This window comes from Mixophyes fleayi, chromosome 8, assembly GCF_038048845.1.
Source record: "Mixophyes fleayi isolate aMixFle1 chromosome 8, aMixFle1.hap1, whole genome shotgun sequence".
Lineage (NCBI taxonomy): Eukaryota > Metazoa > Chordata > Amphibia > Anura > Limnodynastidae > Mixophyes > Mixophyes fleayi.
This window is the reverse complement of record NC_134409.1, coordinates 11,433,338-11,505,426: the sequence shown is the minus strand read 5'-3', so window position 1 is coordinate 11,505,426 and position 72,089 is coordinate 11,433,338. Positions and strand designations below refer to the sequence as shown.

The 72,089-nt window shown below is 40.3% G+C and overlaps 1 protein-coding gene across 1 annotated transcript; it reads right to left on the bottom strand.

Annotated features, from left to right (window-relative positions):
- Positions 1-44,173: 44,173 nt before the first annotated feature.
- Positions 44,174-70,879, bottom strand: CTH (cystathionine gamma-lyase). Its single transcript, XM_075181901.1, has 12 exons — positions 70,607-70,879; positions 67,335-67,416; positions 65,041-65,136; positions 63,328-63,437; positions 62,295-62,426; positions 62,028-62,085; positions 60,622-60,699; positions 57,858-58,010; positions 56,736-56,857; positions 56,050-56,102; positions 46,832-46,970; positions 44,174-44,771 (listed from the first exon to the last, which is right to left on the bottom strand). The coding sequence occupies exons 1-12, from the start codon at positions 70,781-70,783 to the stop codon at positions 44,706-44,708; spliced, it is 1,266 nt and encodes a 421-aa protein (XP_075038002.1). The 5' UTR covers positions 70,784-70,879; the 3' UTR covers positions 44,174-44,705.
- Between the last annotated feature and the right edge of the window lie 1,210 nt (positions 70,880-72,089).

Below are 72,089 nucleotides of genomic sequence, written 5' to 3'. Positions count from 1 at the left end.
TATCTATTGGCCGGTACTATCGACTATAAATTAACTCAATACCCTCTGGACTCAAACTGGTCAAGCCCTTTCAAGGCAAAACCTGATACTCCTTACTAGAGCATCAACGAGTCTGATAACGACGAGGGAACCAAGGCTACATCGCCCACACTTACGTACCGTATGTTTAACAACCATCTGACTGCCATGCTCTCCCACCGCTCACACACTTCGTTCCTCGTGACAAGAAGTATTCCACTGATATATTTAAAACAGGGCGGGTGGGTGGGTATCCGGATCCAGGAAACAGGAAGCTCTCCCTCCTCCACTGCTGGATATATTCTTTCACCAACCACTCCCACCTCATTCCAATTGGCTGATTCCGTCCCAGGCTTAACCCCTTATTGGTAAGTAACATAGTCAGCTCACAACACATGCTTTTAAACTCCTTCGGCTTAATGGCCTCTCTCACAATAAAGAAGTTAGCTGGTTAAAAAGGATAAATATTCATTGTCCAGTTGCTATAAATAGCGTTGTTTGCCAGGAAACCAGGTAGGATAAGAGGAAATAATTACATAATAATAGTGACATGGATTTGTTTTAGCAAAACCAATTTGGTTATTGAACTGTCTGCAAATGTTAGATTAAATAAACTGCTATCTTACCATGTAACTACTAATAAATTAAATTGTTTATCATACATAGGAATAGGAATAAACTGGCTTAGCCACAGAGATGAGTTTTTTGGGGTGGAAATCCAGGGCTTGCCAGCAGTTCCAGTGTATATGTGATAATGTTTTGGCTATATTTGGTATTGCATGTATTTTTAATTATTGCATTTGTTGGGTTTTGAATCACTTCTATACTTTTATATTTCTACTTGAAAGGGAAACTAGTCACCCCAACATTTCCTCCCAATCATGTTATTGATCCATCCAATAATGCAGATGTCCACAGCCATTAACTTATGGTGGTCCAAAAATCTATCATCCGACTATTATCTCAACAGAATGTATTGTGTAAAAGCACAACATATGAAAAGCTTGTGTAAAATGCAATAAAAACGGATCACTAAAACGCATCTAAACCATTAGATTTTCATGCATTTTTGCCCATTTTCAAAGCACACACATATGGACAAGCCCTAAAAAAAACTAGAGATGCTCAGGCTCGGTTCCCCTAGAACCGAACACACCCGAACTTTGCAGATCCGAGTACCGAGCCAAGTCGGCTCGGTACTTTCGCACGCCCTCGGAATTGAAAAAGAGGCAAAACGTCATTGTTACGTCGTAGGATATCGGATCTCGCGAGCTTTGGATTCTATAAGTACCGCCCTCCACAGTGATCCAGCGCCATTTCACAGAGGGACACAAAAGGGGTAGCACAGTTCTTGGCAGTCTCTAGTGCAGTTGGGCAGCGTCATAGGTAGAAAAGAAAGAGGAGGGGTAGCAGTGTTCTTCAAAGCCTCCAGTGACATTCAGGAGAGCTCCATTGCTCCATTGCTAATTGTCATTGCTGAAATAGAAATAATAGGTCTGGCAGGCTTGGTCTTCTAAATCTGCAGTCTTTGTTTGAAAGTGTATGAAAATAATAGGTGGTCAAAATTGACTGCAAATGACTTGAAATTAATGTTATTGAGGTTAATAATAATATAGGGGGGGGAATATGTGATTTTAGCAAAATAAATAAAAAGGGATTTTAGAACAAAATCGGGATCCAAAATCAAAACCAAAACACGCAAGGGCGGTTTTGCCAAAACCAAACCCAAAACTAAAACACAAAGTTAATCCAGATCCAAAACCAAAAACAGAAGATGGGGGTCAGTGAACATCTCTAAAAAAAAACCCAGATAAAGCTACTTAAAAATCCCCAAATTCAAAATATAGTCAATAACCTTCCTAAGAACATCACTGTAATTATAACACTATGCAGAAATAATCATAGTGTATACATATTTTGGTGGTTATAGGATAGGTAATGCTAGTTTGTCCCCTGTTCAGACCTTAGAGTTTTGGATCCTCACCTACATGATTAAAAGTGTGTGTGATACAACATCTATCTGTAGCCCAGTATAGAGCTCAGAGAGGAGCTTAGGAGTGGCTCACGTACGAGGCCATTGTGTGTCCTGCAAGAGGTAGGAGACCTGAGGAAAAGCCCAGTAAGGAGCTGCGGAGTGGCTCGCGGATGAGGCTATTGTGTGTCCTGCAGGAGGTAGGAGACCTGAGGAGAAGCCCAGTAAGGAGCTGAGGAGTGGCTCAAGCATGAGGCCATTATGGGTCCTGTAGGAGGTAGGAGACCTGAGGAGAAGCCAAGTAAGGAGCTGAGGAGTGGCTCAAGTGTGAGGCCATTGTGGGTCCTATAGGAGGTAGGAGACCTGAGGAGAAGCCCAGTAAGGAGCTGCAGGGTGGCTCATGTATGAGGCCATTGTGTGTCCTGCAGGACGAAGGAGACCTGAGGAGAAGCCCAGTAAGAAGCTTAGGAGTGGCTCACATACAAGGCCATTGTGTGTCCTGCAGGAGGTAGGAGATCTGAGGAGAAGCCCAGTAAGGAGCTGAGGAGTGGCTCACGTATGAGACTATTGTGTGTCCTGCAGGAGGAAGGAGACCTGAAGAGAAGCCCAGCAAGGAGCTGAGGAGTGGCTCACGTACGAGGCCATTGTGTGTCCAGCAGGAGGTAGGAGACCTGAGGAGAAGCCCAGTAAGGAGCTGTGGAGTGGCTCGCTGATGAGGCTATGTGTGTCCTGCAGGAGGTAGGAGACCTGAGGAGAAGCCCAGTAAGGAGCTGCGGAGTGGCTCGCGGATGAGTCTATTGTGTGTCCTGCAGGAGGTAGGAGACCTGAGGAGAAGCCCAGTAAGGAGCTGAGGAGTGGCTCATGTATGAGGCTATTGTGTGTCCTGCAAGAGACAGGAGACCTGAGGAGAAGCCCAGTAAGGAGCTGAGGAGTGGCTTAAGTTAAGGCCATTGTGTGTCCTGTAGGAGGTAGGAGACCTGAGGAGAAGCCCAGTAAGGAGCTGCGGAGTGGCTCACGTTTGAGGCCATTGTGTGTCCTGCAAGAGGCAGGAGACCTGAGTAGAAGTCCAGTAAGGAGTAAGGAGCTGAGGAGTGGCTCTATAAGCAGGGGGGTCAGAGACAGAGGACCAAATGAGGACCGGAACGCATCCTGTCCATGAAGAGATAGTGTGTGGCTGCAGAAACCTCAGAAATACCGGGGCTGTGTCATGTATGTGTGCACCTACTAAAGAGAGTGGTAGGCGGCATAGCGGCCCGCTGCTTAGGGATAGGCCACTCAGTGAGGTAGTGCCCTGAATGGGGGCTAGGCGTGTTGTTTGATTCCTTAAGAAGCCAACTAAATGCCGTATCCTGAGTTAATTCTCAGTTACTATATATTTTGTGCTTACTATGATCTTAATGTTTTCCTGTGTCTTGGTTAGTTTGTTTTATCATCATTTATGACCTTGTCTTCATATAAACCTTTTCACCTATAAATCTCAGTGACGCAAGAGAGAGTTTCAGATAAAATATATCCTGAATGCTGTGTAATCTTCCATAGCAAAAAGCACTTGACATTTTGATTTTTTTATGACCTTCTATTCTTCTTACATGTCCCTTGCTCTTGTCCTTTTATCACAGGAGTTTGACATTTGTTTGTTCTGTCTGAAAATGCACCTGAGATTCCATTCTTGCAATCCAAGTTTTATTGTATTAATGACACCATATAGGCTACCTGTTGATTTTTTAGAGGTCATGGGGCTCGAATATGTTATATAACATATAACAGAGCAGTAGCCTTAAATGTTATTGTGACTGGATCCCTATTAAATAACCTTTTTTTAAAAAATGTTTAAAGCAAATAGCGCAGGGCACTTATTTATGTAATTGCACGTGCACTTATTTTTTGATATTGTGAGATAGGAAATCGCTATTTCTAAAAGCAGGGGAATAAATTTTGTCTCTTGTCTAACCTGGCTATAGAATATGCCTATTTCTGATGTATATATCTGATACAATGAGCCTGTGTTTACCAAGCCTTTGGTGTATTGTGATGTGGGGAAGTAGCTTGTTTTGGGGGTTTTTTGTTGTTCTGTGGAAATGGGTATTCGGCAACTGTCTGAAGTATTCATGCCAGTCAGACCTTTTGACTTGCTAGTTGGTCTCTTGCTTCTGAAATAAGATCCAGGAAATCACAGCAATGGTTTTAAGAATTTCATAGCTAAGTATAAATATTAGTGGCTTTGCAATGCATGTAAATCTATGTTTGTGTAAATAGAGTATATCCTGATGCTAAAAATAGCATGTGTCTGAAAGTTATAAATGCACTGACTTGTACACTGAAATGTATCATTCTGATGTTTCATCTGATCTGACCACTAATACCTTAAATCAGTGGGACTGTCCTTGTCAGGACACTTGAGCAATAAAAACATCACTCTGCTTCAAAGACCTGCTTGACAACTTTTTCAATATCACTGTAATCCTGTGACCTGCCGATTAGACCTAAAATCTAATCCATTCTCTGGCTGATTCTGAGGTTTGGACCCAGCTCTCCAGTACCACCGCTATGCCTGCTAACTGCAGCTCTGGTCACTGTGATAGGCCAGGGGGGTCTGTGTGATCCACAGCAACCCAGATCCATAGAAAGAGGCCAGGAGTTACCAGCCCAAGTACAGGAGTACACTAGCAGTGACAGTTAACCAGAAGGAACATGTTTCTGAGCGCCATAAAGGAGTTCAGTGGTGGCAGCATTATAATCCCCTTCTACTGCGGCAAGAGGGCACATTTGGGATAACGAAAGGGAACGGTGGCAAAGTAAGCCCAGCCGGTTCCCAGCAGCAACAGACAGGGTGGCATAGGCGGTCCATCCTGTCACAGTTATTATATTTATTTGTACTTATGGCATGTGAATTAGATTTGCATATAACCATCTGTGTAGGTAATAAACACAGAGGAGATGAGAAAATAATTAATTTCCATTCTAATATTCAGACACAGACCCATTGAGGAGTATAGGAGTCCTGAATTAGGTCTCCCTTGTTCGGAAAATCTAGTAGATCCCTTCAAAACTAATCTAAAAGTGGCTCCAGCTACTTTTCTTCTCAGCGTTGACCACATGCCTTCAAAAACTCTCCTGCAAGGTTGAAAGATATTGGTGAAAGTCTTGTACTTTTCTTGTGTTTACTCAAATATACTGCTAACTGGCATTCCTATTGAAATGCACTCGACACCACCAAATAAGTATACCTGAAATCTCTCATCTCCTCTCAGGCGTTTAACCCCCAAGCACCTCTTTAATACATTTAAATCTCTTCATTAACCACATCAATACCCCCGACTACTGTTACTGATGTAGATGTTGCTTCTTACGTCAAGGACAAGATTGACAGGGTCCAAAATGATATAGTATGATCTTCCCAGAGCAAAACCAGCTAATTTCTTTTCCTACACCCTCTAGTGCCTTATCTTCATTTATTCCCGAAAATAAATATGAAGTATCTACATTTTTCCCAGTCACTGGCGGTGTTTCGTTCCCATGTGGAACTTTTCACTCTTGATAAAGTTCCACATGGGCACGAAACGCGTTGAGGAGATAATTATGAATATTCTGACAATTACCGAAGTGTAAGTACTGATGTACTTTTGTATGGCACAATAAAGTTTGTTGATATTTATCGATTATTCTGGTACACAGATCGGAAGGCACCGCCGGTGACTGGGATTCAATCAACGCCACTGTTGGAAGATCTACATTACAACAGGAGATACAGTCCTTAATACCCAGAGCTTTTTTGGATGTGTCACGCTGTTGGATATTGAGTCTCTCTTGGTGCTTTACATCGGGCGGTCCACTCAATTCCCGGGAGGTTATTTCTGACCATTTGGTACAACATCAATCGTATACAAGCCTACAGCTTCTGGAGGATTGTATTCACCCAGAACACTACGTTATTAATCAGATTGAGCCTACAAGGGTACTTTTAAATGTTTATAATTGCCTAGCAATTAGTCTCTCGAATACAATAGTGGGCGTGCAAAGGTGGAATACAGAGCGCACTGTGGTTAAGATTCATTCAAATGTGTAGATACAATGTTTTCATATAGAACGTGCAATCTCTTTATTGCAGTTAACAGCTAGAGTTATGTTGTTGTTAATTATGCCCTGGCATTGAGCGCTGTAGAATTGTACGTTTAGATGTAAGATTGAGTCCCTGGGAGAGTCTCTCTACATGCTGCTTGTGACAGGGTGTTTGTAATTACTAGATTTGAGCGCTTATGCCTAATATATACATATATGTTTAATATTTTCTGACCAATCACCGACCGATCATGTAGTGTGTATACACTCATGCTCACGATCTCCATAGAGTTTACAGAGTTGTGTACTTTTCAGCCGATGCTAGCGATGAATGTCCCGGTGAATAATTGTTGAGAGTGCTGTAGAAGGAATAATTCATTTGTTCGTTCTGAGACAGAATGTTTCGTTTCAGAGTCACAGAAGCTAACGAGATTCGTTAGGACATGTGTATAGCTATAACAAGGCGGTTTAATCAGTGTGACAATGTGACAAGAATGAATGAATGAATATTGTGCTGTCATTCTCTAAAGACTAGAGGACCAGATGAAGGACCAGGTGAAAAGCACAGACCTGAAGGTAAATCGTGTCAGTGTGTATGGATGAATCATCAGACTGATCGGACCTTCAGTCGTAGGTTCAATCGTTTGAACCTACGACTGAAGGTCGTAGGAATTGTTTTATTACTGAGATTGTTCCATATCGCAAAGCACTTCCGAGTACTTTGGGACTATATAAATGCTAACAATAATTAAACTCATAATAACATTTAATTGTAAATGTCTTGGGCAGCAAATGGGACATATGATCTTATTGTAGACCTTCCTCTCGATCACTCAAAGCTAAATGTCGGTTGGGTTTTAGTAGTCTATTGCATGTTTGCATTTCGGCATTCAGAAAGCCACAATGTTTGGTTATGTTATTTTTTCCATCAATTCAAATATTATTTTGTGCTGCCTGGGCTGGAATTGTGTTGGTTTTTTTTAAGAACTTTCAACACAATTGAGTATATTATTCAGAATGGTGACATCCAAGGAAAGTGAGATGTACATTGTGTATTTTTAGTGCTGCTTTATCTTTTGGCACAGAGTGTAGAGGACATTTGGCAATATTTTTTCTTTCAGAACTCTGGAACTCATTAAAAACGTTCAAAATATTTCCAAAGAACTCAAGCGAGAGAGAAATGTTGAGCAGTTGAGAAAGCATTGCCTGTTGTTGTAATGATATGGATATATTTAGGAACACTTATGGAAAAGAAAGCAAAAAAACAAACAAACAATTGAACACTTAGGACTTCAGCCATAAAAAAAAATGTGCCATTTGTCCCTGCGCAAACCATGTTACAATGTATGGGGCTGTAAATAAATTTCTTTTTTTGCATACAGGGAAAGTACTGTCTGTTTCTGCATGTAACACACAATACTGTGCAGCGTTATTGTTACACTGCAATTTAGAGTTGAGCTAAGGAAACGCCCCTTCCCAACTCTAAATCTTTAAATTTGCTCCCCCTGCAGAGCAACATGAGCTTGCCAAGGTGCAAATTTGCTCCTTTTTAATGCTCTGCTCCTAACTTTAAATGGGGCCCTTTATTGGTGCAAAAACTGATCTGGATGGATCCGAAAATACGTGCGCTGATAATTCGGGTGCAGGTCTGCACTACTACACAGGACACTGCAGGATATGTCCAATACCTATGTGGAATAGAAATTCGTAAAAGAAAGCACAGAAAAGAATAACCTATTCAATTAACGTCACCTGTTCATAATATAGGCATTAATGATAAAACAGTTTTAAAATAAAAGTGTTTTTTTTAAATATTTTTTCCCCACATGAAATACATTTATTAGGATGCTGTTAATGTCCACTGAACATAAAATAAATTTTTACAGTTGCTTCTGATTGCAAACACATGTTATAGCATGCATAGGAGTCTGTCATCACTACTGATTAGGAGTTAGACTTGTTGTGTAGCTGGAGCAAGAGATACAGCAGATAAACAAGTAACTTTGAGATGGCCAAAGCTTGAACTGGTCATGACTGCGTGCACTAGAGTTCGGCACACCCTTACCGTACATTAACTACGGGTGAACTGCCCTATCCCACCCCATTCCCTCTCTGAAATCGTAGACTGTAGTAAGTGTCCTTTGTGTACGGAGATGAATTGATCGTAGCTGCGTTTAGTCGCGTATGGTCCAGTTCTTTGCGGATTATACACACAAAATCGGCATTTGCATTCCTTGATGAATCATGCCCACAGTGTGTCGTTATAATAACAAATATATCTGATAAGATGAGAGGCTTCTCCTGATTGGTTATTGTCAAGATCGGTTGCCGGACCTTCATTCTGCTCATGTCGGGTGCATCGTTCCACGTGTTTTTTTTATTTTTTTAAGTTGGGTTACACAATGTATTACTTAGTACATTAGAGGTAATGATGTTTTTATTATTATGAAGGGGCACTATATTACTCTTTAATAGAGTCAGGAACAGTATTTTATTTAAGATTAGAAGTGGGTCATTATAATTATGGTTTCAGCTTCCAAATGGCAAGTTAGTGAACCACTCTTTAATACATTTCACCCTATACCTAGTATCTAACATATAACTTGTTCACTTCTAGTAGCATTTCAATCAGTCAACATTTTGTTGTGTCTTGTTCTATATTTAATATTAGGCAGAAATGATACAATGCAGATATCGTAAAAAAAATCAAAAACAAGACAGCGTATTCCTGAAATGTGCTGTGAAATTGCATCCTGACCAGAAGAGCTGACGTTTGACACAAGCACATCATTTGACCGGCAGACAAATAGCTTTCATTGTTCCATGCATTGCTTTTCATTTCTCTTTATTAAACTAAGACGTGGAGGCCAAGCTTCCGTTCTCAGCTTGCCTTTAAAGAACCATACCGTAAAAAACGAAAGCAAGTAATGATGAAAGGTACAAGGAGGAATGAAACTGAAAGCTAAAAGTGATGCTGAGCCACAATACTAGAGTTAGAGGCATAGATATGAAATTGCCGATCCCTCGGTAGGTACGTGCTCCGTTCTTCTGAACATCCGCAGGAGCCAGCACAAGTGGCATGAAGCCTAGGCGTAGCGGTTGGATAGGCATCCTAGCCCCACGGCCATCGCACAACCCGCAACGTCTACAGTCATGGCCAAAAGTTTTGAGAATGACACAAATATTGGTTTTCACAAAGTTTGCTGCTTAAGTGTTTTTAGTCAGATGTTGCTTTGGTATACTGAAGTAAAATTACAAGCATTTTATAAGTGTCAAAGGCTTTTATTGACATTTACATTAAGTTTATGCTAAGAGTCGATATTTCCAGTGTTGACCCTTCTTTTTGAAGACCTCTGCAATTCGCCCTGGCATGCTGTAAATCAACTTCTGGGCCACATACTGACTGATGGCCGCCATACCAATTTATTTATATAGCGCCACTAATTCCGCAGAGCTGTACAGAGAACACACTCACATCAGTCCCTGCCCCATTGGGGCTTACAGTCTAAATCTAAATTCCTTAATATACACACACATAGACCAAGAGAGACTAAGGACAATTTAACAGCAGCTAATTAACTAACCTACTAGTATGTTTTAGGTGTGGGAGGAAACTGGAGCAATCCATGTAAGAAAATCCATGCGTAGAACATACAAACTCCACAAAGATAGGGCCGTGGGTGGGAATTGAACTCATGACCCCAGTGCTGTGAGGGAGAGGTGCTAACCACTGAGCCACCGTGCTGCCCTAATCATGCAGTGATACATAGAAATCAAACAGTAACTCACGGGTCTCCACAACACAAGGGGATTAAACATGTCACATGGAAGGTCAAGGTCACATTCATGTATTGTGACATTCCTACAAGAATCGCTAAGGTAATGAAATTGTCACAAATGATTCTAAGACTATATCTAAAGTGACTACTAACCACATTACCTAATGCTACCATGAGACCAGCGAATGACCTCGGAATTACATGACGTACTATTGGTTAACTAATGGACTTCCTCTTTATGACCAATTAAAGCAGGACAATATAGTATTAGTCATAACCTGTATTTGCTTAAAAGGAACCTACTAATACAACACATTACAATAACTGTATCTATGAATGCAGAGAACAATTGCACGCTGCAGTCTCACTGGGGCCCCAGAATACATTATGTTCTGTGCTCTGTACGTATAGGACATTTTTTTCCTGCTCTGTGTAATCTCATCCCTAACAAGATCCAAGTATTGCAGTTTGGTCTTTAGATAGCAGAAAACCAAATTTATCACTTTGCTTTTTAGAAAAACAATTTATTAAGAAATTCTATTTACGATACAGTGATACATTCCAGACTTGGAAGACGAAGGTACTTTACGGTTCATGCAGACGAGCACCATTTAAAAGAGCTAGTCCCCTTACAGCATGTGTATAGAGACGAAGGACTGCACAGATTCTGGTAATAGACCAAAGGCAGCTTAACATAATGCAGGACTAACGCAGCTTAAACAACGCCAGAACTGTACAATTTAATAAAGCAGTTGAATTGGCTGAAAATAATAGGCAAGATGTGCATATGATTTTTCATGGTAACAGTCACATATACCTCTACAAATCAAGTATGGCATACTGTTGGTATGTGACATTATTATAAAGTACAGCTGTCTACATATATTGCTATCTGGACCTGTAAGCAATTTGGTTGCACACTTATAGACAAAATTGCCTAGATATGTCTATTAAAGAGCAGGTGGCCAGATGGCATTGTGGATCAAGCTGTTATGGGGTCCCCTAAACTTCCAGAATGACCAATGACATCACCTGGGATATCATTTTCTGATCTGATTGGATCATTGTGATGATGAGGCCACACACAGTAAGATTCTCTTGGAACTTTTTTCCAATCACCTTCGCTGAATGTTCAACATCATACATTGTAAAACATGGTGAGAAGTGATACTGTGCCTTGTCCAAAAATGTAGTATGATGCTGGGTACACACTACATAAAATTAATTTACATGCGATTTCTGTAACGAGTTCACCAACGATTGAAAGTCCTGATGATCATGCAGATTCCTGTGTACACACCTACATAATTTACCTTCAGATCTGTGCTCATCATCTCTCATAACCATCTACTGAAAAGATTGTGACTCTGTACACTCTACAGATATCTGGCTACACTGCTGGTAGTGAGTGCGTACACACTGCCACATTTGCCCGACATTGTTCCATCGTTGAGTATGATTTCAATCAAAATCAAGCGATACGATGTGCTTTGGTGCGATAAAACATGATCGTGGGAGCGTACACACTAATGCGATATCAGACCTAACAGTCATTTATTGTGTGATTGGCAACGATAATCGGTGGAAAAACCTGTAGTGTGTACTCAGCTTAAGAACAAATGCTGAAAAATACTGTTACAAGTGAGTCTTAGCTTTACTTAAACTCAGGTTCGGCTGTACTATCATGGAATTGATAGTAGGAAGAAATAACAAAAGTAGTTGAGTTATAATGATTAAAGAACGATAGCTTACACTTAACTTATACGTTTTTAAATAGATTCAAGTGTTAAGAATTTCTGCAAGAATTCTAAGAAAATGTACGTTCCAATGACCTTTACAAATGGGAAAGTAAGTGACAGGGCACTGTTTCATAGTTCACTGGAAAGATTTTTCAAGTGTTCCCCTAGAGATCAGCTATTTATACCCCAATCAGAAATAAGTTCTGCTCCAATCATATACTAGGCATAATTATAGTGTGTCTTGCAATGCAAAACATATTTTTTCATTAACTCTCCTCTGGAATATTCCGAAACTGAAAATATTAAAGGTGAAAGAATACAATATGCAATAAGGACGTGTGTATGCGTATGTGTGTATATATATATATATATATATATATATATAGTAAATCATTCATTAGAATTTTTGTGGAAATATTTTTCCCAATTAAAAAGCTCCAAGGAAAAGATAAATGAATAAAATTGTTTGTTTATTTTAATCTTACTTGCCATTTTTGGCATTTTTGGCATATTTATCAAAAGAATTGTAACTGCAATGAGCATGCCTTGGGTCTCAATTACACTCAGTGAATAGAACAAGTTGCACTTTTCAGCTTTTCAAAATAAGGTCCAGTGAAAATTCAGCATTTTTTTAAGGTCATTTTGCGAAAAGCAGCCTGTGAGCAGCGCGAAACACCTTGGTTGTCAACCGCTGCGCCTAGATGGTCGTCCAGCGCATTTCAAGGTGTATTCCGATCCTCCACTCTCAGGAGACAACTTTCCAACCTGGAACTGCCCCTCCGTGTGCCGAGAGGCAAAATATTCTAAAGACGAACACTATGCAAAAGTGTAAACATCAAAGTGCAATCTCCAACCACGGTAGTGCCACCCCGTTCACTAAATATCACTTTTCAATTTGTCCAAAGTGCTGCTCGGTTTAGCTACATTCATGGTTTAAATAATGGTGACAGTGGGAGGGCATCGGGACTGTTTATAATTATTGAGGTGCTGTTAGGAACCCCTCCAGCCGGCACAACACAACCCGGAATCTACTCTGCCAGTCAGGTGTTCACTGAAGCCCCTGATGGTGGGGACAGACTGGGCCGCAGACTGACAGAGGGTCGTAAAGTGTGTACCGGCTGGGGAGAACCCAGGCAAGCGGAGTGAGGTCCACGCAGAGGTCAAGGGCCGGCAGCAGACAACAGTATCGGTAAGCAAGCTGAGGTCAGGGGTCACAGGCGGATAGCAGAAACGGTAAACAGGCCAGAGATCAGGGGTCACAGGAAACACAAGCGAAGTCCAATTCAAAGCCAAGGGTCATACACGGGAGATCAGTAGCGGTATCAGAATACAGGAACAGGGACAAGCAGGTCAGCAGACTGGAGCACAGAAGCTATAACCGGCAATGAGGCAGCAGACCTCATTGCCTTAAATACAGACACAGACCAATCAGCAGTGGAACACACTCCTGCAGAGTAATTACAAGAATCCAGAAGGACCAATCAGGGCTTGTCCCTGAGCTACACAGTTGCAGGCTAATGCCTGTTAATCAGCCCCATAGACAGACTATTTATGCGCATGCACCTGGCTACCAGCACCGCCGGGACGCAGCGCTAGCGTCTGGCCGTTGCCCTGGTGACGGCCGGACAGGAGGAGGAAATGACGTCCCGGTCGTCAAGGTGATGGCCGGAACGCTGGGGCACATGAGAAGCGAGCCGCGGCGGCTGTGAGTACCGCCGCGGCTCCTGACAGGTGCCAATTGTGTGTGAAGCTTTTCATTGCATTCTTCAGAATGCACCTCGACTTGTGCTGTTCCGCTGAAATGCGATATGAATGCGCAAAATGAGTCCCTTTAGAAGAGAAGAGAAGGCGACTCAAAGTCCGCCATCTCTGAGATGGTGCAAAACTGAAGTCCTTTAGCGTAACAAATCCAGGCACACGCGGCAGGTGCCAAGCTGCTTTTCCATTGTTTAGATAAATTACCCCTGGCGAGAATGTTTAATTTGTGTCAAATTTATAGCATACATTAATTCACAACTGATTGCACTCACCACATTTTATGGACACAATCATAAATAACCAACTGAATCTCCAAGTTGGCAGCAACCGCCAAACAATTTTCTTTATTCCTTTAACTTAAAATGCAGAGGCCGTAGCTAACAGCTTATTTCCCCAAGTGATTAGTGATCATAGCCCAATATGTCATACTCTCGAAAGTGATGAAGCTCCGTAAACACTAATAAATATTTGTAGCGTAATACTAAAGGAGAAATATTTGTCTGCATTCCGTGCCCATTACTCCCTTGGCTAATGATGAGAATAAAAGTGATGAATATCTGATTTTCGTCATCGTTATATCTGACGGAATATGTTATAACTTTTTTTTTAACTTTTAGTAAAGTTTATTTATCTTAATGTACGGGGTAAGAAACCATAGCCGTCTGGATAATTACAGGGGTTCTCTGCCCAAATTAATAATTTACCTTACTCCATCCACAGATTACTCCCCCATAGTGAGAACTGTCTTTTTTGTTTTTTGGGAGTTGAGAGAATAAGCAAATTGATGGGAGAATCCCTTTTTAATTCTGGAATAATACAAGTTTACACCCCTCTCGCTGTTCTGAATTTAGTTACATTTCTCATCTCGGTGGCTCAGTGGTTAGCACTTCTGCCTCACAGCTCTGGGGTCATGAGTTCAATTCCCGACCATGGCCTTATCTGTGGGGAGTTTGCATGTTCTCCCCGTGTTTGCGTGGGTTTCCTCCGGGTGCTCAGGTTTCCTCCCACACTCCAAAAACATACTAGTAGGTTAATTGGCTGCTAACAAATTGGCCCTATTGTGTGTGTGTGTGTGTGTGTGTGTGTGTGTGTGTGTGTGTTAGGGAATTTAGACTGTAAGCTCCAATGGGACAGGGATCGATGTGAATGAGTTCTCTGTACAGCGCTGCGGAATCAGTGGCGCTATATAAATAGCTGGTGTTGATGATGATGATGATCAGTTCTGAATACAAAGATTTGATTACTTATTTGTACTTATTTCAACATTAATAAAACATTAATAAAAATATAATTGGACTCTGTGTTTTTCTTTTTCTCATTATAATTTTAGGACCGTGCATTAAATGGCTTTTATCTCTATCTAGTTACAATTCATTCCTCTTGGATACATAGTGGGATATATTCTAAAAAAAAATGGAAATGTTGCCTTAGGATTGTCCTAAGGATTGTGCTACACATTCAGTAGAAAAAGAAAAAAAAACACACCAGCCCCTCCTCTTTTTATGTCAATGAGTAGCAATGGGGAGTGGTTTTGTTGATGCCAATAGTTAAACATCAAATTGACATCACAAATAATGTATCTGTTTTCTTTGTATTTTTTATTTAATCTTTTTCAGTTCAATCAGCAATGCAAATTAAAGAAAAAGGAAGACATTTTTTTTAAGAGCATAAAATCAGAAATACTTTTTTTAATAGAGTATGGTGTAAATTTGCGCTGTCTTTCTTTCAAAGACTCATTCAGTAAAGAAAAATCATAGATGCAATGATGACAGACGACTGTTTCACATTTTAGCTTTAAATGTGTAGTATGTAAGGGAGGTGTTGGTACACTGGGGTTTCATGTCAACCAGCGATCTGTCCATTATCCTATTGCATTGGAATGTTGATTACCACCTGTAATTTAGACCATATGTATATTCCAAGCATTCTTGAAAGCATTTACTACAACAATTAGCTTAATGCTTTTTTTGTAAGAAAAAAGGTGCCGGAACTCACATCACGTCAGTTGTGTAATGAAACATAACAGTCACCGCCCACAGTAAGCACTTAGAATGCGACCACGCGACCAATCACAAGCTGAGCAGCGTGACAAGCTGAGCAGCGCCATCACAACCAGCGCAGACGATGCACGCATGCTTCGGATTGGACACACAAGCAGCCCGCATGCACCGTTTTAATGATTGTGCCGCCGCCCTGCTACGCTCGACAGGGCGATACAAGTCCACATAGACCAAACATCAAATGTTCAAAAGTTACAATTTAAAACTTGGAAAATCAGTGTAAAAAATGTGCCAGAACTCAGTTTCGGTGAGTTATATGACAAAAAAAGCACTGGTTAGCACCAAGACTGCTTGGAGACTATTCCATGGATACAATCGTGAATCGTTACTCAAATGCACCTGAAATTTCCTTTAGTTTGGCTCAAAAATTGGGCAAAGTTAATTTCCATTAACCAAAAGCTCATTAGCATTCTGTCATGAGTGTCATCTTCCCAATTTTTGCACTGCTTCCAGAGGTCACCTACCAATCAATTCAGATGTTGATTGTGAGTCAATTTATGTGACGTCTAACACTACATCCGGTGGACTGTGCTCAAACCATCGTGCACTTGAATGAGGGGGAACATATTAGTCGTTTGGCAAGTTAATATGATGAGGCATTGGAAAATTAGGCGTCTGTGTTGTCTCATTAATTATATTTTTCTAGAGAATGGGTCAATAAGCCTTTGAATCGAAGCTTAATCAACTTGGCACTTTGACACAGGCAGAATCCTACCTACAGACAGACTACATTCCCTTTTGGGATTCGTTAGAAGATAAGATATTTTTGGTTAGCATGTGAAACCCTATATAGACAGTCTCACTATAAGAAGATTTAGGGAGATTTTTAAGCTACTCAACAGTGTCTCTAAACAATTGACAGTGGAATGGTCTAATCTTTTTTATACTTTTTTTTTTATTGAATGTTGTTTTAACCTCGAGTCCTGCGAAAGGCTATGGGGGAAAGCCACCTTGAACAAGGGAGAGAGAAGGCAAAGAAAGCTTTGTCCTTTTTCATAAGAGCAGCTTAATTTGAACGCATCATCATCATCACCATTTATTTATATAGCGGCACTAATTCCGCAGCGCTGTACAGAGAACTCATTCATATCAGTCCCTGCCCCATTGGAGCTTACAGTCTAAATTCCCTAATATAGACACACACTCACACACAGACAGACAGACAAAGACTAGGGTCAATTTGTTAGCAGCCAATTAACCTACCAGTATGTTTTTGGAGTGTGGGAGGAAACTGGAGCACCCGGAGGAAACCCACGCAAACATGGGGAGAACATACAAACTCCTCATAGATAAGGACATGGGTGGAAATTGAACTCATGACCCCAGTGCTGTAAGGTAGAAGTGCTAACCACTACACCACGTGCTGCCCGCATCATTTATCATGCAAATTGGGACTTTCCTGATTGTTCAACCCTATGTCCTGATTCAACAATCAATGGTAAAAAGCCGCCGAGGTGCCGAGGGACGTACACCCTCCCCTTTCCTGTACTCGATTACCTTATTGCTCCTCTCCGTTACTTCCTGATAGAACCTCTCAGCTTTCCTATATCGCTTTCTAACCTTGCCACCGTGGTAGTTACTCCCAAGTTGCGGCTTGATAACACAAATAGTCTATTTTTTGATGATGGTCAATTCCTTCAAAGCCATTTTTATTAGTCCAAGCACCTTCATATTATTACATAGCTACCAACACTGAAGATTTGACATGACCCAGAGATAGGTAACTTATGGCTCACTGGTGTGGAACTAGAAGACTTAAAGATCACAAAACCGGCCACAGAACCAAAAGTTTTCCAAGAAGTGTCCAGTCTCAGTTTCTCCATTTGGTAATTTTATAATATTATAAAAAGGATTGATGTAAACGTATTATTTTGAATGTTCATTGCAATAACAATTTGTTCCACGCGTTTATACAAAAGTTTTACAGCAGCTTAGGGAACAATTTCTTTACATTCAGTTTGCTGCTGCAGTAGACATTTCTGGGAAACGATAAAATGTAACAAACGTTAGGTAAGAAGAATGTTATAAAATTCGTAAATTGTGCCTATATGTTCTGAAATTTTAGCACAATGTATTCCTATAGGTTTTGTGCTATTGTTGATCCTGGAGGCAATCTGTCAGCTCATTTTATATAGTATGAATGTACTGTACAAAGTGTAGAACATTTATTTAACCCACGCTGTACCTCTCTGCTTACTTCAAATTCAGTTCCTAACTGTTTCATATAGGGAATAGCTTTAAAATATGTCACACTAAATGCTAATGATATAATGTAATATATTATATAACTATTCAAATATTAAAACTTAAAAGCAACTCTGGCAGAAAGACCTTGTAACAATGATATTGTTTTTGTTATCAGCCAAGTAAGTTTTATCATTTTAGGCAGTGAAGTGCGACCCTCCAACCGTCAAAAGGTCCACACATTAACCTTAATTACTAGTCTCAAAAAATAGTACCAAAAATAACCAAGACGCCCCACAAGGCTCATCTCGAAATGCCATTCAGATACCCCTTGACACAAAATGCCACTGAGACCTCCGAACATGTCTCCTAGACCTCCCAACCTGCAACTCAGACCTCCCCACATACCACTCAGTCCTCACAAGCCTCCAAGCCCTTGCCACATGCCAACCCCAATCGTCCACCACCGTCACCTCCTCTGATTGGTTGTGCTGCAGTGAGCAGAGAAGGTCACATGACGTAGAAGCTGCCGCTTCCGTTCAGTCTTAATTTTTGCTTTATAAGATAGTCAGCACCCACATTGTGGGGGCTGGAGGGGTGTAGTCTCACCGGGCTACTGGCAGCCCAAAGGCCACCTGTTAACCACCAATATATTAGGGGCTAATGCCACATTTTTAACAATAGTAATAAAAAAGTAATCCCCACTTTCCTTTCCTCTTTTTCATAAATTATTGGCGAACTTCCCTTCCCTCTGTACTGTTTTTATTCCTGGAGAAATCAGCATTAGTAGGTCTTCACTTCCGAGTACTCCACACTCAAGCGCTTTTAGAGTCCCCCAACTCTGGTTAGATCATCCTGTCGCTTTAGGCGGCCAAAATTTCATATTCCAGCACCAGGTGTTATTGCCACATGGAATCATGACGCAGCAAGAGGTAATTGCATGAAACGTAGCAAGCTGTCAATCATTAATAAAAGTTAGAATCAAAGGCCTAAGAAAAAATTAACAACTTCATTTGTCATCTTATAGATAATTAAAGTGATGTATTTTTTTTTTAAAAAAAAAAGGTACCTATTTTTTGCAATAAATTTTTTAAAAAAAAATCGTGTTTTAAGAAAATTGTTTTTCTATTAAATTATCTAGTGTTTTTTTAAATTCTTTTTATCGCATTTGAGGTTCATATTCCTTTTTAACAATTCCAATTTCTGTGTTTCATTTTGCAATTTTATTTCCAATACACAAATGCCAAACCATGGTGCATGTTTGTGCCCATCTTTATCTTATAATTCACTTTCCTGACCTCTCAGTGGATATCTAAAATAATCCTGGCAGACAGAGAGGAACAAATCCCCCTCCCTCTAGTTTGCGGATGAATCGCAAAATTGGGCCGATATATACACTTTTAGTGAGTTGATTCACAATGTTTGAATTATTAATTCAAACAAATACAGTTATTTACAAAAAATGTTTAAAAGAAATACAATTTGTGTCCATTGTGCACATTTCCTCATTTGTTATTTCTAATGTTTCGGTAGAATTTTTATTTAGCAACGATTTAATAGCCAATTTTTGTTTCCGAAACATTTTACAAACCAACTTTCAACAAAATTATTCTCTAGCAACAAAACACTGATATTCATTGAAGCTTGAAATTTGTTGAAAATCCCTATTGACAGACTAATAAAAAGTGCCAAAAAATGTAATTAACTATAGTTATGGGACCCTGTATCTGAAACCCATTATTCAGCTTGTTCCTGAAGCCAAAAAGTATTAATTTTTAATGACAGGTGAACTATACAATGCGCAAAACTGATTGTTTCATATGAAATCTAATTTTTTTTCTTTCTTCGAAAGCTCTGAAATTCTCTTACAAGCAGATGAGTACACAAATTTTGCTGATACACAGAGAAAGGAAAATGACAGAGATTAACGCGTTCAGCAACTGGGAAGCCAAAAAATGAGAAGCTTTTATTGAATACACTGCCAGATGGCGATTGGAATGAGCAATAAATTCTACAGGGTTCTATAATAGTTGTGGAGAAGTTGAGTCGTTCACCAGCATTGTCTGAAATGTTATATATATCCATCCCAACTGTGTAATCTTCATGGGAAAAAATATAGTACAACAAATGAATAGAGGTACAGTGAGTTATTTAAAGACACAAAGTCAAGAGCTTCTCAGAGATTAGATATTATTATAAATACATACAGTGTATAGATAGATAGATAGATAGATAGATAGATAGACATATAATGAGGCACCTTCAAAGCAAATTTCATGGGAAAATGTGGAGGAAATTCACCATTTCAGCATCATGAATTTGGCCGCTGGCAAGTGCAAAGGTGTCACTTCAAAACACTATCACTTTTGGACTACCCTTGTCATTCATTATAATCTACAATAGTGCTTGTTAAGACTAGATATGAGCGATTCAGATCTGGAGAAATACGTCAGATTCGGATTTTGTGGTTCTGAGTAGAACCGAGTTATGACTCGGTTTCAAGCGACAAATTTGGATCCGAAATCGAGACAGGATGAAAGAAGTAATTTATATAGCAATAGCTGTGATTTTACTGCACAAATCTTAAGAGTTTATGTAGAGATTAGTCTGCTGGAATTGTGTGCTGATCAATTGGGTGTGAGCGAGTGATGAGAAGACAAGCAATGGCTACTGGTAGTAATACTATATTATAGTAGATATAGCATAGTCATCTGAACTATTTAGTGGAGAAAAAGCAAAGTGCTGTATGACTGTACTGTAATAAACAGATATAGGACAAATACACAAAATAAGGCCGTAGGATGGTTTTACTCTAGGGCTACTGGCCAAGCCGAAGTACAGATAAAACGAGATGAGCAATGTAGGAGTGTGACATTTTTATTTTTGGATAGAGAAGAAGGAGGAAGGGTGAGCTATGGGGGAAAGTGATAACTGAGACCAAACATGGGATCCTCAGTGGCAGGTGTGCACCTAAAGAGAAACAGACTTTGAAATTCTCCAACAAATGAACCATTTAACTTTCTTTATAAGAATTGGGCCAAAACATCCTGGGTATGAATACTGGAAGAGTGAGAAGCTCTATAAATTATTATAAATAAACCAAGTACACCAAATTTGGGAAAATTTGTGGGACTTGTTATTTAAGTACACATAGATTTTTCCATGGGTGCCAGATACCAAATTTTATTTGGGAGTTGCTTTCTAGAGGGGGAATCTGGGTTTTTCCAGTGCTTTGCAACCAAACATCTGGCCCCGCTGAGGATCTTTACTGATAGTTTCTCTGAGTGCTTGTCAAGGACATCTGGCAGGGAACCCAGGAGAGAAGACCAGGGCAGGAAACTTTAGTGATATCACTGATCAGGGTATCCACATCATCCCAAACCTGGGTGCATTTTAACCCAATGCAGAGGGTCCTAAATGAAAGCTATGGGGACACAAAGAAAAGCAACTGAAGCAAACATGAATTAACAAAGAACTGATAGTCAGAGGGGAGACAAGGCGCTTATCAGCTTACCTTGACTTAGTGTCACATGTATAAATTGATCTAATACAGCAGGTTGTAGAGAAGTGGGTGAATTCTCTTTTTGAGGGGGCCAAGCAAATTGGGCAGCACGGTGGCTCAGTGGTTAGCACTTCTGCCTCACAGTACTGGCGTCATGAGTTTGATTCCTGACCATGGCCTTATCTGTGTTGAGTTTGCATGTTCTCCCCGTGTTTGCGTGGGATTCCTCTGGGCACTCCGATTTCCTCCCACATTCCAAAAACATACTAGTAGGTTAATTGACTCTTCTCAAATTGACCCTAGTCTGTCTGTCTGTGTGTGTGTGTTAGGGAATTTAGACTGTAAGCTCAAATGGGGCAGGGACTGATGTAAATGAGTTCTCTGTACAGCGCTGCAGAATTAGTGGAGCTATATAAGTAGCTGATGATGATTGGGACAAGACTACATATCCAAATACGCCCCTTCTATGGTGATACCAATTATATAAAGTACTGTATTTACCATATACCGTATTTCCCCATGTATAAGACGCACCTTTTTCCCCAAAATTTTGGGTCTAATAACTGGGTGCGTCTTATACAGGGGTAGTAGCACTTACCCTGTCAGATGACTCCTCTGTCCGGTAAAGTCTTCTCTCTGTCTGATCCTGATGCTGGAAACCCGATTAAGGTCCTTTCTGCGATGTCCGGATGTTCTTTCAGGACCTTGACAAGGTCCTTAAAGGCATCCTTTCATCGCAGAGAGGATCTTAATCGGGTTTCCAGCATCAGGATCAGACAGAGAGAAGACAGAAGACTTTACCAGACAGAGGAATCATCTGATAGGGTAAGTCAGAATTCACTAAAGCGTTGTCTCTCCTCTGTATAAGCTGCACAAATACTCTGTGAAAAAATTGAGGATAATGTTTATCCTCAATTTTTTCACATGATTTATATAGGTGCGTCTTATACAGTGGAGCGTCATATACATGGGGAAATACGGTATGTGAAAAATATTCACGTCCCAATGGTAGCAGTGTCCAGGGAAAGTGGTTTTATAAATTTGTTTGTATTGTTGCTCTGTATTTACCAACCACATTTTTCAAGTAGAAATCACATAGGATGGGGTGTTGCATAGAGGGACATGAGCGCGTGGGGCACATAATTACTAATATGGGCATATTCACTCCCAATATTTGTATCTAGATATTGCTGTCTCTTGTAAAGTACAATCTAAGAAAACTATCTTCTTACTAATGAAAAAAAGGTAAAGCAGAGAAACCAGATGACACATTAAATTATGCATTAATTTAATTGAAGTATTATTAAAACAAGGGATGATAATTCCCATTAAAGAGAGGATGAGAGTGCACATTCCAGATCTGGTTCTGGTAACTATTCCTTTAGGTGTCTAAAATGAAATGAACTTTGTGTTGTTCTAGGTCTCCCTGAGTCAGTCGTCTTTCTGTTGCCCCTGTTCCTTCATGTAGCCCTGAAGGGAATGTATCAAATCAGCTTCTCTCATCAAAAAGAATATTTCACCACCCTTGTCAGCCACGTTTTAAGTATCTTTGCATCCAAACACTATTTTATCTCTGAGCCTCAGAGAGCTGCATTTACTTAGTGTCAGTTCTCTCAGATTCCTAGAACATTGCATGAATATTGCAAAGGGTCCCAAACAGATGCTTGCAAGGCTAGGGTGACATCCAAATGTTTATCTTTGACCTTCCGCTGTACAGAGAGCCACTTTATCATCTATTATTGACTTTTGTTTATATTTACAGAGTAAGGGGATGTAAAAACTCAGCCACATCACAATTCTTAATTGTATTGGTCCGTAGTAGGATGTGAACTGATCAGGTGATACTAAGAGCCAATCCTGGGCCTCGGTTCTCGGTCAGGTACACCCGGCTGCTGTCAATTACAATAACATTACAATATGCCTGAAGATTTCTAACCTCTTTTATATCTATCACTGCATCGTACCTACCTACTCTCTGGGATCCCGCTTCCCTTTCTCGTGAAGTGTGAGGGGCCTTGATGAAATAATTTGCGTCATTAGGCCATGTCTCTGCTCTGCATGGATACAATTTGTGTCATTGCGCTGCAGTGGGCAGAACCTGATTATGCAAGTCATGTCATTACTGCGCAACCAACTGCGTGATGATTGTATAATTGTGCAGAGGTGAGTGGGGCCACCCCCTCCTGCCTTGACTGGATGGAAGGGCCAACAAGTATACACTTATGCACTGTGTGCGCACTTTTATAACAATTTGAGGGGCAGTTTGTTGCTTCTATTCATATAATCATTAGCAGCTATTTATATAGCACCACTAATTCCAAAGCGCTGTACAGAGAACTCACTCACATCAGTCCCTGCCCCATTGGAGCTTACAGTCTAAATTCCCTAACATACACACACACACACAGACAGAGAGACAGAAAGAGACTAGGGTCAATTTTGATAGCAGCCAATTAACCTACCAGTATGTTTTTGGAGTGTGGGAGGAAACCGGAGCACCCGGAGGAAACCCACGCAAACACGGGGAGAGCATACAAACTCCACACAGATAAGGCCATGGTCAGGAATTGAACTCATGACCCAAGTGCTGTCAGGCAGAAGTGCTAACCATTTAGCCACCGTGCTGCCACATCTCCTAAGATATCTTTACAGCATATGATCATAACAGAGTGCTGTGTTTTTAAAAAAAAATCTTAATACGTTTTGATTTACTGAGCAGACATAATAAGGGAAATCACAGTCACCCACACACACAGATATAGCAGATTGAGTCGCAGTAAATGGATCGTCAGTGATCTGTCACAAGGCAGTATTGATTGCAATGACAGAAAGAAGAAGACATGACTGAGCTCTGATATGACTGACATAGGAGAGCTAAGTGGCTTTTATCCGTAGATATAATATGGAGTAAAGTCCTTTGCAAAAGACGCAGCAGAGATCTATCGAACAAGAGCAGGGACTGAAATGACAGAAGGATAGAGGAGACTTGACAGCAGTGAAATGACAGAATAGAAATAAGAAATGACTGAAGAACGGAGCAGGCAATTGCCCAGCATGACTAGAGCAAATCCTGTGTTCTCATCACCTCTGCATACAGATAAGTAGAAGATGCTAATGGCTGCATACAGCACACTCAAGAGAAGTAGTACTGTGCAATTGTTTATACATACAGGTCAAGAGCAGATACTACTAGCTGAACAAGAGAAATGGTGCTGTGCAATCATCTATTCTGTGAGGTAATGCTTCAATCGACATCTCTCTTATTTTAAGATTACCGGGGACTTTAGTTGTATGACTATGAAACAGATTTTTATCACTTTCTGCAGCTTTTAACAAAATACGGACAGAAAGTCTGTTTCCCAGCCTGGTTAGTTAACGCTCGGACTGAACTCTATGTAGACCAAGATTTCATGACACAAGTCCTCTATTAGTCCCAGCAGGTCATGTTTTGAGGATTTCCTTAATGGGCAGATAAATTAGTCTATTTGGCTGGGTCAGTAATTATTCCACCTGTTCCCACACAGGGAAATCCTTTAAACAGGAGCCGAAGGGGGGCATCTGAGGACTGATGTTGAGAAACACTGATGTAGGCAGTCCTGGTTTGAGCAGTCAGGACACAGCACAGAGCCGTGTGGTTCTGGGTATGGCTCCACACGGACTCTGCTCTCAGCTTGGAGGAATCTGGTTATGCTGGCCTGAGAGGGATTTTGTGTGGATGAACAACTGTGAATAAAGGTTGCGTAGTAAAGTTTGCATTTGTGGGTTGCTGTACACTGCTTTGTGCATTGTCAAGTTCTGCAACATTTAAATAAAAATAATTACAGCCAGTTTGAGCCCAAATTACCAGACTTCAACTTTTACTCATTATTTGACAGCTTCCATGTGCCACCATCTACCTCAGGAGTCAAAGATCCCTTCAGGATTTTCCATCACAATATATAGAGAATATGAGAAGATACTAAGAACTGAGGACATTTCTTGTCAATCCCATGAAAAAAAATTAAACAATAGATAAGTGTAAAGCGAACCAGTGACTCCATTTATCCTTTCAATATAAGCCTAATTGAGAACATACTGTTCAAGCATGAATTGTCTGCAGACAATGGGGATTGAAACAGTTATAAACACTACTTGTCACTTCTTGTCACAGCTATGCGCTTTGTCATAATGTATTATTTTTCATGGTATATAAGGGAAACTGTTTTGTACTTTCAAACCACATGCTTCATTGCACACTACGTGGGTGTGAATCAATAATTTCCTGCATGTATTGGATAATACTGGTTATAGTGTCACTGAACCTCTACTACTTGTGATCAGGCTTCTGGTAAATCAGTCATAGAATTATTTCTGTCCATTCACTTCAACCCTCCTAGTTCACATGACCAATGTAACCCTGATGTGAATTAGAGATTTGTCAAGGGACTTCTGGAACGTTACTAGGACAGATGTGGACACATATCCAGTACAGTTGATCATGCTCAGCCATGACTGATCCATAAGTTAAATGCTCTATTGATATGACCCTTCCTTTAACACTTTTCTGATGGGAACACACTTACATTATTTCCTTCTGACCTGATCCCATCCAATGCTCTTATGAATTCACTGGCCAAGTCATTTCTACCATGACAACAAATTATCATCAAACGTTTAGCTGAGAGGACCACACATCCATTTGCCTCCTGATAGGATCACATGTCCAAAGCTCTTTTGGTCTGACCACATGATCAGTATTCTTATGACATGACTGGCCGTGGCTTTTCAGAAATGACCAATCAATGTTTTTCAACTAACCTGTTATGATTCCTAGTGCATTCACGAAGCAGCAACAGAAGTATAAAGCAAAATGACTTTATGCAGGCAAATACATAAACAAGGATAACTCAAATCCACGGAAAAGAACAGGTTCCAAATAGTGACTGTACAATTAATTGGCAGGAACAGGTAATATAAGTTACCCCAGTCCAGGAGGCACAAGGCTGTCCAGGGAAGCTGACAGAGTCCAGGGATCAAGTAGAGATCAGGTTAACAGAATTCAAATAGCCAGGCAGAGATCAGGATCACAAGCAAATAAGCAAAGTCCAAAAGTCAAGCCAAAGGTCACGGCAACAGGCAAACAAGCAGGGTCCAGGCATCAAGCCAAGGGTCACAACAGAAGATCAAGCAGCAATGGAACAAACACAAGAACAGGGGGGGAAACAGCAGCAGCCAGGAATAAATTGAAAAACTGCACAGATCACAGCTTGAGGCAGGTATTTGAAGCAGTGCAACAGGTGCAGTTTTAATTAGGCATCAGGCAAAGAGATTAACTTCTTAAGGCATGTTGAAGAGTTCAGGAACAGAACAGCAGCACCTCTGGTGGTATGAGGTACTGCTGCTAGATACAAAGAATGGGCAGAGTCGTAAAACACATCTAAGACATGAACTCCCATCCAGTAGTTTCCTAATCCAACCACATGTCCAATGGTCTCCAATTCTCTCCTTACATGACCACATGCCATAACCTATCCCAACATTCACTCCACGTGTTTGGGTTCACTGCTCTCTTTAGATGGCACCTCCAAGAATACATGTCTTTCCCTACTAATATGGTTTCTACGAATATGAATCTAAATTAAGTTCTCTCTTGGTATGACCACATTAGTCCAACAGAAGAACATTGTGCTTTGTATTTTGCTACAGAAAATGGAAAGGACCTCTTACCTATTTGTTGATACCAGAAACATATCAAAGAACATGGGGGCCCATGTGTAAAATATCCAGGGTCCCCTCCTCTTCCTCACCTTCTTATTGGCCAACAACTGTGGATTCCAGATCTCACACGCTTTATTAAGAATCTAAATGTGGAAAACCCCTTTAATCAGTTGTTTCGGAACCTGTTTGCGTGTCTTAATTATTATCTTCATGTGTGTCCTCATCCTATACCATCTGGAATATAGCAATATATCGTAAAATATATTGTTTTAGTGGAAAGTGTAATTACCATCTTTTACTCACCTCTGGAAGGTACGTTATTGGATTTCTGGTTCCCATCTGTGTTTTACATAATAGCTTTTTAACATTATCACGCACACAAATCTTCCATACTCTGTAATTGTCACAGCGCTAAATAGCTCATTGATGTCACTCACCGGTTATTGTCTAAAGGCTAACTATCTGCAATTAAAAGCATAATGCATAATTGGATATAGATTTCAGCCTTCATTTATACAAGATTTTGTCCTTTTTGCAAAAATGCCCATCCCCGCCATAGGACAATGAAGATATTCTGAGTGTGAGATTTGGGAGATAACTTTTTCATAATGTCAAAGTTTTCTGTTTCTATAGAGAACTTTTCAACCATTCAAATAGAGAAAATGCTTTAAACTGTGATACTTATCTTACATTTCCTTTCAATTTCATGATCGTTTTCCTCTAATATGCCAAAATTGGTTCAGATAGCAGCTGAAAACGTTAATGCAACTTTATAACCAAACCAATGTCATCTGCAGTCTGGATAACGTATCTTCTAAGACATTGTATCATGGTTTCTGGACTGAATTACCTAGCATGGTGTAGTTGTATCTGCTCTATTACCGTTATTATTTAGATAATAGAAGTTTGCGGAAGAGTGAACAGAAAAGGTTCATCGTGTCGTACGACACACACTGAATAGAAATAGAATAACTTACAGATTTCCTCCTGTTTGGCCCAAAGTAAAGTTATTTCAGAATTTCAAACACAGCTGTAAAGAAACAGAAACAATGTAATGAAAATGTATTAAAGTGTGAGTCAGTGTAGATGGGCTCAACAGGTGAAATGACAATGCTGCCTATTACACATAGCACCAGGCAACACATATTGTTACCAGGAACACAGATACCATATAACACCTGTTATACATAGGAGCATTAGGAGAAAATGCAGACTGTAAACTGAGATAATGTGATATTTCCCAGAAATACACAAAGCAACTGTGCATTACGGCACCGCTAGTAGTTCTTTCATGTTTATCACTCCACTTAATGCAGTGTTATATTCATCATAAAAATGTCTGAATGTTATAGTTGCCTCATACCCAACCCTGACTGTACGGACAGCCTAGGAGTCGGTCACCAGGCAGATCCACGCTCTCCAGGTTATACACACAGCTTCAGCATATGTGCCCATAAAACTAATTTCTTTATTCAAGCCTATCAGCCTACTCCTAACTCCTTTGTCTTGTCTACCACCTACACTCCCCAACTTGGTGCCACCCTAATGATGTCTCCCCCCTTTTTTTAGGATGTAAGCTCTCATGAACATTGCCCTCTTTCCTCTAGTTGTCCTTCTACTCTTCCATCACCCTCTGTACCTTTAGGTTTGCTTCCCTAACCCTGGTTCTTAAATTCAGAACTATTTCATGTTGGACATTACCGTCAGTCTCACTCACTGTCCCGTAAATAACTTGATCTGCATTACCAAGTTATCTGTGTGTAATCTGTTGTTAGTGTCTGGTCTTTGTATATTTATGTTTGGTTTAATGATGTATTTTGCTGCTCTCCGTGTCTTGTATACTACTATTTATGTCCTGTACGGTGCTGTGGATCTTTTGTGTCACCTTATAAATAGCGGATAATAGTAATAATGCTATAATGCTACATTCGTAACCAAAGAGGGATGTGACCGCTCAATCCAATAGGAAACGGTGACTTTCCTTATACACATTCTCCCCGGATCATTATCCGCCCTCACTATCATCGCAACCTTTGTACTGTACCCCACCCCTTTGTGTAACCCCTACCACCTTGTACAAATCATAGCCAGCTCAGATAAATAATGCTCCTTAGATTAACCTCAATCCTTGCTGTTAATTTAAAAGATCACTAAACATAAAACACAAGTTGGTTGATATAAAAGAGCTGCTAAATATACAGCACTTACAGAAATATACACAAACGTTTCAGGAACTTACCAGTTCGGAGCTTACTGGATCCAGAATAGAAGATATTTGAGATAGGGTTGTAAATTATATGGGATTACATTTGTTGACTTCTTAAAAAATGATTTATAGCCACTTTTAGGTATCATTGGCAGAAAATTTCTGGCTACTTTATGATTTTTTTGCACCCTTCAATAGAGAGTTTGGAGGTCAAATGGATCACTCCACTGCCTCATCATTTTAGCAACACCTCTGGGTTTTAAATTCCCAAGCGAGAGCTATACAAGTTAGTGACATGTAAGACAACGCAGTAGGGAAGCAGAGAGGGATATCATAGCAGAAGTGACCTGTGTGCACTGCATGGTATCAGGCTAGTTTGGGGAGGGAAGTCTAATTGCATGCTATTGATTTATTTTCAGCAGTTAAGGTAGGGAGGCCTAGAGTGTTCACTCGTTACTCAGCTTTCCATATTTCCTGTACCAGTCCCTTTTCCAAACAGGGCTCCATGTTTAAATAGTATTAACAATCTCACTGTCGAAGCGCTAAATAGCTCATTGCTGTTGCCAGCTTTTATATGGGGAATATATTACTTGGGCTGTCATTCTGCAAACAAAAGCAAAATACACAATTGGATACAGATGTCAGCATTCATTTATTCAAGATATAGCCCTTTTTGCAAAATGCCCATCCCCACCACAGGACAATGGAGATATTCTGAGTGTGAGATAACTTTTTCATAATGTCGACGTTTTCTGTTTCTAAAGACAACTTTTCCACCATTCAAACAGTGAAAATAGTTTAATCTGTGATACTTATCTTATATTTTCTTTCAATTTCATGATAGTTTTCCTCTAATATGTCAAAACTGTTTCAGATAGCAGCTGAAAACGTTAATGCAACTTTATAACCAAACCAGTATCATCTGCAGTCTGGATAATGTATCTTCTAAGACATTGTATCATGGTTTCTGGACTGAATTACCTAGCATTGTGTAGTTGTATCTGCTCTATTACCGTTATTATTTAGACAATAGAAGTTTGCGGAAGAGTGAACAGAAAAAGGTTCATCGTGTCGTACGACACACACTGAATAGAAATAGAACAACTTACAGATTTCCTCCTGTTTGGCCCAAAGCAAAGTTATTTCAGAATTTCAAACACAGCTGTAAAAAGACGGAAACAATGTAATGAAAATGTATTAAAAAAGTGTGAGTCAGTGTAGACGGGTTCAGCAGGTGGAATGACAATGCTGCCTATTACACATAGCTCCATGCAACACAATTTGTTACCAGGAACACAGATACCATATAACACCTGTTATACATAGGAGCATTAGGAGAAAATGCAGACTGTAAACCGAGATAATGTGACTTTTCCCAGAAACACAAAAAGAAATTAAGGCACCATTCATGTTATCTCATGGTTATCACTCCACTTAATGCAGTGTTAGGCTGGGTACACAATGCAGAAAATTTCTTCTGATGCAATATCAATTACGATTTTAGCAACGACTGAAAAAAAAAAAGTCCCGATCAGTATGCCGATTCATGTGTGCATGGTTTTCAAGATTTACCTTCAGATCTGTGCTCTTCATCTGTCAGAACCATCGGCTGAAAATATGGTGATCATTTTAGCAACACAATCGGGCTTTGAATTCCCAAGCGAGAGATATAAAAGTTAGTGACGTGTAAGATGACACAGTAGGGAACCAGAGTGGATATGGTAGCGAAAGTGACCTGTATGCACTGCATGGTGTTCGGCTGGTTTGGGGAGGGAAGTCTAATTGGGTGCTATTGATTAAATGTCAGAGGTTGGGGGAGGGTAGCCTAGAGTGCTCACTCATTGCTCGGTTTTCCATATTTCCTGTACCAATCCCTTCTCCAAACAGGGCCCCAGCATTCCAGGATCCAGACAAGTGGCAACTAATCTTGACACTTTTATGTCCGTTTCTATCATCACCAATAAAGATTGTCCAATGCGATCAATGTGGGTCCAACACACAAGCGATTTAAAAGAAAAATATAGCAAAATATAACAAAATACAATAAAGTATAAGAAAGTATAAAAAATACATTACGCTTGTGCACTGGAATACAGTAACAGCCATCAATCGTGAAGTCTGCTGTCAAAGAAGCAGCTACTAGGTCTAGTGCTTGTTTATATACAGTCTAGTTTGAAAAAAACAGCAATTATGTCACACTGTACACAAGATAACACTAAGATCTTTCTTCATTGGTCCAGCTGTCAAGTCAATGCAGGTCATAGGCCAGTTCAAACTATGCCTTTCCAAAGGTGGGAGCAAGTAACCCCAACAACAGCATAGGTGTCTTCTCGCCGAAAAACTGGTTTAAACCATCCCATTAACAGAGAACTTTTGAGAATTAATCTTATACTAATCTGAACTAGCCATCGCTATGTGCAATCGCTTCTCCGATGATATCGGATTCCTGCTGGTAAAATGTGGATTAATATAAGAACAAACACCATACATTTCTTAGGACCTGAACCATGAATACCTTTAATGTAAATGTATCTTCGTATAAAGAACCTTTAAGTATTACTAATAAAATGATGTGTGTTGGAACTTTAGTGAAACTATTTACAAGTATATGTGTGAATGTTTACTCTATGCTCTGTTTACCTGTGCGATTGCATATTTACCCTGGTATGACATGGCGTACTAATCGCAATCGCACGGAAAACTATTGCTATCAATATTTATTCAATTAGAACGACTCCATCCAATTATTCGACTTCGACAGCACCAGCAGCAAGTAGCAAAAGCTGCAATACCAGGTAAGAGAGAGCATAACTGCTGTCTATATATATATATATGCACTGTGACAGAAGCACTGGGAAAGTGCTGAATGGCAGAGATTATGTCCCAGTCTTTCTGCCTTGTGTATAATAAAGTTGTGTGTTTCTCAGCTGTAGGAAAAACTGGTAAGGGTCTCTGGGGTTATGAGTGGAGAGAGAGGGCGGACTCCATTCATCAGGCCTGGGGAAGAGATTGGATGCCTCCTGAGAGACTCTGCATAAATGTTTTTTATGTGTGTAGGACAAAAGGTCCTTCACAGGAGAGAGGGTGTGCCTGTGTGTTTAGTTAGTGCGGACAGGCAAGGTGTTTTTTTGAACAATGGCACCAGTTCTCCTAAACCGGATACAATACACACACACAACCTACGTATCATACGCCTGGAATCAACTAATCCTAATCACAAATATCCCAGTGACATGAACACATCTGAAAGGGCTGGCAGACTTCACTGAAGAATATGTAAAATGATCACATGATAAAATCATCCAATAAGAGTGCAAGTTCAAGTTACAAATTTCCATACATAAGTATACCACCCGAGAATCGTTATGACACTACACCTAATTCTGTCACAGGGGACCTGACAGACTTATACCACGTTCACACTGCCGCACCGGAAATATCCCAGGTTTTTTAACCCGGGATATTGCCGTGTCACAGAGCATCCCAGCTCATCAGACCCCTTTCACACTGCACCTTGGACCTGGGAAATTCCGGGTCGACCCCGGTCATACTGAACCCGGATCTGCCCTGCCAATAAATGTGAGTCATCACAAGAGGAGCTTTAATTGGCTGATTAGCGTCTCTAATCCTCCCAATCAGCTCCTTTCTGTGAGACCTGATTTGAAAAACCCGGGTCGCACTGTTCACACGCACATCATGCCCTGACACTCTGTCCGCGGCACTGCAAAACTTATACCTTGTATAACTGGGGTACAGCTTCATTCTCCACCTCATGTGTTCCTAGTAAATTGCTAAGCTGCACTCTCATGAAAATTGGTCCAGCTCACTCGCAATATGGCTGCCTCTTCGGTAGGTAATAAATTAAGCTTTTCAAAACAGGGGTTCAAAACAAAACCAGTTCTGGGGTTCAACCTGGCTTATTTATATGTGCGAGATACTCTATAAAATGTATAGCATGTATCTGTCATGGGGTACCTGGATCAGAGCAATGCTCTGCAGATCTCTAGAGAGGTTACAAAACTCTCCTGCTAATTATTAGCACAAAGGTAAAGGGGGTGATTTTAAGAAGAGGAACTATCAGGTTCCGGATGTTACAATTGTATAGGTCATTTTATAAATAGTTTCCAGAAGAAAACTATTGATGTAAATTGAGGTCATCATCATCATCATTTATTTATATAGCGCCACTGATTCCGCAGCGCTGTGCAGAGAACTCACTCACATCAGTCCCTGCCCCATTGGAGCTTACAGTCTAAATTCCCTAATATACAATTAGGTGTAAGAGGTGTAAGAAAGTAGCTAACTATAAATACAACCAAACAGCAATAAAAATAAATAGTTGATTTTACTACAAAAAGTGTTTTTTCCAGCCAAGTAATAGTATGTACTAACAAGAAGATTTCATGTTAGTGTCTTTCCAAATGTATTCTGCAGCAATAAAATTATATCCTTCTGAGTAAACACCAGTCTCATCCCGATTACTTCTTTAAAATCTAAACATTTATTGATTTATTGAACCTGCTTTTATTTACTGAATTAAATATTCCATATTTTTTTCCTATAGCCGGCAGACAGGATGTCATTATGTATGTAAAGATATATAATAAAAAGTTTGTAACTATTCCAAGATTTATTTCTTGAATGAATACAGTCAGGCACCCAGCCCATTACTGCCATCTAGTGGTGAACATATGTTCTGACATCACAACAACCTGTTAACCTAATGTTCTAAAAAAAAAAAATTCAGTCTAAAAACACAAGCAGGAAAAATAAAGTTTTAGATAAATATTTAGCTAGATGTAAAAAAAACAAAACAGAAACAGTTACAATTACTTTTTATATAATTTCATAAACATACTAGCTTATGTAACTTCTGTAATTCTGCTCAATGTGTCCCCTCCTCCTCATTTAAATACTGGAGCCACTGGCATTGGTTAGAAAAGGCAGGACACAAACTTCCTACAACTCAGTAGACCAATTCATTCCAGACATCAGCAAATAATCCAATTTGTGTTACATCATTTACTTGAAGTTTGACCCAAGAATTTTTAATATCACTTTGCGTATTCAGGCATGTCCACTATTATATCACTACGCCAAGTGATTGTTTTTTTGCTGCAGAGATACGTGACAGACAGGAATCAGGACACCACTGCGCAGATCTGGTTCTCCAAAACAGAAAAGTATAAAATATATGGTTCCTTCTCCCCAAATGCTCAATCCCATCTCATTGAAATGTTGTCACTCAAGGGTATTACACAGAATGCATGCGGTCCCAAACCTAAGAATTTTTGCACACTGCTGTTTTTCATGTACATTTGTAATATAAATTGAAAGGGGGAAATTCCAAAATAAAAAATGCATTTAGTATGAATTAGTACTTTTACCAATTTTCCCTATATTATTAGGTCCATTAAATTAAATATATTTATTCCAATGTGTTACCAAAAGAAAGTTATATCTGTTCTCCAAAAAACAATATAAAATTTAAGTGTCCAGACTTAATATGTGAAATGTCATTTATACTAATAGGAACATACTTCCAAACCTTAAAAAGTGGGCTGACCATAAAAGGCTAACGTCTTCTAGTCATTAGGGGGCCATTAACCCCAACATTTAAATGTTCAGATATGAACTATGGAGGTAAAATACATTGCTCAGGGGTGCTAAAAAGTATTTCACCCCCGCCCTGCATTACAGACAGCAGAAATCCCTGCCACAGGTGAATAACCTGAGACTGCAGTCATTTAAGCTGCTGTGACATCACCAGTCCTGTCCATGTATGAATCCACCAAACCACACAGTGCATTTCTGTGCAGCAACGCTACAAAGCTGTCACTCCCACCCTGCCTGCTTAGTGAGAGAAGCCCCCTCCCACTTGCTAATATGGCACTCTGCTGAGGAATAGAAGAGAGCATTGTGGATATATGTACTTAAATATAAACACTCCAGTTATTTCTAGTATATCATTCATCTTAGTGGTGCACAGTCTTTGATATATATGAATGCCGTATAGTGATTTCACTTGCTGCGTACATGGTTAAAGAGATACTTTAGCTACACCAGATGCATATAGCAAGAGGACACACAGAGTATCACCTGATTTTTCCAACTGTAATCAGCACTTGTATATCTGGTTACATCCGCTCACTGATCAGTACAAAACTTTCATCAATAAACATACACTATATTAAAAAGGAATTCTTATTTTACTTTCGTTGGATGTCCTTCACTGTTGTTAGAATTGTTAGGTCTATTGTACCATTCTATGTTCTATGGTCACTAAAACTCTTGTTATAATAGTGCCACAGTTTTTGTGAAAAGTCTTGTAGACTTTTCAGTAGAGAATTTAATTGTAGCTTTATAGTCCTGCCCAAATTCACCATGCTACACCTTATCCCATGTCTCTCATCCAAGGGGGTATTCAATTGTCAGCGAGTTGTTTTTTTTTACTGTGTTAAGTCATTTTAACACTGTTTTTTTACAATTTTTGAGTGGGTTAACTTTACCCGCGATTCAATTCCATTTTTAACGCTCAGGTTTTTTTTCATGAAACGGTCCTCTCACGCTCCAGTAGAAGGTCTATTGAAAGTACAGTGTGTGCGAGAGGTAGCCGCGTTAAAAGCTATTCAATTGTTTTTTAACGCGGCGCATTAAACAGGCAAATATGCTGTTTTATCTCTCACCTCTTTGGGGTGTGTTAAAAATAAAAAACCTCTGAAAAGTATTTGACATCATGTAATAATGTGAAAAAAAAAAGTTATGTTTATCACTAATGCCTAACTTGTAAAAGTTGATTTTCTTGTGAAAAAAATAATAAAATAAAATAAACATAAAAAAACAAAAAAAAAAATTAATTAATTATATTTATGTATGTTTTTGGTACAAATATGAATGTAGTAATGTGTTTTGACATGGTATAGATGATTCTATGGTAAAAAATAGTTAAATAAAAAAAATTCTAAAGAAACTGCTGTAATGTAGATATTATCAATGTGTAATGCAATCTAATGTATGGAAATGTATGCAAAACCTTTTTTTGTGTTACACATGACCGCGTTAAAAAACTCCCCTTCACTCCCCTAAAAACTCGCAAACACAATGTTTAACACGCGGGGGCAGTTTGTTTTTTTTATGGTGCGGAGAAAAAAAAAATCACGGACAAGTGAATACCCCCCAAGCCTCCTCTATATAGATGGTCCACAATTCCCAATATTTAAAGTATCTTCAAAAATACCTATGAGGATAGGCGGCTTCTAGCCCAAAACAAACAATAATTAACCCTGAAAAAACAACTAGATTTATCAGCAAACCTTACAGGATCCTGAGACTTCAGTACATTTCATGTCAACATTTAATTTATACAAATCCTTTTATCTCTCTGGGTTCTAGGCAGAGCAATTAAATTGCACATTGGCCCTTGCCCCAACATCAGATCTCTGTGATGTTTTTAGAAACACATTAGTGTAATAAATGCTTTATTGCCTGCAGTCTGGCTTCCAGCCATCAATATAATCATTAGACGCATGAATTTAATGTATATCGCACACAGAATTAAAATCATTCAATCTTTAACTGGTATAGTCAGGTTCCTTAATCATTTACACACAGGTCACGTGTAACCATGTACATGATTAAATAGTATAATCAGCCTGCGGAGGCACATACGTAATATATGTAGGCGGGTGTCACTGCAGGGCTTGTATATTGTTAACAAAATGACATGAGTAAAAGCCTACATACACCCTGCAGAGACAATAATTACATTTTTGAACATTCTGCCTCTTTGGAGAAATAAAATCTATTTAGGAAATTTTTCATTAATGTTGGTTGCCTTAAAGGCTTATTCCAAACGAGCACTGCCAGCAGAACGCGGCTCATAAAAACAGTAGCGTATCGTTCCATCAACGGACACAGTAAGAAAATGATGCTTACAATGATATAATTCAGTTTATGTGGTGTTCATGCACTCATATCCGCCAATTGATAGCACGATGATTTGCAGTCATCATATTCACTTATCTGTTCTTGTCTGATTGAAAGAAAGATTATGAGCCATTACACACTAGCACTGACATACATTTGTTAAAAGCGTAGGCAAAACTTTGTACTTTGTCCTCATATTCATGGTGTGATCATTTTTTGACAGATGAGAGGGAAATGGCAGCAGATGGGGATGTGTTGAAAATGCAGGTGACAGTGGGGACTGTTATGATTCCTAGTGAATTCAGGACACGGCAATAGCAGTAGAAAAACCAAGTGTCTTTATTTAGGCAAAATATGTGAAGAAGGATTGAGTTCGTGGAATATGCAGATTTAAAATAGCAGAATAAACAGGTATAATCCACTACACAAATGTGAACATGTGTGATGAATGGCAGGAATAGTCCACAGAAGCAACAGGTTCCAAGCAATGACAAATACAGTTTAAATGCAGGAACAAGTATATTGAGTTACCCAATTGCCAGGAGGCACAAGGCTCCAGACTAAGGAGGCAGGGATTCCAGATTGCCAGAGGCACGAGGCAGTCCAGGGAAGCAGACAGACTAGCTGAGTCCAGTGACCAGGCAGAGGTCAGGTCAACAAAAGTTCAAGCAAAATCCAGTAGCCAGGCAGAGGTCAGGGTCACAAGCAAACAAGCACAGTCCAGTAATCAGGCAGAGGTCAGGGCAACAGGCATACAAGCAGGGTCCGGTAAACAGACAGAGGGTCACAACAGGAGATCAGCCAGCAGCAAAGCAAAACTGGAACAGGGCTAAACAGGAAGCAAGCAGCAGCCAGGTATAAATGATGAACTGCACAGAACACAGATTGAGGCAGGTATTTGAAGCTGTGAGACAGGTGCAGTTCTAATCAGGTAAGGAGATTAACTCCTACAGGCATGGTGTAAAGTTCAGTGGCAGAACAGCAGCACCTCTGGTGGATTTGAGGTACTGCTGCCACATACAAAGTATAGGCAGAGACATAGCAGGGACTACGGAAGGGGCAAGAACACTAATCAAGTGATGGAATAGGGCCAATCGGGGCAAGTGGTAGAAGACAAAGAGAGTAGAGTACATACTCCCAACAATGTGGCTGAAGAAAAAAAGTTATAAATGAAGTAGGAAGGTTTGGGAAGATGGAGAAGACAGATGAAGGACTCTCAGGTGTATAGATTCTAAAGTGGTCCACAAGGGCTGTGGAAAGATTCAAGAAGAGGAGGGAAGGAGGTGGAGGATGAAAGTGGAAATCAAACACCAAGAAAAGATTTCAAGGGTTGGGTTGGTGCTGATAACATTAAGTTGGGTTGTTTTGCCAGTGCAATGTCATAATTAACACATTTGAGAATAAATTTATAGTGTTGAAATTCTTCAGAAGAGCAAGAAGCAACTCTTATTGTGTATGCTCAGTAAATCAAAACGTATTGAGAAAAAGTTTTTAAATACAGCAGCGTCTTATGATCATATGCTGTAAAGATATCTTAGGAGTTCTACCCTTATTACTCTAATTTCTTTTACAGAATAAGGAGGGCAAGCACGGTGGCTCAGTGGTTAGCACCTCTGCCTCACAGCACTAGGGTCATGAGTTCAATTCCCATCCAGGGCCTTATCTGTGAGGAGTTTGTATGTTCTCCCTGTGTTTCTTCCCCCTCTCCCAAGAAAGGTAGGTTAATTGGCTGCTGTCAAATTGACCTTAGTCTCTGTCTGTATATATGTTAGGGAATTTAGATTGTAAGCTCCAATGGGGCACGGACTGATGTGAGAGAGTACAGCACTTCGGAATTAGTGGTGCTATATAAATAGATGATGAAGAGGAAAGAGTCCAGTCCATTACATTTTTATTATATGTTTATGGTTATAAGATTGTGAAATGATGGCAATGTTATTGGGCACATAGGACCTCATGTAGAGCTGTAGAGGCTGCATTTCATGGAAAAAACGCGAAGACATAAAAATGTGTTAAAAAAAAAAAAAAAAAAAGATAAAATGATATATGTATGCTGAATCAGATGCATCCAGGTGTACAACAGATTCATCCACGGTGTGTACGAGTAGGGTACTGTGACAGTCTAGGATTGTGAACTTTGTGTGATGCAATTAATTTATTCTATCTAACACACCCACATGACATTCCATTGTGCTGTTCTGTCTTATTAAGGTCGATTTTAAAACATTATGTTTACACTGTCTCTTAATATTATGTTAATAAATGTCTAAAAGATAATGTAATATAAGTAAAATAATACATATTATAAACAAAATTTTATTAACTTAGAAAAATAAAATAAATTATGCCAGCGCTGTACAGCTCCTGGCGTATACGCATCTGTGCCCAGGTCTGGCTCAGTCACGCTAACGAGAGCACGCCATTACTGTGCTTGGTTGGCGCGGGCCTGCTCAATCCCCTCCCCCTCTATGCATAAGAAGTCGTACGTGGAAGACGTGACACTAATTACTTTACTCTTGTGGTTTTGATGTTTTATTGCAAAAATGATGAAAAGGGATATATGGAATATGACTATAATTTATCACCACAAGATAAATTGGAGTTAGCAAAATATAATCCTCTGCTCCTATAGGATAGGAAGATTATGTGTGAAATAGACATTAGCACCATTATTGAACAATTAGCAACTTATACCCTAATTATCTTTCATCAAAGCAACAATAACATCCAAATGACACATAATTTAACAAACAACTCAAGATTAATTTATTACAGTAGATATAATGGTACAACTACACACTTATTTGTGCTAGCGGTTTAAGCAACAAAAAAAACATTGTTTTATAATTGTTTATCACTAACAGCTGATATTTGTCCGAGGAACAAGAAGATTGGATAGATCCCTACATTTCCTGCTACACTGTTTTTTTTGCTGCCAGCAATGTTTTAGCAATGTAATTACTTGTAAATTTGTTCTAACTGCTAAGAATTAATCGTCTAAGCTACAATAAGATTGTAGTAAGCTGACTTGGCTCTTAAGTTCGGGATAGTAATTAGAAAGGCAGTTAAGGTCTAGCACTGATTAATCACTAACTCATAATAACTAATTGAAAAAGTTCTTCCACTTCTAATTGTTTGAATCAGAGCTAATTTGCATCACAGGTGTTACGTATCATTTGCAGTTTAGTATGATTAGCGCTAATTTAACTGCATGAATTTAAAAGAAGTTTCGAAGACAGCTATTTTATACCTGCCCAATTAGAAATGCTCTGCTTCTAGCAGGTTCCAGGATGACTGTTTTCTAGCTGGCTTTGGGCTGTCAAAATACTGGGTTTATGTTTACCTGTTTTGCTGCTTAGACAAGCTTAATAGCCAACCCTACCCTAGATGGCTATAGTCACTGAATTCTCTGCAGTGATGTTCCCAATCCTTTTGAGCTCTGTCTCAGCCACACTCTTCCCTCCTTGACGAGCTGGGCATGGACCAAGGCTGATGTCCTCCTGCTTTTTGCAGATTCACAAAGTAACAGCGTTTGCGGTGGCTTGAAAATCCACACTGGCACAATCCTGGACCAGTCCAACAGGAGCCATAACCTCTAGTCCCAATGTAGACCATGAACAACTGCAGGTGAAGGCTGATCCTCTCGCTGCTCTTGTTCCCATTGTGTTGTGGCCTCTATGGGTCTGGTTTGGGATAAGACTTCCTGACAGATTGGGTACCTGTTTATCAGAGAATGGCTTCCGAACCTTCTCCCTCAAGGTCTCAGATTGCTGCAGTCAACCTGCAGAATGGGGCTCCAGGAAGTCTAGCTGAGATCGGTAGAGAACAAAGGACGCCCATTTGTCAGGTAGTAAAAGTGCCTACGGGTGACTGGGTGCCCTGATAACCCCAGGTGACAAAAGCTCTCTAAGGGGACATATTGGGGAACCACACAGAACCTAAGGGACCAACAGCATCACCATACAGTAATATACAATCACAGTTACACTAGATGTCAGGAGATTCCAGACAGGTTTAAAAAATGTTTGTGATACTCGGCCCCTGTTTTCATCACAGGTCAGAAGTTCCATAAGTCACAGACATAAGTCCCATTGTAATATAAACCTTCAAACAACTCTCCATACACTCAAACAGGGCAAGACATCCATAGATGAGAGATATGCCATTTTGGACAGCACTATGGTACTATGTGCTTAGACCTCTTAAGTTAAACATGTTGCATTTGATCTTTATCGCATTTATCTGGCGTTTCCCTAGAACCAATCCCTCCTCTGACACTTGCATTAGAGCCACCATGAGGCGTTGGGATTTGTTCCTCAGCTAGGTGCTGCTGGAATCACGTTTCTGTTGGTGGCAAGTGATTTATTGGACTAAATTTAACCTTTGTGAGTAGCTCTGACTTTTATTCATAGTATCAGGGGTGTTCAACCTAAACCAAAGCATTTGACAGAGTGTAGATCACTGGCATAGTGGGGATGGGGGTGACCTTTGTGACAGAGAAGGAGATGATGGAAAGACCTGAAAATCAGACAAAACAGTTTTTAGTATAAAAATAAAACAGGTCTCATTAATATCCATCTTTCAGTGATAGAATCAGTCCACTAATGTAATTCAGTGAGAAATAAAAAAGTATGCCACGGAGACAGAGGTATCAGTGTGAAGGTTGAAGTCCACTATTACGAGACCAGTAGGGTCAGATGAAGGACAACAGACAAGACTCAAAGTGTGAATGGAAAGCAGTGTGTAGAGACAGGGCCTGGTGGGCAACAACACTTAGAGATGATGGGATAGTTGGGCACAACGTGCATCTCAAAAAAACAAAACAAAAAAAACAGAAGAGTCGCCAGGATGCACCTGATATTAGCAGCTGAAAGAGAGGAGGGGGACGCAGGGTATGAGAGAACCCACCATAGGCAAAGGCAGCATCAAGCTGTAATAGCCATGGTTCAGCTATGGCAAAGAGCTGAGGAGAAGAGAAGCAGAACAGCTCATACACAGCTTTGTTAGTGAGAGCAGAATGTTCTGAAGAACACGGGAGAATGGAAGAGAATAACGTGGGACAGGGAACGGGAGTCAGATTTGCAGGCACAGCTTTCCCCATCTCAAGGAGGATGGTTGGAAAGGGTTAAGTGTGGCCTAGAGCAGGTTGGTATGTTGCAAAAAATTCTAAAAAAGTACTGTAGACATTGATGAGGATTAACAAAAATTACATATTCTTGTTTTTGGAACCTATTTTGCAAGACTTTATTCTGAAATTAAGTCTCACAATTACGCCATCTCGGATCAGTCCGGTGCAGGTCACGGGTGACAAGGACTTGGTTTTGCGGTGGCGTGCCAGGACACCCTGCCTTGCGCACATTGATATAAACGATTCCTGTCTGGGACCAGCAAGTGCAAAGTAAATGTGAACCTCGATGTGCAGAGAATGTTTAAGGGGGTCTGTGCAAGCGGCTGCTCCTCTGTACATTGTTGTGCCCTTGTGGAACTCAAGGTGCACAGAGGTAATGTGGGTTGAAAAGTGGAATTTGAGCTACTAAGCTGCTTCATAAACGACCTATAGTATACGTAATAGAATCACTAATATACAACAGTTTTTCACCGTTGAGCCGACAGGTAAAAAGGTATCACTGACAGTTATTATCTCCCTCCTTAACCTTCATCTGGCTACAGGCAGAGGAGAAGAATATAGGGCTGCGCTCAACTCTTTGTGGGCAAGAGCAGTTATACTAATAGGAATCCCTTCCTATATGTCATACAGTATTGATAAAGTATGCGCTCAATTGCCTTCAGAGATTACGATATTGTGCAAGGAACTGTTATCAGTAGCCAATAATAAATAATGATAACATTTAATAAAGAATAATCAAATATTAAAACAACACACAAAGTGTGTATAACATGACATGGACATACCAGTATAGTACAAAAACCGCATGATGAATTCACCAGACCAACCAGATAATAATTAAAAATGTAAGAATGTAGTAAATAAATAACTATGACCGGCCAATAGAATACAATAAAATTAAGCAAACCTAAAACAAATGATAAACAGTCCAATCAGTGGTCCAGAAGACAATAACTGAGTACTCTGGTTACGGAGAGGTGTAAAATTAAACTGGGGGAGGTGAGATCACTGCGATGGTGAAGTTCTCATTAACTCACTGTCCTCTGTATCCTGATTCCAAGTAAAGCGGCTGTAGAGGTATTATGTCTATGGTTGTATATTCCAAAGACTGGTAGACTGGATCATCGGGTGAATATGAACAGCATATGCCATTGCCACTCTGTGCAGAATGCAGCTCTGCTAGTGGTTGGGCAGCACGTGGCTCAGTGGTTAGCACTTCTGTCTTACAGCACTGGGGTCATGAGTTCAATCCCCGACCATGGTCTTATCTGTGTGGAGTTTGTATGTTCTCCCCGTGTTTGCGTGAGTTTCCTCCAGGTGCTCCGGTTTCCTCCCACACTCCCAAAACATACTAGTAGGTTAATTGGCTGCTATCAAAATTGGCCCTAGTGTCTGTGTCTGTCTGTCTGTCTGTTAGGGATTTAGACTGTAAGCTCCAATGGGGCAGGGACTGATGTGAATGAGTTCTCTGTACAGCGCTGCGGAAAGAGTGGCGCTGTATATAAATAAATTATGATGGTTTATAGAGGGATCACTGATCACAATGACAGTTGTTAGAGTCACTCAGAGGATTGCAGCGATGTCCCCATCTCCTATTATGAGTGATTCATCGATGCCCCATTAAGCTTCCTCCTTGTGTTGAACGGCCTTTGTGATCATCGTGGGGCAAATGATGCTCTGTACCTCTCTGACCTTCCTGTGTAACGCCAGCTGATGGACTGCAGCTCAGGTGGATGAACAACGTGGGCTGACTGGCGATGCGTCTGGAGCATTAGCTTATTGTCTGATAGACGGAAAGGGGTCAGACGCAGGTGAGCAACCACATTTGCAATGAAAATTACACGATACGACAGTAAGTGAATAATACAAGGTGCTCTGTGTCCAATTATACTATAGACAACTGGATGCTACAGAGCTCCATTACTGAATTCCACTGAGACCAGTTACCCTAAGAATATTAATATAGCAGCAAACTGTTTTAGAATCTTTTGTGTTTCCATCCCACCACCACCCTCCAGCCACTTTCTCTGCAGCAATTACTAAACATCCCTCGTACTAGTTTCAGTTGAAACACACATATATGAGTAAATTTCCCACAATACTTAGTGTTAGTTGTGTAGAAATAAATCAAGCAGTCTGCAAAAAGACAGTATGAGATTTATTAAAATAAGGTCAATGGCATTAATAGGAAGTGTTCTTCACCCGCTAGACAAACACTTGGGGCTAGATTTACTAAACTGTAGAAAAGTGGAGATGTTGCCTATAGTAACCAATCAGATTCCAGCTTTCATTTATTTAGTGCATTCTTCAAAATGACAGCTAGAATCTGATTGGTTGCTACAGGCAACATCTCCACTTTTCCAAACCCGCAGTTTAGTAAATATACCCCTTGGTCACTATGTTAGAGACAATGTCGAGATCTGCAAAACACATGGTTCAGATGTAGCGTCATTTTTTAACTAGCGGATGAAGTGAAAATTTAGAAGCTCCATGGAAAAAGTGAATGGAATTTGATAGTTTGATTGCAGTAGCAGCAAAGCCTTCGGCCCACTTTGACCACTGGTTTTTTTTTCATTAAAAAATATGTTTAATAGACAAGATGCATCCGTGTCTTGTGTGATATCACTTTAATTTAAATAAAATTGAGAGGATAGTCAGGAATGTGGAAGCCTGAATTCTAACAGTTGGTCTTTAAATGCATCAACAAGTCCTTCAACTTTGTAGGGTTAATAAGTCCCGGGTGCTGTAAAAACAAGATAGGTATATATTAGTAAAAAAAAAAAAGAAAAAGTTTAAGAGAAAAGTAAAACGTACAATTAGTGACAAGTATGAAGGCTGCAGAGATCACACAAGAGATCAACCCTTGGGGTAAATGTATCAAGCTGAGAGATTTCCGGCAGGTTTGAAAAGTGAAGATGTTGCCTATGGCAACCAATCAGATTCTAGCTGTCATTTTGTAGATTGTACTAAATAAATGATCGCTAGAATCTTATTGATTTTTCAAATCCGCCAGAAAACTCTCAGCTTGATACATTTACCCCCTGGTGTTTAAGCAAGAACAAAGTGACAATTATCAACTTACCCAATTATAACATGAAGGTTATAAAGTAGTGTCTCAAATCCGCTCAACGGCACACGTTTACTAGGTCAGCCCCCCAGAATCACAAGTGAAATAATTATGCCCACCCACGGAGATTCTAACATGTGCCAGCAAATAGCGCAATTGTCCTTCACGCACTTAGTGATCGGATTTAAGAAACGTTGTTCTAAGGATTTCTCTCTAACTGGGACACAAACACTTTATCTTATCTAGGGATTAAACTGTCAAGAATCCCAAAGGATCTGAACAATTATCCAGCTAAAATCCTGCAAATACAGCCTTTACTACATCATTGTCAAGATGTGAGATTATCCTGGATGGTCTCCAAGTCTATACTACAAGTCCTACATTTGTATGGGCGTCACAAAGCGAACTCTAGAGAGAAAGTAAAAAAGTATATTCACAGGCGATTAGGATATGATGCAGATAATATTGTAATGTATGTGTTAGCCGATTATCTGCCTGAAGTAGTACTTACAAATATCAAAGGGATATAATTCATGCTGAGTGGCGCTTGATTGGGATTTATGCAAATGTTCCATCACTATAAATGTAAATTTTGAATAGTAGAACAGCCCATGAGTCTGTTTTCCTAATAAGTGTTTCTGTAATGTGGAGCACTATACTTAAACCTACTAGAATACAATGTAACCCTCTTCCCTCACCTAAATAAAGTGTTACCTGGAGATCCTGATCAGAACAATATGAACAGACACATTGGGGAAGATTTATCAAACATTCTAAAAAAAGAAAAGTGGAGATGTTGCCCATAGCAACCAATCAGATTCTAGGTATCATTTATTATTTAGTACATTCTAGGAAGTGGCAGCTAGTCTGATTGGTTGGTATAGGCAACATCTCCACTTTTTTAAACCCGCAGCTTAGTAAATATATATATATCTTCAGTTGTAATAATCACTTGTGGGGGGGATAAAAATAAATTGCATCCTATTATACAAAGGGGGTAGATACTTAGAAAATTGCCCATTGTAGGGGAGGGTGATTTTATAAGCGATCTGACTAATCCTGTGATGTCTGAAATTTGCTTGCACTTGTGAAACTACAGATCTGTATAATTTACACTTCATTAAAAGGGATTAGGCAATCCCATTAAGAGGTATTTTCTCCTTTTAACTTCCCAAAATAACTAATTCCAAAATGACTCTCAATTATTACCTAGATTTAGAAGTCTTGAGAAATAACTGGACTGTACCATTACGTTTTATATGCAGAAAGACATCAGGGAATTAGGCAAAGGACTTCCAGCACTATTAGAATTTAAGAAAGGTTGAACCCGATGGGCCGATCTCGAATCATGTGACACAGAGTATAAGCAAACCGAGGGGGGTTTTCCTAATGTCTGGAAACCCCCTTCCAAGCCTGGGGCACTGTATAATTGAGGTGGCTGGACCCTGCCGCCGCTTCACACAGTTCTGCTTGAAAAAGGGAGAACTGCGTGCACCTAACAGTAGTGCACGCAGCATTGCCCATGTATATTATGGGGATAGGAAGAGTTGGAGAGCAGCCAAGCACTGTCTAATACTATAGCCATGCCCCCATGCATGCTGGTCACGCCCACTGGCGACGTGGTGTGGAAACCCCCCTCTACAAATCCTGCGTATGCCCCTGCGATGGATGCTTTACAGTTTAGTTATTCCAACAGTTGTAGCACAGCTCCAAGAGTCACACTCTGCAATACTCACCGCCGTGCCCAAGGCTTGGTCTAAATCTTCTATGATATCCTCTACGTCCTCTAATCCAACGGAGAGGCGAATGAGGGAGTCGCTGATGTTCAGGAGCAGTCTGTCCTCTTCTGGTACGGAGGCGTGAGTCATGATCGCTCTACACAAGAGGAAACACCGGGGAAATGGTCACATGGGTTATAAATGTTTTGGAAGGGGATGTTAAAGGTACCAGCACCGATTTTCTCTAACCGCACCCCTGTGCCTGCTATAACCATTATCCTTTCAGCAGCATCGAGTGGCCAGAGGCAGGAATTGTTGGCAAACTGGCTTCACTTAAGCGTTTAGATCCTGGCATATTAGAAATGAAGGCAGTTTGTACAATGTGTCTAAGTGACTTGTAGACCTGGGGGTAAATGTATCAAGCTGAGAGTTTTCTGGCGAGTTTGAAAGTGGACATGTTGCTTATAGCAACCAATCAGATTATAACTGTCATTTCGTAGAATGTACTAAATAAATGATAGCTAGAATCTGATTGGTTTTTCAAAACTCTCAGCTTGATACATTTACCCCCTGCTGTAAATAAGAGTAAGTGAGCTATGTACTAAACAGACAATTTGATCGAAGCAGTGTGTAATTATCACAAGTATATATGTACAACTGTGTATATGTTTGACAACGGCTTTATATCTACACATTCACAAGAAACATATCCTGTAATTTGTTACTTAAGGTAACAAACTCCTCTAAAAATTAATCCACGGGGACTTAAATGCCGCTTTCAAGCATGTAATTGTGTAATTTTCCACACTCCTACAACCTAGAAGTAACGTGTTGGCATTTCTGAAAATTTACTTAAAAAAAATAAAATTAAAGTACCGATTTAAAAATCCAAGTATGAGATATGGTGCAAAACGGATTTAACATCCGTATAAAGTGCCCATTTATCAAGCTCAGCCTCACTTCAATAAAAACTATAATTATCAGTGCTCTCAAAGTGGATTGTGCTGTTCCTTATACACAGAGTACAAAGAACATTGGTATAATAGTGGAAACAAGCTGCTCTGATTGTCTGTATGTGTAAGAGGGTGATTGTAGATTGTAAGGTCACCAGTGCTCAGCAACATACAAGGAGCCAACTGATTAAACTAGATGATTAACTAGAACTGTTCTCACATGCAAAGAAATATTCACCCCTCTGCAACAATGTATTTTATTGCACTTCCACTTGCATTGTCAGTGTGGATGTTGCATTGTATTAGGTTTACGGGGTCCGTTAACCAGCCACAGTAAATTCAGTGGGCTAGATCCATACACGGGCCAGTACTGACTACCCCGACAGAGAACACAACGACATGAGGAGTCCGACTGAAGACTACACCAACCTGCAAAAAAAAACTACTTACCGGAATGCAGATTACGTCACATCACGACTCGCTGCCAGTTGGAGAGAATGACGTCATAAGCAACCGTGACTTGGCTTAAAGCGGCGCTGGACGGACCCGCCTGTCATTTATCTCATGTAAGTACTATTTTAGGGGTTAGGGGTGTTAGGCATATTAGGGTTAACCCTAATCCTAACCCTAACCTTAACCCCTAAAATAATACTTACAGGACATAATTGACAGGCGGGTCCGTCCAGCGCCGCTTTAAGCAAAGTCGCTGTGTCTGATGACGTCATTTTCTCCAGCGAATCCTGATGTGAAGTAATCTTGATTCCGGTAAGTAGGTTTTTTCTTACAGGTTGGTGTACTATTCAGTCGGACCTCTCATGTCGTTGTCTTCTGTGTCGGGGTAGGCAGTACCGTTAATAGGTACTACACCCGCTTGCACCATTAACCCAGGCTGTCAGTGACAAATACAAAAACACAATATAACATCTTATTTCATTAACCCCTTCCCCCTTCATACTGATATCAGGCCACAGAATGAGTCACTCATACATTATGCACAGACATGATTTTGCAAAATCACACACAATAAATGTCATTATATAAACAATAGAGAACAATGATGTATCATAGCCCACAGCAGTCAGACAATCTTATAGAGGTATGACCAGGAATGTGCGACACGCAAAGGACAAGAAAATCTCATCACAATATTACAGGAAAGGCCCCCGATAATGGTTAGTGTCGGATACCAATGACATAATATTGATTTTACTAATCTCTAACATTTACTAGAGACTGGAAGTGCTATTGGGAAACAAATTCACAAACAAAGAAAATAATAATTTCTATCATGTGCACTCAGGGATCATCTCATAATAGAAATAATGAAGACCAATATGCATTATTATTGTATCATAAAAAGAAAAACCGGAGACAAACAACAATATATTGAGAATAAAATCATTGACTAAAGTCGTATACCCTGGTGAAATGTCTAAAAAAGAAAAAAAAAATAGTGTAGAAAAGGTCCAACGTGAAGAATAAAATCTTACAGCTCATTAGAACTCATCATTTATCAATTAAATCCACTATCAAATGTGCTATGGTGGTATTGTATTATGATTTAGAGCAATAAAGTATACATCATCATCATCATCATCTATTTATATAGCGCCAGCAAATTCTGTAGCGCTTTACAATTGGGAATAAACATTAATAAAAAAATACTGGGTAATACATACAGACAGAGAGGTAAGAGGACCCTATATTTTTTAGCTTAGAAGTGTAATATTGCCAATCAAGGGGGGTACACATTTATATTATCAGCACGGTAACATTTACCAGGATGTTTAGGAATATAATGCATATAATAAAGTTATGACATCGTAATATATTAAATGTCAAAAGCTTTTATGCCAGAGCATAAAGATGGCTATATCTTAAATAACGTTATGTACTTAAGCACATTAGCAGATGTAACAATGATTCACTGTGTGTAATATAAAAGGCACCTACAACACAGGTTCATATATATTACTATGATCAATTACTGCCCCTTAGCGTTCACTGTAATTATAATTGGAGCTGGGTATGCAGACTGCCGTTTACAACACCTCCCTAGATGCAGATTTCAGTCCCCACCATCTAATATAAACACTCCACGCTATTAGTTAAATATATAACATGCATAGGCAAACCAAGGGGGGGTTTCCTAGTGCCTGGAAACCCCCCACAGAGCCTGGGGCACTGTATAATTGAGGTGGCTGGACCCTGCCCTCTCTGCTTGAAAATGGAGAGCTGCGTGCATCTAACAGTAGTGCATGCAACATTGCCCATGTATATTATAGGGATAGGAAGAGCTGAAGAGCAGCCACGCACTGTCTAATATTATAGCCACGCCCCCATGCATGCTGGTCATGCCCACTGGTGGCGTGGTGTGGAAACCCCACTCTACAAATCCTGTGTTTGCCCCTGACATGCTATGGCAGTATGACGGATTGTATCACAATGTGATTTGCACCTTACTACTCTCAGTCTGTTACAACTGTGACAATGCATTATGCAATTTAGTTTGTAACGGTAATGCTGCAGATCACGCAGCTATCGCAGCTTAAATATGAGCTGTCAAAGTGTAATAAAATATTAAATGTTTTAGTGCCTTTCATGCTGAGTGCTTAGTACTTATGGGAAAAATAAGTAGCGATATCCTGTGAAGAAGACACCCAATTACAAAAGTGATTACCCCTATGATTAGTTCTTAAAGTCTACATAATGTCATTTGTATTGAAATGATATCAATTGAAGGAATATTAGACTGTAGGAAAGCAAAACTGCATTTTGGTATAATATGCAAGTTTTAATGCTAGATCTTAGTTTCATTAAGTCCATGTCATGAGTCAGTAAGCTTTAGGAATATAAGTCTATATTCCCTACTGAGCAACGTTTGTAATTAATCACCACCAATTTGTTTATTCGCAGAGTGACTTTTTTCACCCCTGATGTGTGTTTAGGAAATATCAGTGGCTAGACGTTAATGATTTCGTTAGAAGTTTGTCTGATGCAGCATTTGTGATGTTACTGACATATTCCAGAAGGCCAAATTTGAATGGTCATATAACATTTCCCACAAGGGCAGGTCAACCTATAGACTAGAAGATTAGGGTCTACATTAATTTTTTTCTGGTAAAGTAGTCCAAATAGGCCTCAAGAGTGTATGGTTCTAATGGTGTATTCACATGCTTACATTTGCCACAACTAGAACATGACTGTTTCTGTAAGATAACATGTATTTGTTGCCATTGGTTACAGCATCTACCAATAAACTTCACAGAACATTGTGTTTGCGGTCAGAGTAAACCAACTGAGCACCAATAGTGCCTTTTTCTTCAATCTAGGCCTTCTTGATCTAAATATTACTATAACCTCTTTTACCGCGCTGGCTGATAAGGAAAAATTGTTTAGACTCTAAAAAATTTGAATGCTGGACCTATGACCCTATCTGCCTGAATTTGCCATGGGGTATATCATTGAGGATATTGGGTAGTTGAAAGCTGTTATAATTTAAAAACAGTTGATTATTAGGGGGGGGGGGTTTACTAAATATTCCAGACATCCATCGCCTTGAGTGAAATCTTAATGTCAAGAAAATCCACTGAGGTCTTACAGATTTCATGGCTTTAAATTCAGAATGTTGCTCAATTCATTAATACATTCCTCAGATTCTTCTTTACAGCCCATAAAAGGAGATGTAATTTATGAAACAACCTAATGACATGTTCTGTAAAGATATGGAGTTTATCTCCCTCTCCCAAGGTAAAAGTTAGCCTACTTGGGTGTAAACATGGAGCCCATTGCAGTCCCTGTGTAAACCCATTGGTATCACTATTTTGCTGGTTTTAGTCCTGCTTGATGTAAATACTGATATAAAGAGACTACATCACATGTGGTAATCTTTATCAAGTGCAATGTAATTAATTGTTACAAGAACATCCAAAGTATACTGAATGTACGATGGTATGGAGCCAACATGGTTTCTCAGATGTTGGTCTACAAAAACACTTGCTTGCTCTGAAAGAACCCCTACCCTGGACACTATGGATGTGGTTTCTCATTGTTGTGAACTTTAGTTATCAAATAAATGGTAGGGATTTAGGATTTTCAACTGTCAAGAACAACAAGTTTTAGTGAATATTCCTTCCTTGAAGGATCATTCAATTATTCTGTTATGTAAAGTCTTGAAATTATCAGTGGTATTCAAGAGTGAAGCCTAAATGTAATTGGATGATATCCAATGCTTAACACATTTACTCAAATAATGCCTGTGACTGGATCACTTTAAATAAATTTATACCATAAGTTATTTATAAGGAAACAGCGCAGAACGCTTATTTATATAATTGCAAATGTACTTATTTTTGATATGGTGTGTATTTTGGTAAAGGAAATCTCTATTTCTGAGATCAGATGAGGAAATTCGTTTTGTTTTGACTTTGCTAGAGGAAATGCATTATTTCTGAGGTATATACCTGATGCAATAAGCCTTTGTTGAAGAAGTCTTTTGTGTATTTTAGTAGGAAAATGACTTGTTTGGGGTTTTTGTAACTTTTCTTTGGGAATGTGTATTCTGCAACTGTCTGAAGAAAGGACCCATGCTAATCTCATGTTAATTAGACCATTTGATGTGTGATGGTCCAGCACCTGAAGGCACAGGAAGGTTTAATTAGACTTACTGATAGATTTTCTGTGTCTAAAACAAGATGCAGAAAATCACAGCACGTTTTAGGATTTCACAGATAAGTGTAAATATTGTTAGCTTTGCATTGCATGTAAATCCATGGTTGTGTAAACAAGTTGCATCCGGATTCTAAAAATAGCTCAGACCTCAGGGGAGTTGGCTTACCCTATGAGGCTGTGTCCAAAAACTGTATAAAGAGCACTGTTTTGTATTGAAAACTGTTATTATTGTTTCATCTGACCTGCTCACTGGTACCTTCAACCAGGGTGAGCAAATAAACTTGCTTCAAAGACCTGCTTGGAAACTCCTCTCTCTATGTGACCTATAGATTAGACCCAATTCTAATCTGTTTTTGGCTGTTTGAGATTTGGACACAGCTTTCTGGTACCACAGCTCTGCCCGCTACCCAGCAGCTCTGGCCAGTGTGATAGGCCAGGGGGGATCAATGCACAGCAACCCTGATCCATAGTAAGAGGTCAGGAGTACCAGCCCAGGTACACCAGTAATGGGGTACACTAGAAGCATCAGTTACCCAGAGGAAACCCGGTACTGGATGCTGGTAAGAAGTCCAGTGGTAGCAGCATTTGTAAGCCCCTCCTACTGCGGTTAGAGGGCGAATTTGGGATAACGAAAGGGAACGGTGGCAGAGTAAGCCCAGCCGGTTGCCAGCAACAACAGACAGGGTGGTATAAGCGGTCCATCCTGTTCCAATGACACATATGGCTTAAGGCCTCTTCCCGTTGCTGATTTTAATGTACAGCCATTCGCTCTGTTTCGTCAAATTAACCAACTTTAATTTATCTAATTCTCTTGATACACTAAGTCTGAAAATACTTTCACTTGAGGACAAAGCCGTTCACTCAGGGGGGAAAAAAAAAAGTTTGACTTTCTTGGATGATTCTCCGAGTGGAGAATCAATTACTGCTCTATTTTTCCCATATACTTATCTGTAGAATTTATAGCTAATAATTAGTCTAAGGCTGAGGTTTTTATAATTAATACAGGTCAGGTCACGGTGTTCTCTAATAAAATGGCAAGTAATAATGGTCTAGAGAAAAGTTTAAGATCCCATTCAAGTCTATCAACATGTCTAACATTTTTTTAAGTATCTGTATTTGTAAAGTATGAGGGTGTGTTAGATAAGTTTAAGATTACAATTTGGATTCGTTCAGCTGTGTCCTGTAGTATACACCTTCCTCTGCCTTCCGACTGTCGCCTCCTTGACAGGGCCTGATTGTCTAATAGGTTCCCTAGGCTGCAGCCTAGGGCACAAGGCTTTTTGTAAATGTAGTAAAATTTTAATCTTGAGATATTCCCACGGTAAAGGCTGAAGACAATGACACATCCTTGGGTGGGGACTTGAGGACAAGCATGTAAGAGAGACAAGGACGGTAACAGACGTAGGTGTGACAGCCCCTCCCCCTCCTTATTGCGCATTCATGACTCCATTCTGCTATACAGTTTTGATTTTAATGGAAAGAAAATTCGTGACAAAGATTGTCATGACCCTTAAAGAAAAAAACAAGAGAAGCTGAGTTTTGAAAACACAGGAACATAAACATTGGTGATTGGAGTTGCAGGAACCTGGATTATAAATTAAGGACAAGTTCATTTTTTTATCTACCACATAGTAGTGTTTCATGGAAGGGGAGGAGGCGCTATGAGTGTATTAGCCTAGGGCGGACTGAACCCTTAATCAGGCCCTGTTCCCTGACGTCTGAGCCACTTTCATCCTCTGCAGAATCCTGTTCCGAAGTACGATCACTAAGGAAGTGGTCTCCTCTATCATTGTACATTGTTTGGGAGTTTTGTTATCCCATTTAAAAACTCCTTCAGAAATAAGAAAGTGTATTCTTCTACAATCAATGATCTTTTCAGTTCTAATTCCACTCAATAGGAATAAAAATAAATAAAAAAAACACCTTTAAGACCCCTTTGCATTCGTTAATTTTATTGCTGAGAATTGCTCTTCGGCATATTAGTCTTAAATCAGTTGGTCAAGTTTGGTTAACATCGATATGAGCACTACGGAGGTCTTTGAGTCCCCTTCGCCCCCCCCCCCCCGCCCCCCCATTTGCTCTAAATCAGAGGCCAAGTCAAAAGAGGGATAAACATTAAATCACAAGACCCTTGGAACCATATTATTCTTAACATAGTTTTTAAAAGTGATTTGTTCCACTACAATTTAATTTGTTTCATTTGTGTAAAAAAAAAAAAAAAAAAAAAAAAGACGTTTGAGTTTCAAAAAAAAAAACAAAACCAGACAGATACATTTAGATTTGCTAAAATGAAAGTGGTGGTGTTGCCCATAACCTAGCTATCATTTATCAAGTTCACTCGAAAATCTGGTTGTTGTTATGGGCAACACCTCCAGGGGCGAACGCAGGATTTAGAAGGGGGGGGGTTTCCGCCCCCCCCGTAAAAAAAAAAAAATATTGCGAGAGGGAGCAGCTCCAATTTGGCGAGTCTGAATCCTACAGCAGCCGCGGCGCTGTCAAGCAGTATCCACGGCAGTGCTGTATTATACTACAATACAGCACTGCCGTGGACGCTTCTTTGACAGCGCCGCAGCTGCTGTACAGTACCGTTGGTTCGCGGAGGGGAGGGGTTTCTGGAGAACCAGAAACCCCCCCCTGCATGCGCCACTGACCTCCACTTTTTCATTTTTGGAAGTTGCAGTAAATCTACACCTTAATTGGTTTCTGTAAAATGTTTCTTAAGGTGTCACTCCATGTTTACCCAGGGCTTCATCCATTAAGGAAATTAAAGGAAAAAAAAGGGAGTAACTTTGCACCTTGGCAAAATCATCTTGCATTGGAGGGGGAGGCAAATTTAAAATGTGAGAACAGATTTATATTTGGTGAAGGAAATGTCCTCGATCTACTTTACATTTCAGTATACAATTAATGCTATCTAGTATTTGTGTGCTATTGGAAAAAACAGCCAGTATTTATCTTATGTGCAAAATAAACTAATATACACCCCTTGCATTGTAACATGGTTTTGTCCAGGAGAAAATGTATTTATTTTTTTGCCTTACTTTCCTTAATGAATCAGTCCCTTAAGGGTATATTTACTAAACTCCGGGTCCGAAAAAGTGGAGATGTTGCCTATAGCAACCAATCAGATTCTAGCTGTCATTTTGTAGAATGTACTGAATAAATGAAAGCTAGAATCTGATTGGTTGCTATAGGCAACATCTCCACTTTTTCAAACCTGCCGTTTAGTAAATATACCCCTTAGTCTTTAGTACTTAGATTTGAAATCAGCGATATCAGCAAACCCAAATAGAGTCTCGTTAATGTTTAGAAATATAGGATTCAAAATCTATAACAAAAAGAACCCAAAACAAAGAAAAAACAAAAGCAAACAAAAACACACAACCCACCATAAGTATTCATTTTAAAAATAATTTGTCCTCTAAATAATGTAACTGGGCCATTATATTTTTAATATTTTAATTATTTCATTTGAGGCCCATTGGGTGCACATAGGAGACATTCTTTTTTAGCAGTCTAGTGTAAGTAGATGTGTTGCTATGGGTTACAATACATGGAATCTACTTTCACCATTAAAACAATTAAGTAAGTTTACAAATACAATATACTTACGGATGCTCGGCCAGACTCTCATATCCACCAAGGCTTTCAGCAAGCGCAAAAACCTGTGGAATTTAACATTCAGATTTAAAACAATATATAAATTTCAGTGAAGAAAGACAGAGCAGGTGTATGCTTAATATTTAAGGGTCAACATGCAAACGCTAAATCAATATTTTAATTTTAATATATTATTTCCATAAACAGGAAAAGAGAAAACGTTACATTGAGAGCATGCTATCCCACCATCCATCTTGGTCCTAGGCAGCGTCAGGATACATCACACTCCAGGATGGGACATTTAATAGAGCTCATCATCATCACCATTTATTTATATAGCGCCACTGATTCCGCAGCGCTGTAAGAGAACTCATTCACATCAGTCCCTACCCCATTGGAGCATACAGCCTAAATTCCCTAACATACACACACAGACAGAGGTCAATTTTGATAGCAACCAATTAACCTACTAGTATGTTTTTGGAGTGTGGGAGGAAACCAGAGCACCCAAAGGAAACCCACGGAGAACATACAAACTCCCCACAGATAAGGCCATGGTCGGGAATTGAACTCATGACCCCAGTGCTGTAAGGCAGAGGTGCTAACCACTGAGCCACCGTGCTGCTCAGCTCAGTTTTACAACACACAGTATATCTAACACTGTTATGCGGCCACCCCTTAGCCTGATCAGTATTTACCTTCAGGCTCTTCAAGAAGATCTTGGCATGTTCCAATTGACCTTTAATGTAGAACGTGACCATCCCAGGAACGCCTGTGCACTGCCGCTTGGTGATCTCATACTGCGGGTGAGACGGCAGACCTGAAACAAAGTATCAAGGTTCCTCAGTTACAATGTATCTGTGGTTCTCAGTCTTTAGGGAAAACAGATTACAACTTCAGAACTGCCATGTAGTTATCATGGGTTAGCTCAGCCTAAACGCTGCAAAGGAAAAAGCTAAATACATGACACTGCTGTATTGTAAAAAGAGTGTTACAAAACAAACATCTCAACTTCGTATTACATGTTCACAATCCCTGATCACTGTTTGCACAGAACAGACCCATTCACTGGTGCCAGGTCAATAACCAACTGATCGCTATACCTTTCTGTGTGCCACGTACATGGACAGGAACACATTTGGAATGGTATTAAAAAAAAACACTTGTCTGAATGGACTCTAACTGAGTCAAGTGTACTCTAAGGTTTAGTGTTTGTTTATTTAGTAATCAAAGCACCTACCTCCCTTATACAACCCCTCTACCTCAATAAACCCACTCCCTGGCTCTTACATAGCTTTCCCTGGCTTCCAGACTATGCAGGCAAGGTTTACATAATACTATTCCCCGAGAACCTTCAAGGGAACCTGTCATATTGGAAGTAAAACTTTATTTTATCTTTGTGAACTCATTTTTGAGTTTTGGGTGGAATTCCTATTTTGCAATGTTAAAGATTTATTCAGTTGAAGTTTTAATTTAAGTCTTATAATCTTCACCAACAATTTGTATATTCAGATGAGAAATTCACAGCAATTCTACTGCACATAGCACTACAAGTTAGCTTATACTTATTCTGCAAAGATTCATAGTTGTGATGAAACAGAATTAATGGCAATAGATCTGCTGCACCGAGGATAAGTAAAACTTTATTTTATCTTTGTGGGCAGGCAGTGTTACTAACACTAAACTTGCTAACCGGCACTAAACACTTGCCCATCGCAGAAACATTTGGGGAATCAATGCATCTTCAGAAAACAGAGATACCCATCTTAGAGAAGGTAGGGATAGGTGAATGTCCCAGTCATAACATGTCCAAACCTTACCTGGATAGATGACTTTGTCAACACGAGGATCATTCTCCAGAAACATGGCTACAGCCAGCCCGTTATGGAAATGCTGCTTCATTCGGAGGTGCAAGGTCTTCAGTCCGCGATTGCAGAGAAAACAATCAAACGGGGATGGAACTGCGCCCAGAGCTGGAATATAAATGCTCCTCTGTAAGGGTCATTTATGAACGTCTACAACTGTGAACACAATGTTTGTTTATATGCAAAATTGCACCTACTACTTTGCGTTTAAAGGTACATGCTCACGTAATGGTGTTTGGAAACCTTCTTGTAAAATCTGAGCTAAATTCTGCAAGGTCAGTGGCAGGATTTGCAGAGGGGGGTTTCCACACTACACCACCAGTGGGCATGACCAGCATGCATGGGGGCGTGGCTATAATTTTAGACAGTGCTTGGCTGCTCTCCAACTCTTCCTATCCCCATAATATACATGGCCAATGCTGCGTGCACTACTGTTAGGTACATGCATCTCTCCCTTTTCAAGCAGAGCTGTGTGAAGCAGGAGCAGGGTCCAGACACCTCAATTATACAGTGCCCCAGGCTTGGAGGGGGGTTTCCAGGCACTAGAATACCCCCCCCCCCCCTCGGTTTGCCAATGAAGGTGGCGGATGTGACAGAATACATTATGTGGGAAACCGTAAAAATGTCAAAGTCCATATTAGGAGCCCATTTTATTAATTTACACTTTTCACTATGATTTATCTTTACCATGACTTAAATTAAAAAATAAAGGTGCCATCAGGATGGTTTTCATTTCTATTTAACCAGTGTAATGAACTTTTACACAGTAGTAAAACAAAACCGCAAAATGTGTCCCAATTATAAGTAGAGAAGGAGAACCTATTTCTGAAATCACAAAAGTGTCAGAATTTAAGTCTATTTGCGTGGAGGAAAAGTCTGCGCACCCTTTGCCAAGCAGGAAGTGCCCCAGTCAATGCCCTCAGAACCCATTAAGAAAGAAACTCTAGATTCACCAATTAATCCAATTAGCCGGTGTGCCCATTGATGGGTGTCACATGACTGTGGATCTACTTTATAGTTTGTAAGAGATACAGTGTTTCCGTCTTCAAACAAGTTTATACAACATCCGAAGTAATTTCTATGCAGTAATGAGAACGAGGGGGAAGATACAAGAATTACTGTAATATAATCCTCTCTGAAATCTATAACACTACAGCAATTTGATTCCCCCCACAATGAGCATTATTTGTGTAATTATCCTGTTTATGTATTCTGAGGCTATATTCCTGCGCTCCCCAGACAGCAGTTTCCGCTCTGTTTACTGGAGTAGGAAGGTTTGAAATTAAATTGTGTCTATTACATGAAACAAAAAGCTTATTTTAATTTGTTCTCCCACGTGAAATATAAAAAAAGAGCTGAAATGCAAGTTAAAGGTCTAGCAGAATGGTTCCTGTGCAGAAATCGTGGTTGCCCCCACACCACATGAATTGCCCCTTATAGATTTGTTTATGCTAGCTAGTGAGTATGATAAGATTACCTACCCCAGGTAACACCCCACCATATTAATGTAAGGCACAGCGCATTCATATACAGCACACTGAAATTAATGCAAGACCGTCACAAATTAACGAGGCCTAACCAACTAAATTAATATTTTCCCACTATATAAAAAAAACTGCCACCCCAAATTTAAATACCCCAAAGTGAGCGCAAATCCCTAACGGTATGGGGTGGAAGAGATCTGCATAATTGGAGAAGAGTTCTAGAGCATTGTAAAACCAAATATGGTCCAGTCAAATTAGTCCTTAACACAAGTCAGAGCTTCAGGAATGCCGCTCCGATTCACCAGCGTATAATAAAAGTGCTCACCAGTCTGAGGACCACTCACTTCCCAAATATAAACTAAGCAATGAGCTCCCATCATAAGCTGGAGGGGTTTTTTAAACTAGTTTCTTCTCCTGGTTCGGAGCTCTTGCATCCTTTGGTGATGCAGCTGGGATTCCAGTTTAGTTATCTCCTCTATAATATTGCTTAGTGAGCCAATAGGGGACAGTATTGGGCAGCAGGGTGGCTCAGTGGTTAGCACTTCTGCCTCACAACACTGGGGTCATGAGTCTAAATAGTACAGTACAGTCTGAATAGTACAGTACTTCAAGCTTACAAACGTTGTATATCCTCCTATTGATAGATAGGAGGATCGACTAAAGGATGAACAGAGAAAGTCATTCTTTGTCTAGATTGACTGTTACTGAATACAATGATTGAAAAGAAGAATAACTTGCAGGTATATCCTACTAGTAAATAGATGTCAAGGTTCCTTGTCAATATTCATCATCTGCTATTAATATAGTGCCACTAATTCCATAGCGCTGTACAGAGAACTGTCCCTGCCCTATTGGAACTTACAGTCTATATTCTCTAACATATACACACACAGACAGACTGAGGTCAATTTGATAGCAGCCAATTAACCTACTAGTGTGCATTTGGAGTGTGGAAGGAAACCCACGCAAACACGTGGAGAACATACAAGGTCATGGTCGGGAGTCGAACTCATGACCCCAGTGCTGTGAGGCAGAAGTGCTAACCACTGAGCCACCGTGGGCAGCATGGTGGCTCTCTAAAAGACATACTTAACTTGCTCCATCAAACTAACTTTAGCATAATTCAGCCATGTGTACTGGCCTATAAAGACCGCAGGGAGCACAGGAATCCTGGTTTCACAGTTTCAAGTATGCTAGAGGTAGGATTAATACGACCCCTCTTTACTCTCACTCACCGTTCTGTAGGAATCTAAGCCTCTCGTTGATTTTGTCACAGTTTGTGGAGACCAGACCCATGACAACATCGCTGTGACCTGAAACGTACAGAAGGTAACGTGCTATTACCTGTAAGTGTATCTGTCACACACATACAGTGGAGGCAGCCATTTTGTGGGCTAAACCAATATTAACAGGGTGTAACTAATCTAAGGCACGAGGCACAAAGCAGGAAAGAGACAAACTCCTAACTTTTTTTTTTCCCTCTCAGCTGATTAAACACACTACCTTCTCCTACAGATCGGTGGCAGCCATTTTAAGGCTAAACCAATATTCCTGATCATGCAACTTTATAACTCAAGCTGCACACCAATGGGCAATGGTTCAGGCGACAAAATGGCCACTTACACTCTGCAGGTCGCTGGTACACTGAGAAAGATTGATGAACTAGATTTCTATATACACTTTCATGAGTAATACCTAGACACACGATATGATTTTGGCTAATCGCTGTCATCAAATTTTACAAGTCATTGTATGGTGTCTGCACGACAAAATAACCACCGTGCCCAATCAAAATCCAACCACACCCAACTTTACTGGATATAGCAGAACGTCTGGTGGAGAGTTGGTGCCTGAGGCAATGAGGCATTGTTTACAGGAGACTACGCAAATATGAGGTATAAATATAGTGTAGTATATACTGCAACAGACAAATATTCTCTTTGATCGAATACAAAATGTGAAAACAGTATTTTTTCCCTCCAATTTGCCTCATTAAAGGAGCTCCTCTGGGGACTGAAAAGTGGGGCAATGAAACATGTAAAAAATTAAAAAGACAAAAGCATACACTATTTCAGTGATGGCTAACCTGTGACACTCCAGGGGGTAAATGTATGAACCTCCGGATTCTTCAACTCCGGCGAGTTCGGCGTCTTCAGAAACTTCCCTTTACAAGGCAGCGCTGCTTTAAATTTAAGCGCTGAAGACGCCGAACTCGCCGGAGTTGAAGAATCCGGAGGCTCATACATTTACCCCCAGGTGTTGTGAAACTACAAGTCCAGCATGCTCTGCCAGCTAACAGCTAGTTATCTACTGGCAAAGCATGCTGGGGCTTGTAGTTTCACAACACCTGGGGGTAAATGTATCAAGCTGAGAGTTTTCCGGCAGGTTTGAAAACTGGAGATGTTGCCTATAGCAACCAATCAGATTCTAGCTAGCATTTTGTAGAATGCACTAAATAAATGATAGCTAGAATCTGATTGGTTTTTCAAACCCGCCGGAAAACTCTCAGCTTGATACATTTACCTCCTGGAGTGTCACAGATTAGCCATCACTGCACTATTTCAAAGATGGCACCCCTGGAGCCCCCTAGTGGCCAGTGGCATTATTGCCTTCATCTACCCACTGCAGGAGGTTTACTTACCATTCATATACTTGGTTGCTGAATACATACAGATGTCTGCCCCAAGAGCCAGTGGACGCTGAAACAAACATTAGACAAGATATTGCACATATCTGCAGCAAAAATATATCATTTAATTTTTTTTTAAGGACTTCTGACAAATATTCACTAATGGCTTCTTTATCATTCATATTATCTACCTTGTATGTCCCTGTTCTATGTATGCTCTGCGCCTTACAAAACAATAAGCTTTTTATATTAATTTGCTGGGAAATGAGTTTCACTTACCTGGAAATATGCCGACATGAATGTGTTATCCACGGCCAGGATAACATCTTTGTGCTTGTGGATGATGTCCGCACATCCCTGAATGTCGATAACCGTTAGTGTCGGGTTTGTTGGGGTTTCAATCCACACAAGCTTAAGAAAAAAAAAGGAAATAAATAGAAATCCTATAGGTTCTCAGATATCATTTTACACAACGTTGTATAATCTGATAGTTTGTTGGATTAAGCTGCCCATAATATAAGAGAGAAAGACGATAGAGAAAAAGAAATGCTAAAATGCACCTTGTGGATTAGGGGAAGGAGGGGGTTCTTACTCTGGGGCAGGGCCAGTGATGTCACAGCAGCTCAAATGACTGCATTCCCATTTGACCTGTGCCAGGCAGTCCTAAAGATGGAAGTAATTCCCCATTAAGCTACTTTTTAAAAGAGTTGCAGTAGAAAATCAGTGGAGGTGTTGACCATAGCAATCAGATTCTAGATAACATTTATCTGAAACATTGAAAATGATAGCTTGAATCTAATTGGTTGTTAGGGGCAACACCTCCACTTTTCCTAGAATTTTCCAAGACAACACAGTATCTCTGTAAGTGGCACCGAGTCAGGATGGGCACTTTCTGCAGGAAAAAGGTTACAGTCATTACTGTTCACCTACGACGTCTGGCACCATTTGTTGTGCGTGGAACAGGAAGAAGGGCGACATTTATACACCTAACAGGGATCAACCCTTAGCAGAGGAAGGAGTGAGGACAGCAGGAGCCAGGCTAAGCACTCCCACGACACCGTCTGTACATAGGCTTCCTGCCCTACATAAATATTAGTCCTTGGGGGTATATTTACTAAACTGCGGGTTTGAAAAAGTGGAGATGTTGCCTATAGCAACCAATCAGATTCTAGCTTTCATTTTGTAGAATGTACTAAACAACTAGAATCTGATTGGTTGCTATAGGCAACATCTCCACTTTTTCAAACCCGCAGTTTAGTGAATATACCCCCTGCAGTCAGGTTTATAAAAGCAATATCTCCAGATCGTTTACCTTGGTGTCTGATGTGATTGCAGCTTCCAAACATTTTAGATCTGAGCAGTTAACAAAAATCACTTTCAACCCCATTTCAGATGCAATCCTCCTAAAATATCTGTTTGTACCTGTCAGAAAGAGGAAATCATTCAGTAACTGATCCTTAATGATACGTTACTATGTTCCCATCACCAACTGCAGATTTCCAGTTACAGTTATGATACAATATTTAAATTTGAGCTAGTTTCCTGGGGGAAGGATTTTCAAACTACTGATTATTTACAATTAATAATCTTCAAGTGTTTTCATTTGTACTGTAGTACAAACACCACTATTCAGAGGTAACAGCGCCAATAAAGTATTGAAATCACTTATTGCACCATAGTAAAACAATTACAACAACCAGTGGTCACAGGTTTTGGCTATTTGAGCCACTTGCAATTTTAATGAGATGCAATAATTAATACACAGGATGATATGTGACCAGCTAAAACCAGTCCCAACTTGTGACTTTCATCTGCAATAATTATATGTATATAACTATTTGTGGCAACCATAGAGATTTATGTCTTTACACCAGGTCTGTGCAGAGCGGCAGCAGCTGTACCATATGTGCAGCGACTTACAGATAACAGGGTTTAAAGGGTAGACTGACTAAAGCTTCGAAAATGGAAAAGTGGAAGTGTTGCCCAAAGCAACCATTCAGATTCTAGTCACGATATCTAGTATGTTCTAAGTGATAGCTAGACTCTGATTGGTTGCTATGGGCAACCAACCTTTTTGGAAGCTTTAGTTAATCTATCCTTAGTCTGACTTATGCTCTCCACAGATAGCAGCGTACTAAACAGCGTCACAAGAAATTAAGTCAAATCTATGTTCATCTTTCTGAAGACATACATTGAAATGATCGATTATGTTCGGTTTTATACAGCACAGAAAAAATATGTAATTTCAATTATCTATAAGTACCGAATATATACTGGCTTCATGAGCCTAAAAACGTACCAAGAAGCCGTGTTTTAGAACACAGAACTGAGCCGTTTGCCCTAGTTGCTGACCTGTGAGTGGTCGGAGTGGTAGCATAATAAGGTGACGTTAGCAGTCACATATGTTCCAAGACGCTTATAATGTTTTGTGTATCTACAAATCTTCTTTCCAGAATTAATGCTACATTAGAATAGGCTTTCAGAGAACCCATTTACTGCAACCTTTACTGAATACATTGTGTCGAGTTTCCTTAAGTGTGTATCAGCCTTGTTTTTATTACATCAGATAAGGCTGCTCATTTTCATTGCCGTGGGGTAAAACACTGGTGACATCTGGATATATTATCATCCAATGCCTGACTGTATAAAAACATAGCAGCACAGGAAGTATACAAGAAGCACAGCAGCAGTGGTGACTGGCAGGCTGAGGACACATTAAGAGAGGAGGTGCTGTAGGCGCCAGGGCCATCTTTTCCATTGGGCACGATGGGCAGGTGCCCGGGGCCCCATAGGCAAGGCTCTTAATAAGAATAAATAATCCTACACAAAAAAAATCCTGCAAAAGAAAAACTTCAAGGGTCACTGAGCGAGTACATTTAAAAAAGCAGTGCATCGGGGCCCATATATATATATATATAGGGGCCCCGATGCACTGCTTTGCCCGGGGGCCTGTAATGTTGTTAAGATGGCCCTGGTAGGCGCTACATAAGCCAGGACCTTGTTGGAGATCGAAGTCTGTATTTACCTCCATACACATCTGTAGTGCAGATTATCTGGTCTCCGGCTTTTAGGAGATGGACGATGTTGAGGGTTGCAGCCAAGCCGGATGCATAGGCTAAACCTGAGGATGACAGTTATGACATAATCATAATTATGTAATCATTTCAATCCTCTTCATCTAAACCTACAAGGCAGACCTTGACTGTCCTACAGATTACAGCAGAAGGATTATTGTTTTATTGCACGAGAGGTCAAAGGGGGAACAATATTATACATTGCGCTGTACAGCTAATATCCTGTGGGTGGCAGTCTTGTGCTAAAAGTGCGATTCAGTGGATTGCAGGAGAGTGAAAAAAACCTTCATGGGTATCACTGTCATCTATTTATTTATATAGCACCACTAATCCGCAGCACTGTACAGAGAACTCACTCACATCAGTCCCTGACGTATTGGAGCTTACAATCTAAATCCCCTAACATACACAGACAGAGAGAGACTAAGGGCAATTTAATAGCATCCAATTAACCTACCAGTATGTTTTTGGAGTGTGGGAGGAAACTGGAGCACCCGGAGGAAACCCATGTATATATCAAAATTCAAAGCTCAGCGGATTCAACCCAATATAAGTCATGTGCAAGTGATACTTTATACAGGGTCACGGTCTATGCATGATGCCACTAAGCAAACAAGTGTTGCAGCATTTTGGATAAAGTGATTTTTGCACTACATAGGAAGAAACTACCATGCTTCTGTTAACCTTTATGCAATTAGTTTAGACCAGGCCTGTCCAACCTGCGGCCCTCCAGGTGTTGTGAAACTACAAGTCCCAGCATGCTTTGGCAGTAGACAACCTGTTGATAGCTGGAAGGGCATGCTTGGACTTGTAGTTTCACAACATCTAGAGGGCCGCAGGTTGGACAGGCCTGGTGTAGACCATAGGGCTACCTGGTCACTTCCATTTTTAGGGTACGACAGGCGTCAGTTGTTGCATACAGTCAGTCTGAGCTATGGTCGTGGCTGCTAAATGACACTGTTGTTGGAGCAATCACAATGACCAGGAACACAGAAATCATGGAGTACCAACATTGGAGATTCCACTGATTGTGATCTATTAAACACTGGGATCCAAACCATTCCCAAGCACATAGCTGGAATAGGGTCAAACAGCTTAGATACTGCATTACACAAAGGCACACCTGCTACCGCTAATTTGTTCATCACATAACTAGTCCTTGTTAAGATCTTCTAGCGGAGCGAATTAATTATACACTATAAAAGTTCAGTAAAAAATTAGAGTAAGCTATACCAGGGGGTAAATGTATCAATCTGAGAGTTTTCCGGCGGGTTTGAAAAGTGTAGATGTTGCCTATAGCAACCAATCAGATTCTAGCTATCATTTTGTAGAATGTACTAAACAAATGACAGCTAGATTCTGATTGGTTTTTCAAACCCACCGGGAAACTCTTAGCTTGATATATTTACCACCAGGTCCGTTTCCAATAGTTACATTTACCTAGACATCTGTATATTGCTCTGGATGCAAAGATTACCAGGCAGAATGGAAATTGGATCCTATTGCAATTTTTGCTCCTAAACAAGTAGATTGTGGTTTAATGTGCTGAGAAAATCCCCAACTCTGGAGTTAAGGTGCGTACACGAGTATAAGAGTGCAGGGTAGACAATTACTAATTTAGAGCATATTCATACAATTCCTATGGCTGTGTTAAGTCTAATTACAACACTTGGGGGCAGATTTACCAAACCGTCTAAAAAAGAAAAGTGGAGGTGTTGCCCATAGCAACCAATCACATTCTAGCTATCATTTGTCTTTTAGAAGGTTTGATAACTCTCCCCCTTACTTGTTTGTGATACATTTTGGTGAGCTGCACTAATATTAAACTGATGGAACTTGTGTTAACAGCCCAAGTTCAAACTCAAATTTCAATTTTCAACTCATTTAAAAAAATATTAAACTAAAATGTTGCTGTTTTTGCTGTCCAAGCTTAAAAACACTATAAATAGCAGTTGTTGTGTTTTTGTTTTATTAAACAAACACTACTGTGTTCAAGTTTGCAAGAAAAACATAACATATGTTATACTATGTAGCCATTTAAGCTTGAAGATGTTCCAAATAGCTTGATTTACTCATTTTTTTCAACCTAAAGGGAATGTATCATTCTCCAATACAACGATTGCTTTACAATTCACCACACAAAGAACCGCTGACAATAACTGCAATTCGCCACAATGTGACTATTTCAGGGTCTAGCAGACAGATCATATTAAAGCTTCTGTTCCACCAATATTAGTTTTCTTACAGTATTTGGCTCCATCAAGGGCAGCGACAGCTTTCTCCAAGCAGTTCCGCGTTGGGTTCCCACTACGACTGTATTCATAACCCTGAAAAGAAAAAAATAATAATCAGCATTTTTAGCCCCAATACACATGAATCAGAATATCTTTCATTTAAAGATAGGTCATTCTTCACGGTTTAAAATCCACTTATGAAGGGAAGCAGGAACATCAGGAACGTTTATGTATTAAAGAGCTCAGCTGTGTAAACCAGTCATACAGGACTATTCATGCAGATAAGGGCTCACGCCAACATAACAAGTGGTGTTTTCACAGCACAGAGAACACAATTTGAGCTATGGTCAAAACAGGTTTTGTTTAATCTCTACAGTGAACACACCCTATACACACAAACACTGTGTTCCAGCCCTTGAGCGTCATTTTATCATACAAATCAAGGATCTCTATCATCACATCCATGAATACAGGTAAACCGCCACTTACTAGCAAGTAGGAAGTATAAGCTGCACATATAACGGGTAAACCCATAAAAAAAAATTGGTGCAGTTGGCAGAGATGAATCTGCATTATTTGAACTCACCAAGGGGCATATTTAACAAGCACCGCAAAAAATTAAAAATAGTTTTCAATCCTTATCGTATGGATAAGGATTGAACTATTTCTCACATTTATTAAAAAATCTCCACAGGAGCAGCAATCACATAAAACTGCTGTTCCTGTGAAGTTAAAAACTTACCTTTTCACTCTGCGTTCCCGGAGCTGCTGTGTGGTCCGAAGAAGCCGCGTGCGCATGCTGCGTCTGAAAACTTCTCTGTACTTCAGTGTTGCAGAGAACGGAGTGTGACAGGGAGGGATCACGGGATCCCTCCACACCTGCGCTGTGTGACAGGGAGGGATCACGTGATCCCTCCACACCTGCGCTGTGTGACAGGGAGGGATCACGTGATCCCTCCAGACAAGAGCTGTAAAGTTTTCTCTTCGGAGCAGAGCTGAACAGTGCTGAAAAATAGCAGGAACGGTGATGTACATCAGCCTGAGCCGGCGTACATTACCATATGTGTAAAAGGATTTTCATTCATTCTTAAATTGCGGTACATAGCAGTCCCCATAGACATCTATGGGGACCACTATGTATTACGAAGAAAAGTGCAAAGCAGCAGATATCTATGATGCACTGTTGATAGATTAGAGAAATACTTTAATTGGCGTCTATTCCCCGAAAACGGCTGTTTTCGGGGAATTGACATGAAAATGAGGTGTAATAAACAGGCTCCTTAAGATCAGAGCAGACCTAGGATAGTACAAGTGGTATTTCAGGCATATCCTGTACTTAGAGGTCTATGGTAAATGTAACCTCTGCAGTCTATGATCTCAATAGTGACAAGGGCTCAAACAGCAGCCACCACCCAGAAGTGCTGCTATTGTAACACAGGGACTGAGCACAATGTTTGCAACCTACACAAAGTCATTAACATAAACCGATAATTACTTGCTGAAGGGAACAAAAGGGGCTATTACCCCTCACAAAGGCCAAAGTGTTTTAGGGCTGATTAAGATGCGATCTGCCATAGAAATGGCCACCGCATAATTTATGAAGGGTTCAATGCAGGGGAAGTCTATGATTCCTCCTGTTGTAACCCATTTAACGTTTCTCAACGCAGACCCTATACATTAACTCGGGGTCTGCGAAGTTCATTAAGCTTTGAAAAACTCAGAAATTCAAACCGTGGTCATTCGTACCACAAACTGGTGGAATCCGATCGAATTTCAAACCGCTTTGAAATTTGTGAGAATCAACTCGTTACCATTATACTATAAATGTATTAAGTGTTGGGGATAACATTTGACAAAAAATGATGCTCACACCTCTTCAGACCAAAGGTACCTTTAGGGAAAAAAAAACCCTGTAACCTGAGTACATACAGGATACCAAATCATTAATCCAAGTCAGTCCATACTCATTTGCATTTTTGTTGTGATGGGTTAGATTTACTAAACCTTCTAAAGAGCAAAAGTGGAGGTGTTGTCCGTAGCAACCAATCAGATTCTAGTACATATACTAGATAACTGATAGCTAGAAAGAATGTGATTGGAGGCATTGGCCGTAGAAACCACTTTTTCGTTTTATGTTTGATAAATCTACCCTTTAGATCGCTTTACAACATGCACAAACAACTAGAGCACAAGCTTTCCTATGGAGTGAAAGTCTCCACTAGTTGTGGTTCAGGACATGTCAGGAGAAGCACAACAATTGCAGAAGCCCAGGTTTACCCCACGACTGATCTGTGTAATTAGTGTGTTAAATATTTCACCTTAGGAGTTAATAAAGAATTTTCTGCCAGACGTTAAAGGTCGACTTGTTGCAACCTTGGGTAAAATGCCAAGTACAGATTAACCAAACAGTAATCCATTTATAACGGTGGCGTGTTCCAGAAACACTTGCAGTTATATTGCAACATCACATCAAATATTAGATTTAGGGGTATAACTACCAAAGCTGGTGGAGGTGTTGCCCATAGCAACCAATCAGAATCTGCCTATCATTTTCTTGACTGTACTAGTAAAATGATAAATAAAATCTGATTGGTTGCTATGGGCATCACCTCCACCTTTCCCTGTAAGAAACTTTAGTAAATCTGCCCCTTTGTGTTTTACTGTAACATTAGGAACACATGAAAGAATTGCAAATTCCAGCAGTAAGAAGAAAACCACCTAACATCACACTTTCTATATTGTTGTAATAATATATTATACAGTGTTATAGTGACTGTCAGATAGGGGTTTATTTGTACACAATGGATTATAAATCTATATATTAAACAGCTCACATCCCACACATGTAGTCCCACATCAGCCGTGATACATCTATGTTGGATACTTCTAGCTGAGCAGTAAAATGCTCCAGGAACCAGCTCGTGTCCTATATACAGTCCTACTGGAAAGTGCTGATCACCAGTGACTAAGCAAGACTCGTGTAGAGTTACATCATATAGAATCCGGTTTACACACTGGCTGTACAGAGCCAGGTAGAAGCTGCTAGTTTCCTCTATTCTCTGCACATGTAGCTGAACACAAAGAGGAGGGCTGGCTGCTAGGGGATTCTGCTGCAGAACCTCTTGGTAAGCATCTGGCACTGTGCCAGGGGACCATGCCTGTGATTGACAGCCCTGTCCCCACGTGTTCTGCAGCAGCTCCGTACAGTGAATATTGGAATATTTATGCCCATGCCCCCCAGACTCACTGCCCGTGCCCACCATGCCCCCCCCCCCAGACTCACCGCATGCTCCCCCGGGCCGTGCTGTTTGAAGGTGGAGGAGAGGCAGATGGGGGGCACCACCGCCATAGAGGTCCACTGTTCCGGCTCCTGGCCCGCGTGGATGGCATCGGTGGCGAAGTGGCTGAATGACTCCACGTACCCCTGTGTGGGGCATTGCTCGGGGCCGTTGGTCTGCATGCTGCTGGATGTGGTAAGGGGCTGTAGGAGAGCTCAGGCTTTATGAGCAGGGACTAGGGAGGGCTGTCCCGACATTGGCTGAGGATGGAGGCGTTGGCACTGTACAGTAATGAGCCAGCTGCCTGGTCCCCTTACTCCTGGGGGCGGAGGGGGGGCGTGATATTCATAACCAGACAGTAACAATGTTACAGGTGGAGTCTGATGGTTGTGACAAACACTTTCTTCTCTCTGAGCTGATGGCAGATACAATATATTGAAGTACATATGGGTCCACCTGTTACTGCTGACAGATGCACACAAACTTAATAGGGTGGGGGGGGGGGAGTACAATAGATAGGGGTGCCAGTGGGACCCTGCTATCTATAATGACACAAGCAGACAGCTAATTCAGGGTTGCAGATGTTACTCTACTACAGGTGGTGTACTGTTCATTATAATATTGCAAAGAAGTATTTGTAGAAGTAACCCCTGTTATTTAAAATGACAGAAGCAGACAGCTACTTTAAAGGTATAGTGATATATATATATATATATACACACATACATACATACATACATACGGGAGTACCTGCCGTTTATGGAGCACTGCGGAATTAGTGGCTATATAAAAATTAAATGATGATGATGGAGATACAGGTGGTGTCCTGTTCTTTATAGAGGTATAAAGGCAGCTACTTGGAGGAGGGAGGCAGTGTGAGAGCAATGGCACAGCTACTTGGAGGAGGTGCAGGGGCAGGCTGGTCCCGTAGTGGGCTACCTTGGGCTAGTGGCGGATCCAGGGGAGGGGATCGGGGGCTTGCTGTCGGTGGCTGCACACTATGTGCAGGTCCATTCGGCAGAGACAGACAGAGAGAGTGTGCTGCCCGTCTGCTGTGATTGTGTTTAAACACAATCAGAGCGTCCAGCCAGCACACTCTCCCTGCCTGTTTTTGCCGAACGGATCTGCACATAGTGTGCAACCGCCGGCAGTCTTAGCTATCAAAAAGGGGGCGGGGACTGAATCGCCCCCCGGTAAAATTATTTTCTAGATCCGCCCCTGCCTTGGGCTGGTTCACTGAGCCAACTGCATTTTTTTTCCATTAAAATATACTACAGAGAAAGTCTTGCCTCCCGTGCTAAAATCTGCCAGCCCTCCCCTGCAGGAGGGGAGCATTATATATGGGTGTAGAGGGAACCTTTTATTTGTTTGCAAAGACACTTGAGTCTTGAGCTAGATGCGGGAAGGGGCGAGGATGCCTTGGGAAGAGAGTGGCCGCTCTGATTCTGCATCAGCTGAGTCTGTAGCTTTAACATTGCAACCCCTCCC

Bases quoted from the DNA above. Each gene is read 5' to 3' on its own strand.
- CTH (XM_075181901.1), bottom strand. From the start codon at position 70,783: ATGCAGACCAACGGCCCCGAGCAATGCCCCACACAGGGGTACGTGGAG. The intron at 67,417-70,606 runs GTGAGTCTGGGG...TTTTCTTTTCAG, and splicing joins ACGGCCCGGGGGAGCATGCG to GGTTATGAATACAGTCGTAG. The intron at 60,700-62,027 runs GTAAGTAAACCT...TGTACGTTTCAG, and splicing joins AGCAACCAAGTATATGAATG to GTCACAGCGATGTTGTCATG.